This window comes from Tympanuchus pallidicinctus, unplaced genomic scaffold (assembly GCF_026119805.1).
Source record: "Tympanuchus pallidicinctus isolate F22 unplaced genomic scaffold, pur_lepc_1.0 scaffold10, whole genome shotgun sequence".
NCBI lineage: Eukaryota > Metazoa > Chordata > Aves > Galliformes > Phasianidae > Tympanuchus > Tympanuchus pallidicinctus.
In genome coordinates this window covers 10,719,235-10,780,252 of record NW_026294619.1, presented here as the reverse complement: position 1 = coordinate 10,780,252, position 61,018 = coordinate 10,719,235, and the positions used below count along the sequence as shown (strand labels likewise).

The 61,018-nt window shown below is 37.1% G+C and overlaps 1 long non-coding RNA gene across 1 annotated transcript; it reads right to left on the bottom strand.

Moving 5' to 3' along the window:
- Nucleotides 1-411: 411 nt before the first annotated feature.
- On the bottom strand, nucleotides 412-19,118 carry LOC128091291 (uncharacterized). Its single transcript, XR_008211332.1, has 3 exons — nucleotides 19,079-19,118; nucleotides 5,305-5,465; nucleotides 412-504 (listed from the first exon to the last, which is right to left on the bottom strand). It is a non-coding gene; the product is annotated as an uncharacterized LOC128091291 (long non-coding RNA).
- Nucleotides 19,119-61,018: the final 41,900 nt, after the last annotated feature.

Below are 61,018 nucleotides of genomic sequence, written 5' to 3'. Positions count from 1 at the left end.
TCTTTAAGGATTCTTGAAGGTTCGAAGGCAGATTCCCTCAAACTAAGTACATCATGATCTAGAAATTTTCCTCCTGTTTCATCTGTGATTGTTTCTATCTCTTCAAATTCTTCAAACTTTCCCTTTTTTTTTTTCTTCTCATATCCAATACTTCTACTGAAAACCAAGGTAATGTGTTCATACTATTTCAGGGCTGCATTTAGTTTATCTTTCTTCTCTTCATTCTTTTCACTACATGGTTACCTCACTAATTTCCTTATTTTTCTTTGTGTTTATTCTTATTTACTAACTGAAAGTATTGTTTTCCCAATTTAAAAGACTTTATGATGTCTAGCTCAGCTTTATTTTCAGGAATTCTATTTTACTTATGAACCATTAACCTTGATTAACATTAACATACCTGTACTTGCTGTTGCTTTTCCTTCATTTGTCAGCTTTATATTTATCCATTAACACTCTTCCAGAGGTGCAAAGACTCATAAAATACCTTTCCTCCTTTTTTTTCTGGAAAAAATAAAACAAAGTTTTGTACAGTTTTAATATATTAGTTGGAAAAAAAAAACAACAACAAACAACCGCATATAAATGCCACAAAACCCCTCAACAACATGTACCTCCAAACTACCTCCATATAGATGAATTTACTCATAGTAAAATTAGCTGGCTTTTTTCTTTCCTTTTCAAACAGGAGCCTATAACACAGATTTTCCCCTGTTTATCTTTCTATTAAAATTTATCCAGATTACTTGAAATGACTAACCCTCTTATGAAATAAAAATTGTTTCTGAAGCCAAGTATAAAATAAGACTAATTAAGACTCAAATTTAGGGATTATTTGGTGAAGTTATCATATCCAGGATTACAAGATCCTCTCAGTTTGGAAATATTTGGACACTTCTGAAACAAACTTACACCTTCAGTAGTGACAATCTCTGCTTTTACCTCTACCTCACAATAATGAGATTACAGTGACTCTTAAAATCTTAGCCAAAATTAAGCAGTCTCTTAAAAGACTTCAGTTTCAGCAGAGTATTTTGTTATTCACAAGGAAGCAACTTCAGCCCCCTTTTTCTTTTAATCTTTTACTTCTCCTTTTCTTTTAGAGTTTTCCTATCATTTTAGAATGTTGCAACCTGTCCAGCTCTTGTGATGCCAAATGCACTTTTGTTCATATAAATATAGAAGTACATACTGTACTAACAGATGTCCATCAGCCATGATTGACAGTGTTGCATTTCTGTTAGTAGATTATATGTGGCACAAGTAATTAAAGTTTTTCCATTTTGTTGCCTATACTCTTTTATTTAGGCTATAAACATTTATCTGATGTGGCTTTCTTGCTTATTTGTATTTAACCTCAATGATTCAAAAGCTAACCACACAATGTTTTTGGTTTCTAAAAAGTATACAGAACCTTGAGACAAAAACTTTTCTCAGCTTAGAATGAAATGTTTCATTTGTGTACACTCAGTTAAATAAAATCTGCTTAAGTCATACTGTAAATGGGGAAAATAATGAAATGCTACCTAAAAGACAAAGATACAATGTTATTTCTCTTTCTGGTGCTTTCAGAAAACCTTTTTCTCCCAAAACTATGAGTTAAAAAAACAGTATTTCCCTCATATGAAAGCTAGATTACTTGTTTTTCCTTTGCAACCTCAAAATGGAAAGGAAAAGTAAAGCAAAATTCCTTTGTTTGGGTATTGTTGTTGTCTATAACTCTGATATGGATTTTTGGTACTAAAAATTGCATTCCCACAGTACCTCACATTCATTCTAATAAATCCACAAAGCAGAGTTGAACCTACATTACACTATAAAAAGTCTCAAGCAAAAAAAAAAAAATTTCTTTCTGAAGGGTTCTGTCTTGGCTACTGCTCATCAGACATCTTTATTCATTTAACATTTTTCTTCTTCTTTCCGTGTCTTCTTGACCTGTATATTGTTACCTCAAATAAAACAATTCTGTTGTGTATGCTTTTCTACATTTGTCCTGACTTTCTAGCTTCCAGTGCCTGTTTTCACTAGGAGTTGGGTATAAGAAGGGTTTGGTATGAAAAAAAACAAACCAAAACCCAACGAATGAGCCTAAATCAATCACATATTCAAATGATATATTCAGTAGCAAAAAATTACAACTTTCTGCATACCAGAAGACTGAATACAAATCTAGAAGTTTCGTTAACCCATTCATTTTGCAACTATTAAAATAGGACTTGACTTTTGTTACGTATTGTGACTCAGCTTTTCTACTTTTAATATCATTTATAGAGATAACAAAAACAGGAAGAGTTTAAAGAACTTTTCAAACATCACAAGTTTTCAACTTTCTCTATTCATACTTCACTATTTTTCAATTCATCTGTTTATGATTCTTTTTAGTGTATTCTTTTTTGTCACTGTGTACAGAAAAGTTACAGTGAGTGCATTCACATGCTTTTAGAAAATATTCCCCAGCATGAACACAACCATGGTTGCAAAGAAGAATGTGCACCTGCAGAAACAGGATATTGTGATTTAACACAGAATGGAAAAAATGTATTAGGCATGGGAAGCTTAAACTAATTGCATCTGATATAGGGAGAGGGGAAGAGAAATAGATGACAGTAAGGAAGTCACTTATAGTGCAGTGTCATTTAATTGTTTAGCTGACATGCCAGGCAGCAAACGTGTTATGCTAAACTCAGTTTCACATTAGCTGTAACATAAGGCAAAGTTTTATCTTTACCTGTTTACTACCCTTTACTGTCATGCTGGCACAAGTATTTCTACAGCCATGCAGCTGACTTAATCAGGGAACTGATCCAGGTTAAATCAAACCTTTTTAATTGATAGGATGGAGAAAAAGGAGGAAAAAAAGAGAGAAAGGTGGAAAAAGGAAAAATGTGACCATTTCTTCTGACGACCACAATTTCAGCTTCAACCAGCTTATAGTGTTCAAGTAATTGATTCTTGAACACTGAAGGGAAAAATGACACCCAGTAATCCTAATTGCTGATATAAAAAGACAGATGATTTCTTCTGTCCCTGGAAAAAGCAAAGGTGTATTGGATGATGTGATTGTTCAACTGGCATAGGTCTATCAGTTCAGGAATGAAAAGGGGGACCAAGGACACTTTCTCACATTTGCTTTTATGAGAGAACCAGCTAGGCTGTATCTCCCTTACCTTTTCTATAAGATGAGATACAATTTCAAAAATTTCATTAAATGTCAACTCTTTTTCTCATGTTACAGCAAGAAATTGATTTGTTATCATCAGTCAAGAAAAATATACCACTGTGTATTGTTACATATTTCTCCTTTTTGTCTTCCTGATTTCTAAAACTATCCTTTTAATTTTTCCAGGATTTGAAAGTTGGTTGTTACTTGAGTTCTTCTCTTTTTTCCTTTTTCATACTGCTGATCCCAATTTTTGTCCTTTCTTTTGTCAAAAGCATTTGAAGCTTTCCCTAGCTTTCATTAAACAAAGTTTCTGTCATTGTTTCAGTTCATGGATTACTATAGACAGCTTGATTCAGATCACATGAATAGTTACTAACCCTTTTGCCTGCTGTCTTTATTTCCCACCTTCTTGTTACTGTGTTAGCCATATTAACTTTCTCATCCTGCCCAACTCTTTATCTCATCCTGCCCGACTCTTTAATGAAGACTGGAGTACTTCTCGTAGTTATCTAGCACTGTATATTATTTCTCTTCTTTGTAGTACAGACTAATGCATGTATGCGTGAACACACACGAATGAAATTGTCTACAGAGAAAGACTGTGTTTCAAGCCCTTGCCTTGACCAGGTTATTAAAAGAATTCAACTTCCCAAAATAGGAACATATTATAGTAGTCCATCAAACTACTTAACCTACAGTTAAAACATCAGGGCACAGTAAGAGCCAGCTGCTTCATCTGGGAAGGGAGCCCTTGCCAGCTGAGGCCCATCCTAGCACCCCAGTGAGGTGAGCTGGGCAACTTTTGTGAGAGCACTCAGGGTGGGTTGGTCAGAAGTGCTCACCATGTTTGTATTAAGCCAGGATATCAAGTCAGTAAGGCAAGTTTCTGCCACAGCATTATATATGGCTGATGGAAGGCAAATGCCAACACCAGAGCTGGCCTCAAGCACAGGTATCCCAGCTTCTCAGGAAGTAGAAGGGACAGGAGAGATTTCTGGTATTTTTGAGTCCTGGCCAAAACCAAGAATGAGTTGGCTCCAACAGGAATTGGTCAGATATGACAAAGTTTTACAGATGTCAACATACTCATGATAACTGGACAGGATTAGCTATTTCACAGCCTAGTGTTTAGAGGGTACAGAAACTTTACCACTATCATATTTTCAAATACCAGCTCCCATGAACTTGGTCAAAGCCCAGTTAAATTCTAATATAACTTCTTAACTATGTTTAATTTTCTTTTATCAATCAAGGGCAAAATTCTATCCCAACCTTTACTTTAGACACAAGATATGTCTATAATGACCTTTCTTCTTCTCATCACTTCACCCTCCAGAAGACATTTACTTGGACAAGATGAGAGACATATTTCTCTTCTTTCATTTTGGAAAAAAAACAAAAAACAAAAAACAAAAACTTGGACTCGGACAATATTGTCCTTTCTCTAGGACAAACAGCTGCAAATGGAGCAGAGAAAGCCAACAGGGCTCCAACTCATATGTACTGTATGAATGATTTAGTCTGGGATAACTTTGTATAGAAATTCAAGTACTGCCTGGACTATATCATCATTTTCACAATGGCTGTCAGAGAAGAATATGTATCCATACTTGAGGAAATAGTAAGGCTCTGCAGAAGAGAGGTTCTGACAGTAGAAAGCACATACTCCACTTGGATAATATGACAAACTCAACTCTTTCTCAGCTCTCTCTCAGCACATTTCATTGCAGCAAACTTTCAGGGAGTCTGTTCTGTCAGTGACTTATTTTCTTGAAAGTTTCCCATTTCCTTCCCTTTTATATGCACCTCAGGTGACGTCCTTTATCTGTAACACATTCCTCTCTAATGTCAAACAACATTAAGCTTAACTAGATCATACAGAGGATTCTCTTCCTGGATATTATTTTAATAGCAGTTCAATATTCATTAACATTATCTTGTATGTCAGAGACCAAGTTATTTCATCAGGCAAATAAAGTTGGCTTGATTTAATCAAAGTGTATCTAATGGTTAGAAGAGACAGAGCTTTAGAAATAGATTTCCAAGACATGAGCTCCATTCTTAGATACTCTGAATAAAGTTCAGCTTTCACAGTTCACAAAGCATGAGAGCTATCTGGCTGTTCGATGGAGAGCACTCACAGTCTCTGGTGGAAGGCTTCCAGGGAGGAACTTGCCAAGAAGTCTACAGAGGCAGTTGTCATCAAATAATAGTCAGTCAGCTATCACCTCTGCTGAGTTTTTAGAGTCTAGAGTCCTGGAGTTTGCTATCCTCCCACTGGGCTTCATCTATAGTAAGGAAACTTACAGAAAGAAAAGTCATGAAACACCCAAATATCAAACACATCTCCCCTCTTCCCTCCCACCGTTTCAACTACACTCTTTCCTCCAGTATAATTCACTCTTAAAATAAAGAAAAACTCTCATCCCTCTCATGTTTTTGTTCTACTGCTTTGTATCTGAAAAATAGCAAGTTGTAGGTATTTTTTTTTTTCATGCTGAAAATGAGCTTCTACTCTTGCAGCTGCCTGAGATGTTACAAGCAGCATTTTATTTTAAACAAAATCAATATGGCAGTATTAAAACATTTCTACCAGTAGAACAAACAGAATTAGGTTAAATGACAATCTCATTACTGCTGTAAGAACTTCAATAAATGGTAACCTTTCTTGCTAAAATATAAAACAGTGAAACCAAGACAAAACAAAAAAACAAATTGCCCAATTAAGAGCACTGCATCCTTAACACAACTGAAAGATCAATACCCCTTCAGATGCAATTGCCTCCTTCTGCCTGCATAAACAATTCATTATTCAAGATGTTATCTCATAGCAGGATTTTCAGGCACAATTAACTTATCATGGTTCTTCACTGTTAAAACTACAGTCCTCAATGAGGAGCCTGTTTACAAAAAGCACCCTTTGGGCCTAAATGAAATAATCTTATTCTTGCTTTACAAGAAAGAATCTTCACAAGTAATATATTAAAACCCACATATCTTTATGTTAAATCACCATTTGAAATCAACATAGTGTTGTGAAACAGTGTTGATAATAACAAGCATGATAACCATGACAGTTATCCAGTTTTTCTTCTCACTTCTCTACGGTTTTCTAATATGCTGATGATTTTTATTATATTAAATGTTTAATCATATTTTTGTTGATTGCAAAAAAATTAATGCAATTTTGACAGCTGAATCCAAGAAGTAAAACATGAGGTGAAGCAGATAATCTGAAGAAAGATGTTAAATCTCTGTAAGCATCACAGATTGGACTTCATTTTGCAAGTCACTCTGGAAAATCTCGATTCAAAGATGTTTAAAGCCCACAGGGCTCTAGGACAGGAAAGCAGACTTCAAGACTCTCTCTGCATATTATCCATGTGAATGGTTCAATATTGGTGATTACATAAGCTCTCTACACCATATATATCATAGAAGGTATTAATACCTGCGATACATTCTGTCAAGATTTCATTTCCAAATAATTTCATAAATCATACGGACATAAAACTAGAGGCCAAGCCTGAGCTCAACACACTTTTCCCTCTTAAACATCCTAATTGCCTAAGAATTTCATGCAACTTCTTGCAGTAACACACCTCTCATTTTCTGTATTAGCTGTTGTCAGATGGACATATCTATTTCTCATGAGGGAAAGCCTGATCAAAGTTGGGCACATTTTTGAAAAGACTGGAGAAGTCAGTGGAAAATTGAACTGTGCCCTAGCCAAAACTTTCAGGAAACTCAAGGTGGATTCAGCAAGTAACATCAGTTAAAAAATATGGTGGGAAATACTTAAATATGCTAAAATATTTCCTTTTATTTTGAGGAGGGGAAGCATATTAAAAGCATTTTGAAGTGTCCTTTCCCATTTGGAAACTGATCTTAATAGGAAAAACAGAACAAAAAAGCAAATTTATTTTGGAGAAATAGAAAATTTTTGTCTAAACTGAAAATAGAATGACGTCTTTTGTTTATGTCATAAAGTTCTCTCTTTCCCTTGTCATCTCAAATAATTTCTGTTTCTACCTAAACTAACAGGTTTTCACTTATTTTTTCTTTTTAACCAACAACCCCCCAAAATCCAATCCTGTTGAGTTATACTTGTTATAGTACAAACTGGCCTCAAGACTTTTTTTGTGATTAGAAGGACTGTACCCAGTAATTGCTTTTATAAGCCAGCACGGTAACTTCTCTGGAGTAGTCAGATATTAACATGACTCACTGCTAGCATTCAAAATGAAAGTGGAGCTGGAGAATATATACCCTTTCAATTTTCCAAACCGGTACTCTCCATCAGTTGAATGACTTTTTATTATTCTTAAATTGATTAATATATTTTTGCTGGTAGCATGCCATATTACTTTTTGCTATTATTAAAGTGTTTTTAAAGATTCAGTATTCAAAGAAATACAATAGTCTTTCTTAAACTGAAATTTAGCTGGAGTGGGTCTTGCAGAGAGGAAGCATATGGAAAGCTCACCTTTACACCAGGTAGTAGTGTGGCTGTTAGCTTTTTCTTCCACAGGGATACAATCATTTAGCAGAGACAGGATGAAAGCAAAGTTATGCTCTCCCTCCCTTCTTGTAGCAGTCACTGAACATGAACCACTGCTCATCAACAGGACTGATCAGTTTCTAGATGATATCCACCATACACACAGCACAAGCAAGCACCTTTTCCAGCTTAATTGTGAATGTCATTTTCCTCTCTGCCACGTCTGGTAAACGTTTAGGTGTGTTCCTCTTGCAATAGTTCATAACACTATGAACACCTGCAAATCAATGAGCATAACCTTTGCTTGCTCTGTTTTTAGCGTTACTGCTGGTGTAGTCAGATTTTACAGACAAACACAAAACTCTACACATGTTATGTTCCTTAAGACAGCTTTGCTTCATACGTTTTTCCATGTCAGATGCCATTCTATCAAACTGCCTCTCTGCTGCAATCTGTCACACGGCAACAACATGTAACAGAATATTGGCTGGAAGTTCAGGAAGTTTCAACCTCTACTGCCATACCACCAACCTCCAATGTTCTGGACCAATGTAACAAAACAAGAAGCACTGCTTTGGAGAAGCCTTTGTATTTTGCTTTCATTATCACAAATCTTCAACCATGGCTGAGTAAGATCTCAGTCTTTTAATTGAGGGAAGACAAAAATACGTCTTTTTATTTTCTAAAAAAGATACTCTTCCACTGACTGGTGCTAGCTGGCCATTTTATTCAGTAGCTGTAAAGCCAAAAGTTGTAATTTTTTTAAATGGCAATTCAAGAGATACCATGTGAAGAATTCAAGGAACAGATAGTGAAAAGCGTAAGGAATTATCGGTTGATTGATTTTTTTTTTCCTTTTCAACATTATCCCTGATATATAAAGAATGATTACAATTTGAATTTTTTTTTTTTTTTAACTCTCATTGCTTTTGTTACATTATGTTTTGTGGGGATTCATTATTATCAGAAATGATATAGAAATTTGACACAGAGAATCTAATTCATTCTTAGAAACTGAAAGGCTCTGTGTTGATTCTCTATGTCCTAAACTCCAATCTGTGTTTGTGCACATGACTTTCAGTTCCTCAAATTGAGTTTTTCTTGCTGACGTATAAATTCCAAAGGTTAATGCTAGAAACCAGATGTATTTAGGCTGTCTATCTGAAGACAAGGTCATCATCTGCATGTTTTTATTCTTATTTTGTTTTGAACTCTTTTTGAACAGACAACATGGCATATATATGTAGAACTATAACACCAAGGCTGACCACAGAAATAAAAAAGAGTCAGGTTTTCAACAGTATAAATTCAAAATACTCCTAATTAGTACCTCCATTCCCCAAAACACGAAGCACTGACTTAAGGAGTTAATTTCTGAACATATAAAAGACCAAGCTCTTCTCAGTCTTGAATATTAGAAAGTAGGGGAAAATGGGAATAAAGAAAAACAACCTAAATTAGGTATTTCTTTTTTACAGAAACCAAGAAGTGAGAAAATGTGTTTACTACCTTAAGGTTTGCAGTTAGGTCAGAAGATGTAGGATACAAGAGTTTTCTAAGAAGGATAACCCTTTGACTCCACACATATTGGAGTATTTGTCTCTACCAGTAAAGTTAAATCTACACATGCTCTAGGCATCTATGGTAGGTGAATCTTATTATAGAAATCACAGCATTCTCAAAATCTGTTTCAGTGTTCAATTCTGTTATCAAATTTTTCAGTCTGCTTAATATTATTTAGTTCTGGATTCACTAGTTGATGGATTTACAACTGTATTCATGTGCTCTTTAATGTACTTAGAGTCCACAAACACAAATACAATCAAACGAAAATGAAATTTGGCTTTACATTTGTCTTGTTGCTTGCATTCCAACCTGACAAGAACCTGAGGCTACATTTCCTCACATAAACAAATCTGTTCCATTAAGTCCAATACAATCGTAGATAGCAATATCATTTCTGAATGTTGCTACTATGTGGATATTTATGTTGGTAATTGTCTTGCAGCATTCTCTTTAGTTAAACTGAAATGCTGCCACACATACATTAATATTCTAATGAGTGCATCCCTGTCCTGCCTTCTTTGTACACATAAACTTCTAGCGCAGTAAAAAAGAAATCTGAATCATTAAGTACAGATAATCTGTATTAAGTCTGATTTGGACTGGCAGTTCTCTTGCACAGTCTCAGGATCTGTCTGTCTGTCTGGTTGTTGCCAGTTCCTATTCCTACGGGCAATTACAGGTCTGTTGCCATAGATCTGTGTAAATTGTTCCCCTGAAATACAATTACACTACCGATAAAGAAACTTGAGGCCAAGGTACGTTAAATGCTTCAAAGCAAACAAGTAAAGAAAGCGTCATGTGTAGAGAAAAAAAGGTATGCCATTAATACAGGATCGAATGGCCTGATGCCATCAACAAAGCACACGGCCCATACTGAATCATTCATTTACAGCTATAAAGCTAATGAAAAGAAGGGCTATTCTGTTAATATGAATTGGAGATGAAGTCGGAAGAATTGTGTATCCTTGCCAATTTAAATTGTTACTGTAGAGACATGAATAAAAGAATTCATAGACCTCGTCCCAACACAGGGGTACTAAATCATCCTAAAATCAATATCAGTGTTTTGATTCAGTCATTTCTACTGGAGATGAAGAAGGTTGGCATTTGTCTGCCAAGTCTGTGGCAGGCTAAGAGGTAGAGCTTAAATAAAGTGGAACGGAAACTACTCCAGCTGCCCCCGTATACATTTTTAAATCCTGACTAGAGTCAGTCTGGGAATGTGAGGATTATGCCAGGCTGAACAAATGAAAAAGAATGCTGCTTCTGGAGCATATGTTTCTTCTCAGTCTAGAGGTGGTCTCCAAGTGGGCCTGAATTTCTCTGTGCTTTACGTTTGGCATCATTGAGCAGACTGCTAAGGTATTTTTGACAGACAAAAAGAAAGCAATTGGGCAACATGCCTCCCACACAACATGACACTCATACTAGCCACTCTGCTAGCAAATTTTCAGACCTGCTTTACATTTATAATATGGATGATTTCACAAGCAGTATTTTTCATTTAAATTTCTACAAGCAGCAAAATAATTCTGGGTATTTCAGAAGGAAAAAAAAAGAATAGTGCAAGCACAATGATGTTACTAGTGGGAATATTTAAAAAAAAAAAAAAAAAAAGGAAAAAACAAAAAAAGAAAAGGAAAATATCGTCAGTCTGCACACAGTTTTCCATTCGCTGAAATGCAAAAAAAAAAAAAATCAGCTTTCATAAATAACATAATAGCTAGTTTCAAAGAGAAAAAAAAACAAGCATACAAACAACACTCCCTGTATGATTCAAGTCACAAGTATCTGACACCATTTGATATTGTCTCTCTATTCTGCATTAATCTGTGTATTTATTACACAGATTAGCAAAACGTTAGACTTCCATGGATTTAGTTTAAACCAGTTGAAAACTGAAAATTAATACAAAAATTATGACCAAAGTCACAAGAGTCAGATCAACTTCTTATGTAGAGCAGCTTACCAACACAGGATATCTGTCCTGTGTCCTGACCCTTTGACTGGAGTTATATTATGCTATTTAAGAGCTAAAATCTAGAACCTTGTTGTCCAACGTATTCTGAACTTTTAAATCCAATAATTTGCCACAATCACTGACTCTTAAATAGGTATCTGAAAGCACAGAGGCCCTCTGAAATATTCAGCTAAGTGAAATTGAACAAGAAAGTACAAACTAGCATTCTCAACTTGGAGGTTAGTAGGTAAACGAAAAGAAAATAGTGTCTGAAGATTCTTAGCTAACTCTGATGAGAAGTTCAAAAGGTTTACTTCTAACATACCTTCCTGCATTCCACCCAAAGGTTACAAGTCATTTCTTTTGTTGTCTTGCTTTACATCTTTCCTTCAAGATTTCAGAAAAGCTATATGTCTTCAAGCATGTTGCATAGGGAGTTAAAAAAAGTATATTCCATCAGAGAATTTTAGCATGTGTAATGAAGATTGTTAATTCTTCGTACACATAAAGGCACAAAATAGTCATGCAAATCTCTCTTCATTCCCAATGACATCCTTAGGTCAAGCACCCAAAAGGTTTCCCAAAGGATTCCTTAATGCTTGGAGTCCAGTCCCAGCCCCAAGAAGGAAACCTACAGGCTCCCAAAGTGCAACAGCAGCTATGTAGTTAAAAGCCTATTTCTAAGTTCATAGTACAGACAAGCAGGAGTACTGAAGCTGACAGGCTTAAACTGATATAGAAGTCAATATGATGAGGTATAGGTATCCCCAAGCTTTTTTGCTGAAGTATGTAATTTTCGGACTCATTTTTGGTTGAAGACACCCAGAATGTGGTAGGTTGGGAAACTGCTGGAGTTACCTTGTAGAACAGGTTGGAAAAAATACCAATGAGTGAAAATAATTATATCTAAAGGTTACCACAGAATTCACTGATGCAAGTATAAATGCAAATTTAGAACCAATAAAAGCTGTGAACTGATGTCAGGCTGCCAGTTAAGGCTGTGCCTGCAATGCTTGTGAAGATCTTAAATAGAACTATGGTGGGCTGGCAGCTTTGACAATCCTCTCATTGGCCCAGAATCTCTGAAGGAAATTGGAAATTTATGAAGTTTTCCTACAATGTCTCATAGTCATCCGTCCTCATGATAGCTTTGATTTTACATGTCCTGCAGAAATACCAAACTTGAAGCAAGGGTTTTGAGAGCTGCAGAATTTGCCACACACTTTGAAAAAAAAAAAGTCAGTTGATGAAAGACTCAACATGAGTTGGCAATGGGTGCTTGGAGCCCAGGAGGCCAATTAGATGTTAGGAAGAAATTCTTTACTGTGAGGGTGGTGAAACATTGAAAGAAGTTGCCCAGCCAGGTTGTGGATGTTCCTCCCTGGAAACATTCAGAGTAAAGCTGGTTGTAGTTTTGAGAAATTTGGTCTCATGGGAGGTGCCCCTGCCTTTAATAGGGGGTTTGGAACGAGATATTTTTAAGGGTCCCTTTCAACTCTAACTATTCCATGATTCTATGATTCTCCCTCATTGCTTTTTCTTTTCTCACCAAATGCTTAACTTTATATCTAAATTTAACATGTGATAACAATTTTGTCTTTTTACACAAATTTTATTATGCTACACTCAGTAAAAAAAAAAAAAAAAAAAACCTTCAATTCAAAATGTTAGTCACATTTATATTCCATGCAATACATTGAGTTTTGGAACAATCCCTCAGTTACGAAAGCACAGTAAAATATATCTATGACACTTGGTCAGTTATCAGTGCTATCTTTTTGATAGTAATCGGACTTGCTCTGTATTCCAGCCTGATATCTACACTGCAGTCAAGAATGTTGCATATGAACACAGTCATAGTATACACTTCATCTTCAATGGGTTTCATATTTCAGCTGTGGCACTTTTTAATGCTGTTCATATTCAGGCTAATGGCCATAGCAAAAGAGTTGTTTGCCCTTATGAATAATGATATTTCAAACAGTAATTTGAGTTGAGAGTTTTGCATCATTTGCACTCACAGTCACAAAAAGGTCTTTCAGAGAATTCCCTGTTTTTTTAGTTTCTTTCACTGGTAGTTTATTGATTCCTAAAGATAACATGACTTGAAAGATCAGAAAAGGTTAGGTAGTAAAAGAAACATGCATCATTTAAAATGCCTCTGTGCATCCGGGAGTTCAACCAGATCTTTTAGTGTTACTTAGGAGTTACAAGAAACAACTGCTTTTAGCATGATTTTTAATCCAGATCTTATTCTTGCGAAGCCAATTCTTGAGTACTAATTTGGCTATCTTTCTTATGAAGAGCTGGAAGGTAACTTGGACATGAAATAAGAGCATACATATCTGTTCAAAGTTAAGTAAAATACCAAATTTCGTTCAACAGCAGCAGAATGGGAAGATAATCTAGAGTACTCAGAATGGATTTTTTTTCAGTGCTTGAAATGAGGGGGAAAGGAATACAAAATCCCTCCTATCTTCCCTATTTCTTCCACTGAAGAAGAGAAGAATCATGCCTGGCTCCACTGGCAGTGATTATTCCTTCCCTGGATGTCATTAACAGGTCACAAACATCCCCATGTCCCTAGAGTGTTTCCTTCCTTGCTCCTGGTACAGTCCAGCTCTGTGTTACCTCCAGCTCACTGGGTCTTCCTAGAAGCTCATGCTAGGAACAGCTGGTAGGATTTTAGCAATGCAGAAAAAGAGGTAAAGCCACACTGAAGAGCCCTGGATGTGTGTGGCCGTGTCACAGAGCCTGAAAGACTGGACACTCAGAGACAAACAGAAGACAATGGGGATAACTCGGGAGTCAGGGGCAGCTTGCTGCCTTTTGGTGGGGATTCTGCAGAAGGTGGCAGCTGGGTTCTCTGGGCAACTACAGAGAGATTTTTACTTTTCCTTCTGTAGCCCAGCAGCGAGGTACTGCAAAGTGCCCTCTCTCTGCACTGAGTTTTCCTTTTCTTACTTGCCTCCAAGTAAGAAATTAATAATTTCATTAGTAATAATGAAAAGAATAACTCACTTTACAGAGCTGCTCATTCCAAAATACAGCACTTAGGTGTAAAGAAAACAAAGTATTGTGACTGCCAACTGTCTCAGGACACAAAGAAGAGCATTTCTTTTTCTCGAACAGGTTTTGATTGAGCTTTAAGGAAATCATAAATGAGTGTATGAGCAAAATAATTCAGTTTATCAGAAAATTTTTACAGAAAAATTTTTAGCTTATAGAATCACAGAATCATTCTCTTATAGAATCATTTAAATTGGAAGGGACCATTAAAGGTCATCTAGTCCAATTGCCCTGCAATGAACAGGACACGTACAGCTCAGATCCCCTACCTTGAATATCCCCAGGGATGAGGCATTCACACACCTCAAGGAAATCTGTTCCGTTGTCTCATCACCACTCTCATCCTAAAAAACAAACCCAAAACCCCACCTTCTTCCTTATATCCAATCTAAATATCCCCTCTTTTTAGTTTGAAACCATTTCCCCTTGTCCAATCACAACAGACCCTTTTAAAGAATCTGTTAAGAGTCTGTCCCTTTCTTTCTTATAGCCCCCTTTTCCACCTGCCCTGAACTCCCTCCCTTTAGATACTGAAAGTCTGCCCTCTTGGGCAGACTACCTAACTGCCTACCTTCTCTTGGATCACTTTTGTGTCCCTCCTTTGGACAAGTTCCAACAGGTCCATGTCTCTCCTGTATCACAGAATCACAGAATCATTCTCTCATAGAATCATTTAAATTGGAAGGGACCATTAAAGTTCATCTAGTCCAATTGCCCTGCAATGAACAGGGACACAACAGCTTGGTTTTTAGCATGTTTTTTTTTTTAGCAACCATGCCATTGACTGCGTTAAGAGATCTTTATTAATACCTTGGCCTTCTGTGAGGTGGAGGGGCTGGTATTTTCTCTCCTATTGGAGGACAAATCCATTAAAGTAAGTGAAAAGAACATAGAAAAGTTAAAAATCTTTTTGTACAGTCTTTAGTCAAAGTTGAATTATGTCAATGACTAGCAAGTATTCTACGTGTTCAGGGAAGCAGTACATTTAAATCACAGGTATACAAGGAAAATTCTGAATATTCTTCTTGTGACTGATCCCCCACTATCATATCAGACTCATTTACTGCATACACGCTCTCTCGCTCTCCTTCTCCTCAGTACTCTTTCTGCAAGCGCCTGCAATCATCTAGTATGATATTCAAACAGTACACGTATGTCTAAAATTGGCTTTCTCAGCTATGATGTAGTCATTTTCTACCAGAAATGGTGCCTTTATGAATTCAACTTACAAACCTAAGACGCTAATTTAGAAAATTGTACAAAGCATACAATATATAGACAAAAAGCCATAAATGTTCTCTTTTCAAATATTAAAACATTCAGTACTTTACTAATGAGCTCACTTACATTATCTGTCAACCTATAGCAACCTTCGCAATGCTATAATACCAGAGATAATTAGTGCAGGCTTGTTAATTTGATTTTGGTTAACTTTATGGCCTTTTTATTTTATTCTTTATTTTACGATCCCTATGGGAGCTTGTAGCTTGCAAGTCGGCCAAGCAAAAAACACACGTATTCTGGGCTAAACAATGGCATTGTTTAATTAAGAGGTGTCATGCTATTTATTGTAGGCTATATGCTGTACCTTTGATGAGGGGCCATAAAAGCAGAAGGTTCATCAGATTCAATTTCTCCACTATAATTTCCTACTAGAGAAAATGTGACACAAGACAGAATCCAATTTCCCATTTCTATTTAGCATTTATATTGACAGAATTAATGATTTTATCATCATCTTCGGCCTGCTGCTAAATGGAAGACATCTATTGCCTGGTGAGATTGTAATTCTTCCTCTAAACTGTGTGCGTGTGTGTGTATCATAGAATCATACAATCATTAAGTGCAACTTAATGGTTCTTGAACCCTTCTTCAGGATGTGTGTTTGCATGGCCAATGACTGTTTGGACAACACAGATGGTGAAAGCTGGGCTGCATGGTCTCTCTGAATTTAAGAGTCAAGACAGGAAAAGATACCCTAAAGAAAGATATAGTCATAATGTGTGAGATCCATAGAGTCTAGTACTCCTTCCTTATTCCTATAGTGATATATATACACATACGTATATTTCTACACACACACACACACACACACACACACACACACACACACACACACACACACATATAGATTCTATTACTTATTTTTTGGTGTGGAAACTATACCTTTTCTATTAAATCCATGCTCGGAGAGGAAGGGTGAGTGATGGGAGACGTAGTTAAGAGGGATAATAATACTGATCTTAGACAATGTTTCTAAGCAGGCAACGAAGATGAAAGAGTCCTTTGTATGTATGCCATGCCAAAAGATTCAGGAAGGCCTAGGCTAATGATCTCATGGCATATTGACGGAACTAATTTTCTTTCTGAAGTTCTCCCACGAGAATGCTCTACAATACATATGCTGTACATTTGTCAAAGTTGCCATGAAAGAAATTTCAATTTCCTTCTCTGAAAATAATTGACCAAAGGATTACAAAGTTCAAAATACTAGGGGGAAATGAATAAATATTATATAAAGATATAATGTATTGTAATCATACTGTATATACTATTTTAATAGAAATCTAGAGAGCCCTGTTACAATTCTTGAACCTGTTAATGGGGCCAGAGAGAACTATTTTGTAGCTTCAGCATGCTAAAATAGTGCCGATTCCTTCTCTGCTAATCTAACTTTATAATTTTGTTAGATGTGACAAGCTTTAATTTACTACTAAAATAATATGAAGTGGATGATATTTTAAATCCCTTTGCATGAATATTTTATACTCTGGATAGCTTCTTTTAGAATCTTTTCTAATTAAGAGTCAAGAGCACTTTGTTTTAGGGAATGTCTACTCACTCACCTGACACAGAGCAAGGCACGTGCAAGTTGAAAAACTCAAGCTTTGCAGGGCATGTTGCACTTCAGTCCTCTTTTGATAACCTGACACAGTGGTACTAGACTGCTTATCTAATTAGTACAAATGAAGGTTTATCTGTGTCTATGTATGTTTGTATTTATGCACATAAAAATCACCAAGCTGTCAGGACTTCTATGCCTCATCTGAAAGAAGCTCATTATGACCGGGTAACTGATGTGACACACAATTGACATCTACATTTAAAAGAAGAGGAAGCAGTTGGGCCTTTTTTTTTTTTTTTTTTTCTTCCAGTGTAGGGAAGTCATTCAGAAGCGTTCATGGCATACATGCAGGTTTTCCATACTAAAGTTTGCAATAAGTTAGTAGTCTCCAGAGACCCAAGTAAACTACATTCATATGTGTATATGGGTTTGTGATGCATGGACATAGAATCACACAGAATCTCAGGATGGCCAGGGTTGGAAGGGACCATCAAGTTCCAACCCCCTGCCACATGCAGGGCCAACAACCTCCCCATTTAATACTAGACCAGGCTGCCCAGGGCCCCATCCAACCAGGCCTTGAACACCTCCAGGAATAGGGCATCCACAAGCTCTCTGGGCAGCCTGTTCCAGCACCTCACCACTCTTTCTGTAAAGAACTTAATCATATTGACATATGACTACAAAGACTAAAATAGCACATATATTCTCAGTAGAGCTCGCTCCTGACTATAGACTTGAGGTGCCATTTGACCTCAATTTGTGCACTTAGGTGCTCTTTCTGCTCTACCCAAGTATACTAGCACGACTGAAAGAGCTGCCTATCAAAGCCACCCTGGTGTTTCAGGCCCCTCATTTCTTTATCCCAGGCCAAACCAGACATCTGAACGTGAACAGGAAGACCAAGAATGAGAGAGAAATGCCCAGCTGCAACTGCCAGCCACTGACTTGTGTCTAGGTGAACACAGCTATAGCTCTCTGAGAACACAAGTGAGGCAATTTCATATCATTATTATATTTTTCCCATAGGGAAGAGGTACTACAGGGACACAAAGTCTGGAGGCAGTGGCAATCTGACATGAAATTATCTTATTTCTCAGTGAACATCTGCAGATGGAAATAGCAAACTATTCTAATGCTTCTAATGCTATTCTAAGTATTATAATGCTTCTGTGTTTTCAAATTAGCCTACTGCAGGAGGGTTTTCTTTAATCTCCTGTATATAACTTCACTGTAAATAAACAATGAAGTACAGTATTTTTTGCATTTTCATCTCTTGTTTTAAAGATCTTTTTCCAACTCTGTCTTGGGAAAGCTGCAAGGAGTAAATCCCTTTTAACACGGGACAGCACCCTATTCTGTAGAGTTATAGGATACAGATGTGTTCTGACTGAAAACGCTTAATTGGTGGTAAGCATTTTAACTTAAGTATTTGGCATTAAAAAAATAGCCTGTGTTAAACATATTCTTATGGGAAGTAGTTACAGGGAAATATTTCTTTATACAAGACTACATTTTATGTACATTTATAAAAATTCATATTATATGTCATTCATCTGGCAACCATATACACTGACAACAGGTTAAAGGAATCAGAGAGGTATCATTAGTTTTACCACACACTGCCAAAGAACTCATTCACTAGAGCAAAGTTTACAGGTTTTTGGTTGGTTCATTTCTTGCCTTATATATATGCATATACATTGATTTTTGTTTTTTAATAAGAGAAAGTGTAACCAACTTGAATTCCTTTGAAATACAAGACTACTTTTCTTTGGTTTTAGAAGCTATGCTCAGTTTTCTGCTGTCATTCTGTGCACTCTGGCATCATTCAGTTGGCACAAAAAAGGTAAAATGCCACTAGTTATTTTTCTTCTTTCTTGTTTACAATTAAAAAGATGTTATCAACGTTAGCATTTATAATGAACGAATCAAATCAGAATGTGACATCCAAGAAATTTCTATGTAACTTACCCAGAAGAGGCTAAATATGTCCATCCAAACTTCATGTGCTTACCTAACAACCAACTAGCACTTTCTGTACACAATGAATTACACAGAGCCTGTCCAGCTACTGCCAGCACATGTGGTTCAGCACTTCAGACAAAATCTGTACGTCACTCCAAAGGCAAGGCAGACATGAAACAGGATAAACATAAAGTCCTGACCTTACATAGTATGCAGTTATGTTAGTGATACTGTTGAGTGTTTCCTGAGTATGAAATTGATCAATAAATTTTCTATCCACATACTACTAGTTGAAATGAGAGGAGAAGAATTACCTTGCCTTTAAGATGGTAATATATGATTCACTTTAAAATGCAAGTGTGGACATTTTCTTCTCAGGAGCAGCCCAGTTCCACTGAGTTTTGTAATGGTGGTCTCACATCAGGCTCCTCCCAAATTTCAGTTTCTGGCAGGTTTTGAAAAATTACTACAAAATTGAAAACAGAATTAGCATCTGCAGCTAATTTTCTTTTTTGAAATCCTCTTAGTCATTTATATCAGTGAAACAAACAGCATACTTAAACACAATTGAAGGAAATGAATGTCATTAAAGTTATAAAGGGAAGTTTATAGAAAAAAATAATACATTTTTATATGGTAAAGGAAATAGGAATATGCAAAAACAGTAGAAATAAAATCACATTATTTTTACAATGTAAACTACTAAAATTTCATATTGTACAAATTATAGAGGAATTCTATTTCTGCATAAGCTGTGTTTTATGTGTTACTGTAAGATCCACATCCTTTGAGGACATGCAGAATTCAGAAAGAAAGAGGGGTAGCAGTACTGAATTCTGCTGTCTGTGAAGTCATCTGTGAAAGACAAAGATGCAGTGTTTTTTTGCCTATCCAATAAATTCTGGAACAGTAACGTGATCGCTTTACCCATTTACTGTTGAAATTAACCATATGAAAGAAACTTTCAGAGATGTTGTAACTGTGTACATTCCAGGGACCTGGATACAGTCTCAACTGTACTGTAAAAAGGGACATGCAGATACATTCACAGCATCACCTTCGCTTTCCTCTAAAAAGCTGCTAGGAAAAAAAGAATAAAAAACAACAGTGGAAGCTGTGTCTGGGTTACAGGCTGAGGACAGAAAATGTCTGCCTCTGTAAAGATGTTCTGTTTTATTTATAGGGTTTCCAGTGCTCTAATTTGAAATGCAGAACCCAGGTTAGCTCACAGACCTACAGCCACAGACTTCTGGCCACAAAAGAGGCTCCCACCAGGACAGAGATTACAGAATTGTCCCTGGTGCCAGCTCCTGCTGGGGATTCTCCAGCTCTGCTGTTGCTGAGGAAAACCAAAAAACGTTAACATGAATTTCTTTAATCAAGATAAGAACTAAAATCAAACTCCCATTTAAAAACCATTGACTGCTAATGTTGATTTATGAGCTTTGAAGGACTTAATTCATAGTGCTATATATAAAGCAACCTGCCTGGTTTTTTTTCCCATTCATTCTTCTCCTGCGACAGCTTCCACCTTAAAAAGTGATAAAAAGTTCCTGTCTAGGAACCAGGGAAATTGAGTTTCTATCAGGAATGCTACATATCAGTGAATGAGAACAGGGTTTGTGACAATTACTGCAAAGAGGTAAGCCTTTTGTCACATGATTGCATAGTGTCAATGGAAGAAATTGTTTCTGAACCCCTTGCCATACAAAAAAATATGATATTTTTTTCTGTGAACTAAAAAATGGATCACATTAGTTCATCTTTAAAAACCAACACGCAGCATAAACAAACAAAAATTAAATACAAAAACAAAATGAAAACCCATGCAAAATCAAACCTGGAGCTATCAAGACAATTTTGCCAACGTGTTAAAGTGCATGACTAAATTGACATCTTCAATTATTTCTTCTAGAGAAATATTAAAACACAGTAGGAAATTGTTAGAAATTTGGTAGATCTTTTCCGTGAGCAGTACTGAATAGCTACAAAACCTGAGATACTCAGCACTTCATATATACTTCCACCTTCTTTTGGGAGCCAAAGGAAGCAAAGAGGCCCTATAAAAATGGAAGGTGCCATGAGGTTCAACTGTGTCTGCTTTGCTGGATAGTCTTGATAAAACACTTCAAATAGCTATGATGTTTAAATGGATTTGTTTCTATTATATGATTAACAGAGATTAGAAAAGTAAGCACAAGGGAGGAAGGAAAAGAAGGGAGAAGGACACTGAAAGGACAAGAGAGAAAGGATTATTACCATATACAAATAAAATTCACAGAAATTTGGAGCTTTTCAGAAATCTGTTTGGAAAATGGCACATTTTTAATACTAGAAGAAAAGGATTTGATTAATTACTCAAGGAATTTTAACCACTGACTATTGATTCATCGTCTCTCTAACAGTAGATGGGTATTATATAAGAGCTGTGCATAACAGTGATAACTGTGTTACGCACTACGTCAGTTAGACCTCTCACAACAGGATGCATAGCAGGAGGCACTAATTCATGAAGAGAATGGCAACCAGTACATTTTGCTTCTCTTCCTGCTCCATAATCAAACTACAATTTCCTATAATGTTTTCATTATCAGAAATTGATCAATTAATTCTTTCAACTTTTTAAACAAAGCACGAATTCTTTTCTCAAGTATTCACTTGTTGAGGTGTATTGATTAGTTCACATTATTTGGATAAGTAAACAACAGTGGTTTTGCTCTCTATCAGGCTGATGATTATGGACTGTTGGCTCAAATTCTTGTTTATGAGACCAGAAATATGGATCATGAATACTCCTGCATACATATTTGACATTTGCTTTGCACAGATATTTCTAACAAGTTTGATTTTTAAAATGGCACAGTTTTGTTGGATCTCTGGCAAAAATCAAAGCCACTATGGTGAGCTTACAACATTTGACATGTTATCCTCTGGAATCAAAATGACAAATGAAAACTTTTACTGTACAAAAATTATTTTCTTTTTTCCCTTTTCTTCAACACAGAACTTAAGAAACCTCTGAAAAACCCCTGTGAGATTTAGAGACTCTGGAGAAAGGGAAAAGTAGTCCAGTACTTGATTTTAAATTTCATCTTCCAGGTTACTTTTATACTCCCATCAATCTAGCCAGCCCAGCAATGGGATGTCAACAAGCAACCTCGGTGCCTGAAGAGCACAATGTGAATTCTCACAATGTCATCTGGTAAAGAGAACTAGAAAAATGAAATTCTTTTCATAACCTCATATTTTTCTTTTATTGCTCACAATTTTAATCTTTTACTTCACTGAAATGGTATTCAGGAAAGAGAAGAGGGTAAGATACAGCTATTAACGAGGTAATAGAAGAAATTACTTAAAAATAGTTCTATTGAAATTGATTTTCAAAATTTATAGTTCTGGCTTCTCTTTTCACTTGGGCTGAAGCCTTTACTAGCCATGTTTTCAAACTCAGTGCGAACACAGCCTAAGGATTAGCACTTTACCAACCTCCAGTCAATTAAAAAAAAAAACAAAAAAAAAACCAACCCTCCAAAATAGACCAAGTAGTAACACACCTCTAGAATCCAGAGCATTACCAATTTTCAAACCTGATGGCTGTAAAGCAGAGTGGTCAAAATTGATAGGATTCAAGTAAAGCAGTAGACAAAAGTATTCATCAAGTGGTAGACAGTAAAATGCAAAGTGAAGGAGTAAAGCATTCTTTCTTCTACAGTCTTGCAAAGTCCAGGATTGCCCCTAATAAAAGTACTCTCTCCTTCCTAGTTTCTATTTCTGCCCTATTCTAGGGCAGCTTGCTTTTCGATGGCTTGATTCTGCAGATCTCTGGCTGAATGGAGCAATCTGAGTCTGATTAACAACACCCCAATTTTCCAAGTTAGTTTTAGTTCTAGTCCTCTTCCTTGTCCTGGTCTAAGCTGATCTTTCCATCTGAGTTTCAAAAAAGTTGCAACAGGAATCTGTGAAGATGAAACTAAACTTTCCCAAACTAATCTTGTCAATGGTACACTGTAGTGACAGAGTGGGAGAGTCAATATTTTTTCCAGGTTGCCAAAAGCATGTAAATTACTGTTCACACTATACAAGAATGCTTCACTGGGCTGAATAAGACCTCACATACAGAATGCCCAAATTAGCCATAAATGCTCCCAGCAAGTGCAAACAAACTCTTCATTGTTTGGTTAAGGACAGGCATCAACTCACTTCCCATGTTCTTTCTTTGCCACAGGTTTCTGGATGTCTGTGTGAAAGCCATTTCACCTCCTCCCTGCTTATCTTCTTTTTTTGTAGGAAGATAGTAGGACATGAGCCTGCACTGAAGGTGCTTTGAGATTTTTAGATGGAAAATACCGTGTGAGTCAAATATTGGTGCTGCTCTCTGTGCTCAAGTCTGAGAATTTCGTATCCCGCTTCTATACAGTGAAAAAACAGGCATTACCAATATCAAGGCAGCAGATTGGATCCTGCTGTCCTTATGAATAAAATAGAAAATTCTCATCCTAAAATGCTAACAAGTGGGAATTGTCAATTCCTGATGACTCTGGCAGGCACTAAAGCACAGTCTCATTTCTGAATATGAACCTCAGTTGGCTTCAACAGAACTTTAACACACAGTTAAGTGCATAGAAAAATTGAGCCCTGTCTTATCAGTAGAACAGGAAGTGTCAAAATGTCCTAAAAATGATTAAAATCACAGGATTATTTTTCAGCCAGAAACCAGCAAAATAGAGGATTTTCCCATAAGAAAGCCTCCTGCAGAAATGTTGCCCTTCTTTTTATAAAATAATGACCTTCCATATACACTCATACACCAGGATGTCTCTCAAATATAGCTTGTGGCATTGTCCAGTATTTACAAATTTCAAAATGTGAGGCAAATACACAGAGTGATAAATTAAGGAAGTTCTCTTCTGTGCCGTATGATTTGTCACCATCATACTAGCATTGAAGAAATACTTCGGAGAAATCTATTTGGCTGGATTCATGATGATAAAAACCCTTTGAGTTACCTGACAAAGCCCATTTAAAAGTTCTCAGTTTCTGTTATTAATTGCTACTTTCTACCTTTCTAAATCTCTGCCATACCACATATGTTTTTTCGTAGTACACAAAGAAATTGAAAAATATTTTTTTAGTTCAATATTTTTACTCTAAGCACTGTAGCAATCAATACCAGTGTCCCATCCCTCTTAAAAACACATATATGATATTGTAGTGCAGTGTATCACCCTTTAGTCTCCTACTGCTTTGTCAAGCAGAAAACATGTGAGACCAATCCAGCAGTTAGAAGTGCTGGAACAGAGTAAACTGGATCTACATAATCTATTTAAAAAATCTACTATCTTCCAAATTCATAATCTAAGAAAATTGGTAAACCACTGCTTGCTTGTTTGAGATACAGAGAATCCAAATATAATTTTGGAGACATAAATATAGAAATCCCTTTTTATCAAAGGTATTCTACGCCAAGGTAGAGTTTTTTCACCCAAACACAAGTTATCCCCTGAGCTACCGAGCTAAGCACAAGGACACGGAAGGCTAAAGGGGAACCAAAAAAAAAAAAAAAAAAAAAAAAATCAACATGCTGATTTCTTTATGCCAATACTGCAGGGGCACTTGACAAATAAATTATTGAGAATACAAACAACAGACAAATACTAGTTGTTTTCCAACAGGAACAGGTGCAAGAAGGCTTGAGGAAAGTATCATGAACAGTAATAACTAAATAAAATATAATGCGTTATGGACAAGGCTTATATTAGGTACTTAAAAACAGTGGCTTAATTTCACAGAATGGCTAGGGTTGGAAGGGACCTCAAGGATCGTGAATTTCCAACTCCCCTGCCACATGCAGGGCCACCAACCTTCCCATTTAATGCTAGACCAAGCTGCCCAGGACCCTGTCCAATCTGGTCATTTATCATTCTCCTCAAAGCCTCTTTCGTACAATTGAATTCTGAAGTCCTTTGTTTGCTATTAGATTGTCACAGCTGCTCTAGAATCAGTGAAAGATGTTTCACAGGCAAAAGGAGCCCAACTAATTTCCACAGGAATGTAGTAACTGCAAGTCCCTCTCTGGCACTTCTGCCCATGGAGGTGGATTTTGCCACACAGGTGTCACAATGCTTGGCCAGCCATGGGCAGTCTGCATGGAGTAAGTACCAGCGATGGCAAACCCCAAACTGATTCCATTCCTGGGACCCTTACAATGAAATCTGGAGAGCTGCAGGCTCTGAATTTTCAGCTGCCATTTCCTTTCTAATCAAGTGGGTAAGAAATCAGCTTAGATAATTATTGAGCAGTCTCAGCTGTCTGCTATGGACTAAAAATAAGACTTGGCAGTGTCAGAATTGTTCCCCATGCGGCACTTATGCAAACTGCAGACTCATCTCACAAGCTAACAAACCATTCCTCTGAGACAGGAAGCGCTGCTCATCAGCCTGTGGCTCTTCCATCTCTACAGCAATGTGCTGTCGCACAAACCTGCAAGAAGTGAAAACAGAGAATACAATGAAGAAATTATTTATTTCACTGTTTCAGTAACTAAATAACACTGCCGAGAATTTGCCTCTTCCATGCGATGTTTTAGTAGCACTGAAAATTCTTAGGCAAAAGGATCTGTCTGTAAAGAATTGTCTGTAATTTTGGAGGGTGGACGAATGGTCATTTTGCTTACAAGAAGTAGAAGGCGATGGGAGCAATACTTGCTTAAAACAAGCAAATGCAACGCAGGTTGAACAGCTTTTGTAAAACCACTCATTAATGGGAATTCTAGACTGTGAGGCACCTAAAATTAGTTAAGTGCAGAATTAGCTCAGAACTGACAGATCAGCTCCATCTTGCACGACATCTATTTAGTTCCAATAAGTACTAGGGCAGAGACATTTAGCAGATATTGCAGTTCTCTATTTAGAATGAACTAGGATGATATAATCATATCCTTTGAAGGCAATGAAGTACTTTCTAGTCCATTAGTAACTGAGAGCAATGTCATTAGGCAATATCCAGTAGGGAATTAGACATCTTAAAAAGTTTAATTCCAGGACTGATGATAACTTTCACTCAAAACCCTAGAAGCTTTGTCTGAGGAGACCTCTGGCTTACTACTATTTCTAAAAATTGAATAAAAACAAATATTGCAAAGGAAGGGAGTGATTGCCTCAGAAAGACTCACAAGGTATACAGATAATATAAGCCAGATAAATCAATTCAAGACAAAACAATGGAAAATGTAACAAGAACTTGAACCAAGGATTTGAACTGAAGAAGTCATGTTTTTAAAGTGTTATCTTGTGAAAAAAAGGTAGTGCCAAGTAATCACAATGTCATCTTTAATAAGATAACAAGCTTGGCCAATAAAAGTAACTGATCTGTAAAAATCAGGCTTTTGTTAGATTTTTGACCTTGCACTGCAGAAATCCCAATTAAAAGCGCATAGCAACACAGCACATGTTAAATGGATTCAGACCTGTCCACTTTCTCAAGTGCCAAAAAGAACATCAGCAATTAATCACTCCTGAGCAGCTTGGGAATTTTTAGGACTTGTTCCTAGGCTGAATCTATTAAACTCGATTACCAATGGATTGGTTTAAATGTGATCACTGATTACATTTGTAGATTATACCACACGTGGTGATCTGCATTCTTGACAAAGTTCTTTGAGAGTAAAGAAAAAGCTTAAAATGTGTTGAAAACAGAGAAAGTTTTGAGGGATACAAAATTACTGTAGAGCTATTGGAAGTGCTGGATTGCAAGACAATTAAAGAGATTAACATGTTTATCTCTGCTAAAACTTATAAGTAGACAATTAAAGAAACTTAGCATTCAGGATTATTTAATAAAGTTAACAATTGACATAAAAGAAACAATAACTGGCAATTAAAAGAAATACAAAGCAACTAGATCCATGTACTTGAAAGTATATCATGTAAAACATCAGAATAGACCACTGAGAGAAACAGTGCGATAACTTCAAATCACAAGTTCATACCTCTCTGGAAATTATGCTCTAGGCCAACACAAGTTGTTAAGCTCAACATGCAATTAACTGTGTTAAGCGTAATGGCCTGTGGCAAACAGGAGTTCAATCAAATTGACGTAGTTGTCCCTTCTGGATTAGAACTCTGGGAATTTAAATCTGGGCCTGAAAAATGTTAGGAAGAATAAAACACCCTCCAAAACTACTTAAAACAGACTTACCTAATATCCTCACCACCACTGCATACTATAATCTGCCACTTGAAATTATTAACATCTCTAGAGTCCAGTTTGTTAAATAAGGGGGAAGAAGCACTGGCTGTGTGCCTAGAAACCCTCAGCTCTTCACAACAGCATCTCAGGCAATAATGCTTTTAGTTGCCACAGACTTTAACCATAGCCTTTTATTTAACCCCACTTTCCAGAGTTAAATAAGGATGACGTTGATATTCAACAGAAAATTTGAATTTCCAGTCAGTACGATCTCTTATAATAGCTGTCAGTTGTGGGTGAAGCAATGAATTTATCCGGATCCTTATGAAGTCTTAAAACAATCATGAAAATCATTTCCTCTGCTATCTAAACCCTCAAGGAACGCTTTCACAAAAAGCATTTCCATATGGTGGTAGGTACAGGAGAAAACTCATTTGGCCCAATGCTCCTTCTAACACAGATAGCATAAAGGCTCAAGATTATTGTTATTAGACCTTGAAGATTAAGTTGTACCAAGGTACTGCTTTTCCCCTTTATGTTAGATATTCCCACTTCAGGAAGTTCCCCAAGAATGGCCAGAAAAAACAATATATTATTCATCAAGAATGAAGGCTTTCAACTCTTCTTGGTTGAATGCTCATTGAAAAAAGAAAAAGGGTTATTAAACAGAGTTGTTTTCGTTCTTCAGAAATGTGCACAGAAAATCCACATTTATCTGCAGCAGGAGAGGAGGAAAAAATAACGTACTTCAGTTAATACAATGCTGTGAGGCAGAGGTATAGAGGCTTTGACCCATCCTACATAAGATAAGAGTCACCTAATGGTCACTCTATACATTTATAACATGCCTTCTAATCTGCATGGACACTAAGTTCACTAACAGATGAGGACTTCAAGGCATATAGTTCAGCACATACAATATTTTTAAACTGCAAACACTATTTATCTATGTCTCTAAATCAACATGTGAAATCAGAAAATTGCGTAAAATAAAAATCACAGTAAAATGAGGATTTTCTTTCTAGATGAAAATATGGCCTAATTTCCACCCAGTTATCTCACCTAAAACAGTAGCCATTGAGCAGTTGTATCAGATTGATCATTTCAAACTGAAAATTGATGAAGAGCGATTTCATTCAAAGCCTTACACATAGTATGAATCCCTTTATGAGTAATGGAGAAAAGGATGAAATTTTCATTCCTCATTTACTTAATTTCCAAATCCTATTCATTTCACAGCAGGAATAAAACCTTGGCTCCACACAAATTATTTTGCATCCTGACATCAATCTAGTTGGGGTCAGCATGTTCAGCACTTATCAGGTGCTTTGCATTGAGGATACTCAGGCAGGTGGGAAGGAAATCAGATTTTCTAATAGCCAGATGGGTAATTTTGGCTCAGCTGGAATCCAGAACGGCAACAGGAGGAGATCTGGGTCAGACCTGGAAGCATAGGTTGGTGAAATTAACCATATTTCAGGGGGTCCAAAATAAAGTGAGGGTTTTAGACTCTGTATTTAGATAAGAATTACTGCCTCTTACAGCCTCTAATTCTGTACTCTTAGGTGGCTGGGAAAGGGAATCAAAATAAAAGAAGAAAGACACAACCCTCCACCTCTCCAAGTCTCCATCTTAATTTATCATTTAACGTACAGAGAATCTCTTAATCTCAAAGAATAAAATACAGAGTGATCATGCCATTGAAACTAAACATGAAATGGATTTATAGCCAGAAGAAAAAATACGTACATTTTTTGAACACTGTCTCATTTTTAAATACATCTGTTGCTCTGCAGCTGTTTTATACTTCCTCTTCAGTTATTGCAAAATGATTCTCTCTTTTTCTGTAGCCCAACAAACTGAGAATGAAATAGAATTTTTTAGAATTTAGTAGAGCAGAACTGTTACATAGAATTGTAGCATGGTTGGAAAAAAACACTGAGATTACCCAGTCCAATCATCATGCCTATTAACCACATCACTCAGTGCCACATCTACATGGTTCTTGAACACCTCCGGGGACACTGGCTCCACCACCTCAATGGGCAGCCGGTTCCAACATCTCACCACTCTTTCAGAGAATAAATTTTTCCTAATACTCAGCATGAACCTCCCTCGGCACAATTAAAGCCATTACTTTGTGACCAATTTACCTGTGTCAGTTTACATCTAAGTACAAGAACAAGGATAGATTGTGCCGAATATGAGAAGTCATCCTCAAAGCGGGGATTCTGACTGCTATTAAAAAAAGACTTCAAAATAAATGAGAACCGGCTCCATTTGAAGGTTTTAGTATTTATAAGACTGGAGAATGGATTCATCCTTCTGTATATATAACCTTACTGCAGTTTATTGCATAATTTGTGACTGCAATTAATCAAACCTCGAGACCTCGATTTCCTTTATAAAGCAGAATACATTAAAATGGAATCACTGGGGAGAGGTAGGAAGATCATCATAAGATGATAATTTTTGCCTGAAAGATTCTTCCAGCAAGTTGCATGAGCCTGATCAGCATGGAGTGACTCATACAATTTGGCCAGCGGAGTTGAAAATAAAATTACAGCAACATCTGGCTGATATTTAAATGTCAGCAGTGCATGCAAAGTAGGTGTGATCCCAGAGAACACTAAAACCAAGCAGTCTCAGGTATCTAATGTGATATGAAGGATTTGATGTTCATACACTGGTTGAAAAGAGCAAGAGGAAGAGTTTAGTCTATCGTCTAAGAGAACTGATGTGCTAAATGCTGCCTGAAATTGACAATTATATTAACAAATGATTACTTACTACAGCAAATCAGTTTTGGGTGAAGGAGGAACACAATAATATAAAATTTTCGTGCTCAAGGAAGCTCATACAGGCACTGAAGCTATCTCTGAGTATTTTTTTTTTTTTTTTTTTTAAACCTTTAGTGTATGCATCCATTCCTAATCTATCGATCAGAGTAGACTATCCATTTAATCTATGGAACAATCGGTAAACTTGGATATTTACTGTGATAAAAATATGTCAAAAGTTTAATTTTCTCAGTCCTGAGAGGTTAGTGGAGTTTCTAACGATTACTATTTACCTTGCTGATACTGAACTAACAATCAATTATTTCTGCAACATTTAAGGCATAAAAATTTTTTTCAGACAAAACTAATATGCTTCTTGTGTTCACACAACTAAATTTCAGTAATATCCATTTCCTGGTACAAACTGCCATCTTTCCTCCTTTTATTAGTTACCTCTGGAAGAGTAATCTGTGCTATGATCATGAGAAGGGGGAAAGTAGGGCTATCAGAGTTATTATCATCAAACGTGGGCAGAACAAAGCAGCAGCCTACATTGCAAAATGCAGCTATTGAGCAAATGAATGAGCAGCGACTTGGGAAATCCAATAGTTGAGTGAAGTGATGTGAAGTAGTGGGGTAGGTAAAGTAATACAGAAAGACCAGAGATAGTGGTCTTGTTAAAACATTGAATAGAAAGAAAATTTATCTTGAAGAATTTTTAAGTAGAAATTTAGACTCAGACTAAACACATTTGCACAATCAGATTGCTAGAGTAGGATACAATGCACTACATGAGCAACAGAAAAGTCAAATGTTAATTTATTGTTCTAGATCATTGTTTCCAACCATTCGAGATACTGAAAATTTACTGGGACAAAAAGCTCCAAAAAACCAGCAGCTCACCTAAGGGGATGAAGAGACCATGAAGCAGTTGTGACTGACAATCAGTACCAAAATGCGGGAAAAATGCCCAGTGCATCATTCTACAGTGACCCACAGAAAAGACCATCAGCAATATCAATTAAAGAAAGGGGAATGAAAACAAGTGCATGACTGAAAGAACAAGCCTAGTTTTTTATACTCCCTGCTATCAATTTTGAAGCAATTATAGATTTCAGCAGAATAATCCCAATTTATACAAAGAATGAAACACAAAAATGAGCTATTATTTCTCTTCCGCTTCAAATGCGTTTATATTGAAATAAACTGATACAGCTAAACCTACAATAGTTTTTTTAAAGATCCGGTAGAGAGGGAAAGTAAGAAGGATGAAAAAGTTGCAAGATTGTGTTTCTAAAGGTAACTCCATTGATTCAGTTTACAAGAATTTTGTATTTTAAGCTATTTACAGAACATACTGAGAATAATAAACTATTATGCTTGGGATACAACAGCCTTCTCTAAGGCTGAAGTTTCTAAACGTCACAATATCAATGTTAAAATGACTTGCAGAAATATTTCAACCATACACTTTTTTTTTTTTTTCCCCAGGTACTGAATACTCCTACACTGAACCAAGCAAACAAAACATAATCATACATACATGGAGTGTGATACCATTCTGATATTTCTGATGCAGACTTCTTTCAATTCAAGGTGGTAACAAAAGTCTACTGTTTACTCTGAAGATATGTAGAAATAAGAGTTGTTTAGTCGAGTGTCTACACATCTCCATGGCAGAAAAGTAATTCCAGACAGTTTATTTTCAATTTTTATTCCCTTAGCATGAGTACCGCTGTTGTAAAATACAAGATTGCAATTTAAAGGTATGTGATTGTCCTATACATCCAATTCAATTTCCAATTTACTTTATTTTAAATCATTAAGTTTACCATAATATTTTTTCTTCCACAATCGAGCTGTGGAACACGTGCATAGCAGCAGAGGGGATGGAAGAAAGGGAAGATTCAAGAGTCAATAACAATTGCATACATTAAGGTTTTTATCTTCATTACATCTATCTCAGTAAGATTTTAAAGTTACACCAAGCACTAGGAGATAAAAGAGACAAGGAAAAAGAATGAAGAAGGAAGACGATTAAGAATTTAATCAAATTCATATTCTTAAGCTCCTTGTAGTCTCCTCAATTTTTCAAGGTTTCAAAAGAAAATACAGAAATGTTTTTTTATACCTTCTAAGCCCTCAGCAAGCATCTTACTGAGTCTAGGCACTCCAGTTCCTTTGTTAGAGAACCTTATTAAATACTCTCTCCTTTTAATTACTTCCATTAAATTTGATTAGTGATGTTGAGCTGAAATTTTAGGATTTAGAGTGAGATTTATTGATGTTAAAAAATTATCTCTTTTATAATAACAATAAATTCTACTATCAATCCCATCATCTATACATAGGAAGTACAGACATACGAATATGGAGACTATGACATATTTAGAATTAAAAAAAGCAAAAAAAAAAGCTGTGTTTTCAAATATAATTCTTGACATTTTGGATAGTTAGAACGATACATTGGTTCAGATGGATTGCTTAGTAGATATTACAAAAATTAAAAGCACTAAATGTTCATTCCAAAGACTAAAGAGTGATTACATTCCATTTTAGGGTGGATGTTTTCATTTTCGTTTTTCCTGGAGTACAAAAAAAATAAAATTTTTTTAAAAAATCCATACTATGAAAAGCAGCTCTAACTTGTATTCTATTACACATTTACTTATACTGTGATAGAACTTACTAGAAACTTCTAGTAAGCACTATGCAATTCTACATGAATTAATCTACATAAATGAAATTAAGAACACTTCAGACTGAAAGATTTCTGTGCTCGTCTCACAACAAATGCGAAGCACTCCTGTGCACCACGCGATGACGCAGCAAGACAGTTTTCCCATAGGTAACATTACTGTGTTTTCAGAACTACACACTGTGCAGACTTTGTCAAGCTTTCATAGTAAACATGAGGTTCACACATACCATATAGATTTCCTATTCTCTTATCCTCTTACATCTTAAATCAGCATTTCCTCTGGAATGATGTAAGATATTTTGGGACTAATCTCTAAAGTTTCTCTAATTTTGTCCCAAACTATACTTTTCTGATAGCAATTTGTCCTTACTGACAGGTTCCATTAAAAGCATGAGATTTAAAAGGATCTTGTCAAAAAACTCTCAGCTGAACTTATTCCTGAATCATGTTTATTTTCCCCTTGATATGCCCTTGCACCATGTGTTTTGGTGTATACTCATTTCTTCATCCTCTAGCAGTGAAGATTCCCATATTTTTTATTAATCCCCCCACTGTTTACACCTCCTTAGGTGATTGAATATTACTGCTCAGAGTCTTTTCGTTGTCTCTAGCCAATGACTTTTAGCACAGCTTTTCCACTGCTTGGTGGTTTTTTTTTTTTTTTTTTTTTTTAATGCTTCTAACATCTCCTCTATTTCCCCTAAAGGGCCCCCAAACAGCATCTTCTCTGGCCCCACTGTTGCTGGAGGCCTTTCTCCACTCACTTGCACCAAACACATCCCATAGTGTAATTTCTTCTTTTTTCTCTTAGATTTACCCAACTCCCATTAATTACCATCTCATGATTCTCAACAAAGCTAAATAAAACCTTTCTGTGCAGTGAGATCTTTCATTCCAGTTTTCATATTCTCACTTGAACAAATGGTCGTTCTTATATCACTGTCCATGCTGCTACAGTTCATACCACTACGCTTACTGTGTACTTTTAATTAAAGTGTCTTTTATTATCCCAAAGCACAAAGAAGATAGATCACTTACTATATTTGCATGAGTTATGTATTTTTAACACTTTTTCTCGAGATTGTTTCTCCAATAAGATTCCCTAATGTTGGAGGATGGTGCATGTGACTCTCTCTATTTCTTTGCATTTGGAGTCTGTTTCGGAAAATTTTTAGAATGAACGACCCTGAGTTTTTCCATAAAAAAAAAAAAAAAAAGCAACACAAGCACTGATCTTTCCCAATCTCTCTGTTTTCTATTGTCTGCGAGCTAGGCAGTTATTTTCAAGGAACTACTCTGGAATCTGAAAAGCATTTCATTTGCAAAAAAGTTGTTGAAATATCACAGAGAAAGATTGCTTCATTTCTCAAGAAAGAGTAGCTGATGTCTCATGGGTTGTTTTGGCAAAATCATCTACTTAGATTAATATCAGCTGCTTATTTCCTCCTTTTCTTCCCCAGCTGACTACTTAGTACTAGGGATAGATGCATAAGAGAATTCTTGTTTTCTTGAAGGCTTCTCTGTTTCTGAAATTATATCTTGCCATTTGAGACCAATAAAACTAAAATTTTGTGTAAATTGCTCTTGGATTTGAAAATGACTGATTTTGCAAGGAAAGGATGTGACTTTATATGGTAAACAAACATCATTCATCCTGATCTAATCTAAAATATTAAAAAGGCTTTAGAGAAGAAAAACACACCCAAAGAAAAGAAAGCCAGGTGTCCAGTAATGGTTAAAAAAAAAGAAAAAAAAGAAAAAACACAAAATGTCAAATAAATTGCATGCAATGCAATTTGGTTCCAATTTACCAATCACATTTGCTGAAGTCACTAAGGAATCTATAGGCAGTAGTTTGGTTACAGAGTTAAAGCTATATGCAACTTCATGAACATTTTTGCTTGCTAAAGGCAGTCAGCTCAGGAGGCCTGAGCATGAAGACAATCCATCTCCAGGCACCCTACAACCTTCTTATAGCTACAACAATCTTATAGCTACCTCCACACCATGCTCTCACTGCAGGAAATCCCATACCCCAGATATCAGAAGATTCACTGAAAATGTATTGCTAAGCATCACATTCTGAAAAGCATTTCGGCAATAAATCTATTTCACCCTTTCAGAGCAGTCACTGATTTAGTTTTGAGGAAGGGTGGTAAATAATTTCTTCTGCATGCATAAACTCCAGACAAAATATTTAGATTTTCTCTTTAGTTTATTATGTTGATGAACATTTTAATTAATAACTAATGAAGCTTTCTGTGTCATTTTCTTTCTCATAACAATACATATAGTTTCTATGACTTAGGATGAACTTTAGCTTGAGATATCAGTTGCACAGAGGTCAAAGTAATAAACTAAGCAATTCTTTATCCCTCTTAGTGGGAATAAAATTTCTTGACCCCTTTCTAAAGTGTTAATTCTGGAAAATGAAATGAAGTGAGCAATGAAAACGTCCTTTCCTTTCCAAAGAAATAAATTTTCATGTACAATTCAGGGGTTTCTAGTATTTAACTATTATTTAACTACTAAAAGACAACACATTTGTCAAGCCATTTGAATTCCTTCAAGATGGTAATTCAAGATTTTTTCCACTGTAAACCCTTAGATTAAGACTCTTCGTTTTAGCATGTCTGTTATCTTGCTGTGAGTGACTCCACTTTAAGGGATATTTGAATTTTCTATTGTAAGATACTTTGCTTTTTGGCCAATGCAGATATGAATTCCCAGGGATGAGCTAACTGTTGTGAGGAAATAGAAGAGTATATACCTCCATGGGCATCAGCTGTGTTATTAGCTTAATCACTGGACAAATCAACATCCAAGTAGTCCTGCTGAGAGGAATAATCAATTTCTTCCTCAGAAATTCTTCGCTTTACAGGCTCAGCAGCTGCACTGATTTCTACGTTTGCCTCCTAAACAGCTGGAACAAAATCTGTTCCCGTTGTAGACTAAGACTCACAGCTTATTCTCTTGTTTTTCCATTACCCTTTTTTTTTTGCTTCTCCATCTCTGTCCTGTTCTTCTGCTTTCGTTCACCCCTTTGGAGTTAACTAGACTAAGCTCTACCAAGAGGCCAGAATAAAAGGCATCAGTATGCTAGTGCACTAGACACTCAAGAAGGTTTGTCATGAGAAAGCTATTGCTACAAAGCAAACAGACATACTACCAACTTTCAAATCACATGAATAACTGATCAGATGGGATCCACCAATAAAGACAGAGTAGATTCAAGTAGATTCAAATCCAAGGAATTGAAAGATCTTTCTCTTTAGAAACTTGCTATTCATTTTTTCCTTAATTCACTGAGATGTTATTTATTTTGGTGAATAAAAGTGATTTCTCACACAGAGATGTGGAAGAAAAATTCTTCAACTAGGGAAGAAAAGAGATGGAAGAAAAATCCTCAGGGCATATGGCAGCCTGTCAACACATGAAATGAACAGCAATACAAAATGGACACATGGTCCAAATCCCTCCAGGCACAGATATTGCGTTAGTGAGGCAAAGTCTGACTGTCTCATCATGCCAGAAAGGTTGTGAAAGCAAACTGGGACTAAACCCTCTGCTAAGAGTACTCACACTAGTTAGATTTCAGGTTTGCACCTGCTATTTCCAGCCTCTGGTCCTCAACTACTGTCAGAACTTTCCTGAGAATGGGAAAAATTTGCAAACCTTCATAATTGTTGCACAAGGTGTTTTGTCTTTTATTTACTTTGTTTTTGTTTGCCAGAGTCTGTTCTGCTGTCTGTCCTCTCCCCCTACTCAAAATGCTCTGCCTTGAACTTCTGCTTCCTTGATCCATTCCTGGCCATAGGACACATCACCTAACATTTTTTTTCTCCTTAACTTACCTGTATGATTGAATATTAAATTAACAAAATAAAAGCTACTGGTCTTGAAAAAGTTTTATCTTTCAAAAGTATTGACTCCTCACCTCTGGGAAAAAGCAAGTTATCTTCTATTTCTCATAGATGAGGCCCTCTGAAGCTTTCAGATAAAAACAAACGAACAAATAAAAACGTAAGAAAATTGATCGTCTCTGTAATTTCCAAAAGAAAAGTTGGATGACAATAAATCTTTTTCAACCCTAAATCTAAAGCAATTTTTTTCCAAAACCATGTTTTAGATTTTATAATTTTACTTTTCTTTCACTGAGACTACACAAATCTGTGACTGAATTAGAACCTTGAATTTTGCTGTACATAACAATTTTCCTAACAAGATGCCAATTTGCTTTACACATAACCAATTCCCCAAAACATACGTAGAGCTTTTGATATATATCAGTTATCAAGATGTTAATGTTAAAAAGTCAAGAATGATGCAAGCAAACAGTAAGACCTCCTAGAGTCTGAAGTCCAATTCCCACTTCTGTGACTTTAAAAACACGACTGCCCCTTAACGTTTTCATGACTTTCAGAAATGCTGTGAGCTGAAGTGAATCACATCATGTTTCCTTTGGTTGGCTTCCTCAGGAAGAAGATAATACTATAATTACAAATTACAAAAGACACTCTTAGTTCAATGGTCTTCATTGATTTGACAAAGTGAACATTTGGAAAGGCAGCTTGTATTCAGATTTCCTTTGAATGGGAAATAGTAAAAAAATAGTAACTAACACATTTAAAAATATTTTAAAAAGTTAATTAGAAAAACTTGAACACCAAAGACAAAGTTGCCATAAAATTCAGTCAAGGAAATGGTAAATCACTGAAATGATCAAATAAAATGAGATGGACGTTTCTGGCTGAGATTCTTACTGCTTAATGGTCTCACTTACTCCTGGTCAAAGAGGTTCCTGACAATGCATTTTCTGCAGTTTTATTCAGCTAACTTGGAAATGACATAATTGGTCAGTTACATAGAATCACCCAGTGCCCTGGCAGTAATGCTCACAAATAATATGCCACGGGCATCAGCATCACCATAGTCAGCTTTTTATGCAAACTTGAGACAGGACAGTGACAGCTACCTGCAAGTGACATCTAGTTAGTTTTCAAATAATGATCTTGTGTCTGCTAAAGTCTGAGGGTTTTTGGTGTTTATTCAGTTAGTTAATTTTACTTTACATTTACCTACTTTTAAATTCCTAGTCATTCATTTTTCCTGTCAGACAAATCCAGTGACACAGCTCCCTTCCCATATAGAACCTTTGAAACTAAAGATAAAATAAGCTCTATGTTCTTTTGAAGAAAAACTTCAAAAACAAAATTATTTTTTTTCCTAGATTTGCTGTTTCACATGATTTCATTGCTCTTTCACATAGTTTTTACTGTTATCAGATTTGCCCAACTTGTTGTTTCACTTAGCTCCTGTTGTAAAGTACTGAGGATAATATATTGAATAAACTGTTTGATTGTTTAATCCTATTACGTTCCCTGGCCCATTAGAATGACTGAGTTGCAGTGATGTTACTGCAACTTTTACCATTGAGGGGGCTTGCAGACCAGGGAAATCCCTCACTCAGAGCAAATAAAAAAGACTCACCCCTCTCACAACACACTGAGTGAGACAAGACAACAGACCCATATTGTTTTTCTCCACCTTTTCTTCCTTTATGAGGACAGTAGAAAGAAGAGTATGCTGCCTGTATTCATCTAAGTGCATGTACTCTTCAACATAGAGGAGAAAAAAAACCCAGGGCTTCACTTCAGGCTAACAGAGGTAGCTTCTGCTTAACTTCCACAGAATCACAGAATCACAGAATCACAGAATCACAGAATCACAGAATCACAGAATCACAGAATCACAGAATCACAGAATCACAGAATCACAGAATCACAGAATCACAGAATCACAGAATCACAGAATCACAGAATCACAGAATCACAGAATCACAGAATCACAGAATCACAGAATCACAGAATCACAGAATCACAGAATCACAGAATCACAGAATCACAGAATCACAGAATCACAGAATCACAGAATCACCCAGGTTGGAAGGGACCTCAAGGATCAGAGCACCTTTCCCAAAGATCCTTAAGTTTCCTGCATCATATTGAGACCCTACGCACCTGATTTAGAGCTGAAGTGTAAGAGAAGACAGGTAGATGTGTCAGGAGGTCTGGGATATCTGGGCCCCAGCCCAGACATTTCTGAAAACACTTGATCAGTTACTCTGGGTTCACTGGGTATAAGATGAAGCTCTTTATAAACTGAGAAAGAAATTTTCATTTTATACTTATCAGACAAAGTTTGATTGCTTTTCAATAGAGATATAAGATGAGATTTTCTTCTGCTTTACATCTTTGAAAGAGGGTAAGTCAGAAAATCTCTCATGATACATATCCCTCACACATTCCTGACAAATCACAAGTGATTTAGTCAAATAAGATAGGTCATAAATGCATGCTTAAAAATAGCAGTACATTTTGAATCAGTCTCCTTCTTAAAACAGATATGTTGTATGTGTATACTTATACTCATGTGTGTCCAACCTTTTGTCTTACCTTGCCACCACTGAGAGAATAGGAATTGTCTTGGGCTGCAGATACATATGTTGCTTGGAAAGTAATGCCTCCTATTTATTTCCATGGAAACTTCAGCAGATACAAAGAACATAACAATATGATAGCGCAAATTCTCAGACAAAATGCTATTTTTCAACATAGTCGCCATCACTAGCTATGCATCTTTGCTAGCAATGAACAAGAGGCTGCTCGTCTCCATCTTGTTTGATCTCCATCAATGTTCAGCAAGTGTCAGTGAATGTCAGTGGATGCTGTTTTTTCTGCATGAGGGAATTCAGTGACACACCTTTGCTTTGTGAGCACACTTCCTTATCAGACGCCATTCTGTCAGACTGCCCCTCTGCTGCTATCTGTCACATGGCAACAACATGTAACAGGATAACGGTGGGAAGGTTCAGCCTCTAGTGTCATACCACCAAAACTCATCTCTGACATCATGGGCCAACATAATAAAACAGGAGATGTTATTTTCAGGACAGCTCTCTTTGGAAAAAAAAAAAAACAAAAAACATAGCATTGGTAATCTATATTAATAACAAAACTTATTTTAATTTTGTTTAAAAAAAAAAAAAAAGAGAGCAACAAAAACAAAAAACTAGTAGGATATTTGAACTTATTTTTCTTAAACTAATGCATCAGTGTCTATTGATGGTAGTGGTTGCCATTCTCAGTGAGCTGTCAAGGTTTTTGTCAGAGATTATTGATGAAATTTTACTCTTCCTGTGCTTCATCCTTGACAGTAAGTGTTCACAAATGTGTATACTGCCAAAAAATGATGACACAAATAAGGTGTGGTTGTAAAGTGAAAGGTATTTCTCTCTGGTAAGATAGGGATTATGAAAGTCTGGTAAAGAAACAAACAGATTTTTGAATTGAATATTTGATTACAACTCTATAGATTCCATTCGAAAACTTGAAGGTAATGTATTTATATCAATGGAAAGCGGTTCCACAAACATAAATTGATGATTTTTTTTTTTTTTTTACAATCATGAAACCTATTCTCAAACTCCTTTTTCAAACCACAAAGCATGGCTACGTATTCTTTGCTGTTCAGAGCCCTGTGTTTAGCCAGTGTATCAATATGCATTCAACTATTTGCCATCACTTGAGTCAGTACTGCACTGCCCCCACCACATCTCAGGTTCAGTCAACACTGCATTAGTAGAGCACTGGAGTTTGGTTATTGTTGAGCGATGGGTGCAGAGCAGGGTGAGGCCGCGTTACTAGCCATGCCAGACTACATACAGGCTGGCTGTGGATTGGACATGCCTGCTTTTACTGAATCTGAGAACATTTCTTGAACAACTCTGTGGAAGATACTTAACAGTGCCATATAACAAAGATCTTAAAAAAAAAATGTTTCAGGTGTAACCTGCAGTTAAACTACTTACAGACAGATAAGCCATATCAAGTAAAATGATACAGGCAATCCATGCAATAAAATGCTAAAAAAACTGAATCTCCTTGCAGTTAAAATTGTGACTTACAAATTGAAAGTTTTAAGTCCTTTAGTCCACAGCTTGCTAATTGCTGGAACTATTCTAGGAAAGCCCTTTTATATCCTAAGTTTCCACTTATTTTTTAGAGGAGAGAAACTTGCACGGGGCTCACTCCTTTCAGAAGCATTCACATAACAGAATAATTGAATGCTTTGTGCTTGTTTTATTACTGCTGTTGGCAATGGTGCTGATGTGACCCTAGATATAAGAGGCCCTTTGAGGACTTCTAGCCACTCCACTGCATTGGCTTTAAACAGAAGCAGAAGTACATTGTAAAATGTAGCCAAAACAGTATTTGGAAATGAAATGGCTTCACAGGCTGTTTCAGTCCCACTGAAACTTAAACAAACAAACAAACAAACACAATTCTTTTTTGTGAAGTTATCTGAGAAGTTTCTTGAATGGGAGGTGCTTATGGAATTGGAATTCTGTAAACAGAAGCAAGGCAGGTGATACTAGCTCAGTTTTAATTGTAGCACAAGGTCTGGAATACTCCTACTTAGCAGTAAATAGTGTGTTGTTCTCTTTAAAAAAAGTATAAGCAGACAACACATAATCCTGTGCAGGACTTAGCATGAGATCATCTTTTTCGGTTCATATTTTGTTCTGGCAATGGCATACACACCACCAGGTGGCTGTCAGAAGCAGTCAAGATTTTTATATGATTAAACAGCATTTCCTGATAGTGGGTACCACTATGCTGTGGGGCTATGCTATTTTGGATGCACCCTACACGCGTTAACTTGATTACCTTCTGCTCTGTCAAATATGGATCCATGTGTGGAGCTGAGGAATTGCTTTAGATTCTTTCTGTCATTTAAATTCTTAAGGAGAAAACAAAGCCATGAGGTATCTTCAGGCTTGCCTCGACAATGACACATGCACAGAGCCTGAGGACATTGGAGAACAGGATACAAGGGCATTCTGCTCTTCCACATCCCCAGGAATTCATCACTGGTGGTGTCATATATCTTACTGCTGGGGGAATGAAGAAATGTCCTTCCTGAAGGACATTATCAACTGTTGTTAATTTAACAATGCATGCTGACCGAAGGACTGAGATGTCCTCATAATACTTAGCTATAGTTTTCCTGACTATAAGTCTGTGCGTGTTTTAGATTTTCTGCCTTCTGTTTCAGATCTGCATGGCTCAAAAACAAGGGAAATTACAAATTCAATGATCCTTTAAACAAAAAAAAAAAAAAAAAAAAAAAGAAACCACTACATTATTTAACATGATTGAAGAAATATTATTTCTTTTTTCTGAATAATAGAATTTTAGCCAATAATAAGAACTCAGCCACTACAATTCCTTGCCACTCATCACCACACACCAGTCAAGGTTGTCACGACCTACCAGAAGGGCAATGCAATGGTTCATTGCTGAGGCACACAGCCAAATCTTCCAGCAATACCACCTGTGCACACCTGGTCCCTCATAGCTCCCCATCCTCACTGGGTGGGACTGCACCAACAGCACAATGTTCCCCTCATAGGAAGTCAGTGCAAGGTTCTGTGTGAACTTACACAAAGCCCCACATTGATTGCTCTGTCACCCCTTAAGGCATCACCTCAGTGCAGCTTTGGTCTCATGACCAGAATTTGTGTGCAGGATGGGGACAGACAGGAGCACTCAGGGTTAAAGGCCCTGAAAACCTGACAAGGTTTTCACATCACTCCTGGTTCAGTATAAATAAATCCTTTGCAAACCCAGTGCACAAAATACCTTGCTATTTAAGATAAACACATAAAATTGGTGTTTCAGAAGGAACAGTGACAGATGGGACATCGGGAAATTTCAGCACTCAGGTGTACAACCACCATTGCTCTTTCCTTCACTATCTTGCATTCTCTCACACAGATACTGTGATTTAGCCAATCATATGGACTTCACCTCTACATTTTTCAGAATAGAGAACGTTGGCCCTTGTACATACACATACATTTGTTGTATTGATCGCATATGTAAGGAGAGAGTGGAGGCCAAACATGAGGTCCATTTTATTTCTTATCTAAAGCACAGCTGCAGTACATCAACTTCATCTACCCAAACGATGTGAAAAAAATCTATGGGAGGTCCCACTGCAGCAAGACAGGAAAGATTAAGCATTCTGAGACAACACATATTTTGCGTGACTAGATGCAAATTGGTAACATTCAGATACTGATTTGAATATGGCCAAAAGCTCATTTCCCAAAACACAAAAAGCCATCCAAGGGCAATTCACCCAACCAGAGAACGGACATATTCAGCCTGCCACCTTGCCCTGTACACTTTACACAGCACAGAGCTTGAAACTGCACGTGGTGACCAAGGCCAGACAAGCTCTTCCACAAGAGAAGCCTACAATCAGAGCACCCATCATGGTTCACACACCCGGGCTCATTCAACGACATTTAAAGTGGAGCCTCAACACAGAGAAGTTGGACTTGGTTATCTTTGCAATGTATCACCAAGCCTTGTGAATTCAGCCTCTGAAGTATTGACTGTAGTGGAGAAAACACAGTGGCCTGGCCCTACTGATACCCCATGCCACTGAGTGGGGCTGGGTGGACATGGCTATGATGATCCTTTTGCTAAAGCAAAAGCAGAGCAACAACGAAGTTTCATAGTGTCTCTATAAAGAGCTCTTGTGAAACTAAATCTTTGTAATACAGGATTTTTAAATTTCAATTTTCTAAAACTGATTTTTAAGAGCTATGGTACTGCAGTGAGCTTGACAGAAGAGAAAAGAAAGTTCTCTCCCAATAAAACCCACACATGAACAACAAGGAGTATTGAGCTTGATTTTGAAATGAGGAAAATTTACAAACATTTCCCAAGTTAGATGTTTGCCATTAAGTCTGTCATTCTATCAATATAATAGTAGACATGCAGATCAATATTAATATAACATCTGAAAAGAAGAGGCTTTAAGCTTATTTCTCTGAAGCATGACTATGTCACAGCCAGCTGGGGAGTGAAGAAAAAAGTCAAAAAGGTTCAACATCCAGAAAAGTTTGAAATTCATCTTAGATTATGGATCAACTACGTCTCCAGGATGTGACTGGCATTTATAACCCTCTTTCTGAATTTGCTCTGCACTGTAGCTATATATACAGGAAATTATTTCCTCAGGGACCTTCCATGAAATCAACTACATTGATGTTGTAACTGCTTTTGCAACCTTAGTAAACTTATCCTTCATCTGAGTCTCTATTTTACCTTTTAAGGATGTCTATTACCTGGTTTGCAGACATACCATTTTCCCAATCAGAGACAGTCCTTGAGGGCAAACAGAAAGAAGGGGAGAGAGAAGCAAAGATGAGGGAAATGCATAAAGACCGGTACTGTTGTGTGAGTAGTAGTGGTAGTATCTCTTACAGGGCATAATGCAACATACACCCTAACCGTATACAACTCTCTTCTATCATATTCTGTGAGTGCATTGCATGTGAAATAAAGAACTGTCTCAAGCAGCATTTTTCCTTGTTCTGCATGTGTACGGCCTGTACTTGGCAGTGTTACAAAGATCTCACCTTTGTGTTTTACATCCAGTTGAATAACACATCCAAATAATCCTCTGTGCAAATGGAGAATAAGCAGCAATTATGATCTTTAGTAAGACAGGAATTTGTAACATTGTCATTTGGGAATGATGTGTGTGCATTGTCTTTGCGGGAAACCAAGAATGAAGATGTTAAAAGGAAGAAGGGACTTCCGATATAATCAAGGCCGTAATGAGGGACTTGCTCTACGAAACACCTGTCAGCACAGGACTTGCCTCATCATTCTCTGCTTTAGTTTAAGGTACCAACTGCATTCAGACAGGTAAAAGGTTTTTCTTCCCATACAGGGATTTAGCTGGAGAGCTCCATTTGCTCTCACTACATTAATGAATGCTTTCTCATTAGTTTCTTGAGGCTGAAGAAGAAGAGGGAAGATACTGACAACACAACAGTGTCACAACAGAAAAAGGAGAGCATGAAGGAGACCGGGGTTCACCAACAGTTTTTATCTTTCACCAAAAAAATGTTCATATGCCTCAACCCGAGCTGAAGGGTTCCAAGCATCAGAGATTCAGCTCTTCCCTTAGAACAAAAGCAAAATATTTCCTCAGATCAGGTGCTCTGCTGAACACTCTCCAAAAGGGATTTCTTATGTTCCCTCCTCCCTTGTTTGTTCCCTGACAGGCTCCAGAAAGGTCTGTGACAGAGGAAAACCCACAGCAGGTCAAACTGGACATATATAAGTATCTCTGGTCTTAATGGAAGATACTTATAAGCTATGAATTAAGACCAACTTAATGAGCTGGAACAGCTTCACTTGTAATTAAAATTCTTGTTTTTCTGATGTAAATCTGACTTCTCTTGCCTAGCAGCCCCGTGAACTTGGAAGCAGCCCACCTAGCTGTCTCAGAATGCACTGAGAAGCTTCTGCCAGCTTCAGTGTAGGGGAGTACCACTCCTGCACAGCAGGTGCATGCCCTATGACAGCCAGAAGCTGTTCTTACATCCACTGATATCAGCAGTGCTTCCAAACACTGACATTCAAATAGCCAAACATCTGGAAATTGTGAGGGAGAAGGACAGGGACAGAGAAGAAAGCCTCACATACATTTATAAGGCAGATGTGGAAACAAGTGGGCAGCACTGGTACCTCACAAGCAGCGCTTGCTGGATGAAGGGTTGCTGATAAATGACAATTGACTTCTTTTTTGTTGCTGAGTGACATCTTGGTTGCCAGCAATTGAACTGTAATGTACATTGGCTGCCATCCTAACAAACTGCAGGTGGAGCAAGGTTGAGGTGGTGCCATTACAAATTATCATCTGCTAGATCAAAGTGCACAGAAAAGAACTGCAGGTGTGCTATGTTAATACCTACATCTATCTTTCAAGTCATCTAATAATCAAATCAAATGTGGTTTCCATATCAGCTTGGTCTTTGGACCTCAAATACTTTGATGAAGCTTAATGCATCACATATTGGCAGTATTCACATGCTAGAAGTACACTACTCATATTTTCTTCTTAATACTCATGTCATCTCTGAAAGGGGAATACATAAGATGATACTGTATGTGCACTCAAATGAACAATGTACAGGCTCAGTGATCCTGAGAAAACTCAAGTTTTGTTTTTTCCTTCTCTTACCCTTAGAATCTAGTCTAAATGTGTACTCTTGACAAGGTTTTCACTATTTTTTAAAGTTTCCTGGCTTTGACAGCTGATTCTTACTGCTTATAGCTTCCATAACTCAGTGAATTTATCCCCCAAATAATCCATGTGAAATACAGAAATATCATTTATTATCTTTGTTTTATGTGATGTGGAATGAAGACAAAGGCAACCAGTTGTAAGCCCTCCACCAGGAAAGAGTGTATAGCAGAGGAAGAGAGACTAAATTCATCAGGTCCAAACCAGTCCTACGCTTTCAGACCATCTCCCTCTCTTTGTGAATGTCATTTCATCACCTCCATAACAGCAGGCAAATGGCACTCTGTGTGTCTTCGTTTCTGAGGATCCAGGTTCTCTATTAAGTTTTACCCATTCGTATCTTAGCAAATTACCACAAGTCAAACAAACCCTGGTGTCTGTGTGCACGCTCTTGGCAAACATAAACTAATGTTTAACCCTTTTTCTTTGGGTGTTAAACAATCACTTATTGTTTGGATCAGCTATAAACTAAGAGCACACTCACAGAAAGTTGGTGAGATCCCTGAAACGTGGTAACTTGTTTGGGAATTAGAGTCAAGAGGAGAGAACACAAGTATTAGGTTGATTCATTTTCAATGTTTTGTGAATATGCTGACCTGCTGAAGAGGAGTTCTGTGGAGAAGGATGTGGGTGTCTGTATAATCAAAGAATATTAGGCTGTTATAATCACAAAACAAACAAGAGAGTTAGGCAAAGCAGACTATGACAACAAAAGAGAATAAATGGAAGGCTTACCATTATCCCAGGCTCACCCACAAAACAACAGTAGAAGCGATCTCCAGAAGAGACCCTTCTCCACTGGCAGCCAGCTCTTAAATAGGTCTAGGAGAGGTGCAGCCAGGCTCCACCCCTTCCGGCAGCACAGGAGAATTGCCTTCACCTGTGCTCCTCTGGCTGACTCATGGCTCGCCTCAGGTGATCAATCAGAGGCTCAGGCTGTGACTCAGCAGTTCCCATGCAGTGTCCTAGTGGACAATAGATTGGCCATGAACCAGCAGTGGTTCATGGAAGGCCAATAATATCCTGGAGTGCATTAAAAGAGTGTGGCCAGCAGGTTGAGGGAGGTGATCCTCGCTCACTACTCTGGTGCGGCCACATCTGGAATACTGTGTCGTCCTGGGCTCCCCTGTTCAAAAAAGACAATAATTTCCTAGGAAGAGTCCAGCAAACAGTGACAGAGATGATGAGGGGCCTGGAGCATCTTCTGTAGGAGGAAAAGCTGAAAAACCTGTGACTGCTCAGCCTGGAGAAGAGAAGGCTCAGGGAGAATTTTTTCAACACATAAATATTTGATGGATGGAAGTCAAATGGATGGGGCCAGTGGTGCCCAGAGACAGGAAAAGGGGTGATAGTCAAAAATTGAAACATCAAAGATTCATACAAACATGCAAAAAGATCTTTTACTTTGAGATGATGGAGTGCTGGAACAGGCTGCTCAAAGAAGTTATGGAGTCTCCTTCTCTAGAGATGTTCAAAACCAATTTGGATTCTTTCCTGTGCAACCTGCTGTAGGGAACCTGCTTTAGCAAGGAGCTTGGACTCAATGATCTCCAGAGATTACTCCCTACAATTCTGTGATGATGACAATACTATGATGAATACAGTAATGCAGTATTTTCTTTTTGGAAAATTAGATTTCTCGTACAGTCCCTTGAGCCTTAAAAATACTTAAGCATGTTAGGTTTTTTTAGACAACCTAATGAGTATTTTGCAGGCAAAAAAGAAGAAAAGAGCATTGAGTAAGAATGCAGTCAGAATATATTTGCAGCATTTTTAAAGGCAGGGGAGTGTAGACTCAGAGCTTGTGATATTTCAATGTCTCAAGTCTTCCCACCACCAGGCAGTCTCATATGCTGGGACAGTATTGTGATGGCAAAGTGCACACTGGAGCCTAGACCGTCCCTGTGCATAGCAGCCAGGGGACTGGCATCCACCCCAAGGGCCATGTTACTCCCCAGGTAGTGGAGCTGCATCTTCCCACTGTGGAACACAGCCAGCGAACTGCTCACGGCTGCAGCAGCAGATGTTTCTGCTTTTTGGGGGCCAAAGGAAACTTTATAAGGCTTTTCCTCCTTTTCGGGGAGGGGTGCCAAAGCAGTCAAGAAATGGGAAATGTATAACATTACTCACATCTCAAAACCAGGAGGGAAATGCTATATTTGGATTGGTTGAAAGTATATACAGAGCCAAACTCTGTCATTGGAAAAAATGGGAATTGCACCTGTGCAACTCAAAGACCCCTGTATGCATAAAGGGGGAAAAGCTGCTCTGTTTCAAAAGATAACATATAATTATTCAAAAACTTCGTCAGAAAAGGATATAATAGCAACTAACAGAAATAATAATTCTGAAATGGAGTGAGGAACATTTTCCTGCACACATCTGGCACTTTATCTTATCACGGTGGGATAATAGTGTCATAAGTCGTCTTCAAAACAGATGCAGACTGCACTTCTTAGTCAGCCAATTCTTTGTTTAAATTAGACTTTTAAATGAACTATTGCAAGCTTGTTATCAGTACAAAATTTCACTTCATTTTTGACAGTCAAATTAAGTTAAAATAAATAAAAATGTCCCATGAGAAGGGGAAATATTTTATCTGTTGAATTTGCTATTTGCAATTTTTGCTCTTTCAATTCTGCACAAAAATGTGGCTTTATTTTTTTGTGGAAATAATTACTGTCTTTCAGAATCACTATTTTTAAATGCTGAATTTATGAAGATTGCAAACGGCTTGTAATTTGTGCTTCTGCAGGAACTCTGTGTGTAAACCTCTGCAGGGCTAACTTAGTAGAGACACATTCATCTGAGCAATTAATTATTTCATTGAGCAGGGGAACTGTTCAGTTTGAGATTAACTACTGTTAGCATTCAGAGAACAATCCCTGAAGGCAGAAAACTGAACACATCTGTTACACCTTTGGCCCATATGATGGGGTTTTTTTGGCTGTACATGAGTGCATCAATAAGACACTAAGTTCCTGTTCAAGTAACCTCAAAAACAAAATTGCAGGATTAAAGTATTTCAATTTCCCTTATTAAGCTTACAGCATGAAAGACATTTTTTGCTTCATATCCCCTCACTCTTACTCACCTATTTCTTCACCTACCCAGCGTCTTGTCTGACCTGCATGTTCTTGATACCAACTCATATTTTCTACTCTTACATCTATGTATCTGTCACTAACATGTTCTATCAAGATTTTTTTTCCTTAGGAGCTATTTCCCCAACTGCTTATCTTAGTAGATCTTGTTCTTCCCACAAGATTTCCCTTCTTTTCAGCTCTTTTTTTCTCTCTTGCCCTTCTTCATTATCATAATTTATGCTATTCTAATTAGCAGCTATCCCCGGAACAACACCCTGTCAAATAGCTACTGAATGCAGAAATGGCTATACCTGTGAAGAAGGGAAACCTGCCTCTTCAGAAGACAATGGAGAGACCATCTCTCCATAAGTAGCCTTATGGTATCCTCCAGATGTGCATGGAAAGGTTCGTTCTCTTTAGCAAAGGCAGTTTTACCTTCAGCCACAGCAGACTGAGAGAACACAGCACACTGCAGGCATTTAGCTCTGAAAAACAACTCCTGTACTGCAAGGCACCATAATATCATGTAACATGTTAACTGCACAGAACTGCACATGCTAACAAAACCAACTCAGTGAAGCTGTACAAACAATTATGAACATATTTACTCTGCATATTTGCTGGAGATTCACAGCAAATTTCAAATGAGAACAGTAGTTTCCTGTGAATGTGAACTCTCTCAAACTCCAGGTAACGTAAACCTCTGAGAACCTGAAGGCATTCACTACTCTGCAAAGTCCTGGTGATGTGAACATGGGGTGCTTCACAGCACTACAGCAACAGGGTACATATTACACAAGTAGAAATGTTATGTGTACATGTACGTACGGAAATAGTCACTTCTGTAGTAGTCAAATTCATGGGGAGATGGGCAAAGCTAGTTTTGGTAAAAAGTAAAGACTTAACATTACAGCTTAAAGTGAAAACTGAGTCAATAGGAAGCAAATTCCAATCTGGTGAATTTCAGGGATGCTTCAGGGACAAATTTCAAGAGAATGATCAAGGTGAGTGTCAAAAAGTGTATGATAGTATACTGGTGTTTTTCATCAACAGAAAAAGTTGAAACACACCCAGCATCCTGATAGACTGCTTTATATTCACCCTGTACGCTTTGAGACAGGATTTAGATCTCTTCACTCTACATTTCTCTTTGAAGAATGTAGGGCAGTATAGCCTGCATGCTAAGGGCTGAAAGCAACACAGGGCAAGGATACAGCAGCTACGAGTGAGCTACGAGAAGAAGGAATCTGATGTGAAATACAATCAAGGGCTATCTAATACTGGTGTGGTGCACCAACACTGCCTCTTATTTTTAGTCCTCCTTCTGAGAACAAAACTTAGCTTTCTTTTTCCACCCTCATGGCCATCTGCAGCACCACCCCAAGCCCAGCTGAGTGCAATTATTTTTCCCCCTTGCACTTAAATCTCTGTCTTTTAATTTCAATGAAATGCTGGTAGATTAAGATACAACTTGGCTACACTGCACACTGCAGCTTGGCACATTACTCTTGAGAACCTGATCCATCTCCAGGTCCAGTAATGTGCCAAATCCTACCAAAGGAAAAGATCCATTGCCAACACACCATTCAAGAAATGTACATCAAGCATATGTAAGTTTCTCCCCTTTACACATGCTATGTGGGATGAACAGCAAAGCTAAGAGCCAGAGTTGCAGTCAGTCACTTATTTCAAGAACCAGCTTTTTCTCATGTTATTCATAAATAACTGCAATCTCTACAACATCAAGGAAGGTACCAAACCACTTCAGTGGAATCAGACAGCATCCCTAGGAATGCTGAATTATTTTACCAAATGGTCTCCTCACCTTGAGTTAATTTATGGTTAGCTTAAGGGTTTTTTTGCTGCTTTTTTTTCTTTTTCTTCAGTCAAGTTTGCTCTATAAGTCAAATTGGATACTCTGCATGCACCATATTCTATTTGTTGTTATTAAAATATTTTTTACTTCCTTAACTTGCAACTTTGAGGGCTTTCCAATAGGAAAAAGTGTTCATCTAAATCACTTTGCTCTGTTACTATTCCAAGATTTAAGTCAAGAATTATAAAACACCTAGGGAAAAGCCTTTTTCAGAAGTTTCTTTGGTTATACATATATGCCCAGTCTGTAATACTCATTTTCATTAATGAGACCTATGCCTCCTATTAACAGCAATAACAATATAAATGTTGATTGGTTATGGATCATATAGCTAACTTGTAATTTTAATTTGAGTAAATACAAACAACAGCTTACAAAAATATTTTCTGAAAATCCATGATTACGTACGATGTTCTATCAGATTTGCCATTCTGATAACTTGGGAACAGACCTAAAAATTTCAATCAGAGATGCCATCAGTAGCTTATAAGGTTTGCCACTCTATAGGAATTCTCTGTGCAGAAACATGCTAGTTAGGCATGGAAACCCATGATGCAAGGAAACTTAGTGGGCAGTTTCAGAACTGTATATGTCTGAAAGGGAAGAACAAACAACTGGGACAGTGAAAACTTGTGTATTTCAATGTTTGTGGCAACAAAAGAGCGTTGTTCTTAAGAGATCATCCCACTCTCACCAAAACATCTGGTCACATTTCTCTATCTGAACTGTTTCTCTTTTTCCCTTTTATTTTTTTTTTTTTCAATTCTGCTTTACTCATCTTGGATCTGGTGAAGGTTAAGCAAGCTATGGCAGTGAACGTCAATGGAAAACATTTCATGATTTGGGGCACAGCCAAGAGGACATTGTGCAAGCTGCCCCACACTGACCTCCAAGTGCCTGTAGTCTCCATCAAAAGAGATCTTCCTGTGAGACAAGAAGTAATGCAATCTTTTTCTGGCTGGCTCAAGTCTTCTTACCACAGGCTACAAGTTCATCTGTATCTATCTAATTCATAACCCTTGAAACATCATCTGCAGCTTTAGCTTTCATCTGGGAGTTTGCATTACTCTGATTTTGAACTTCATCCTATCATTTGTTTTCAGAGCAGAATGAATGAACATAATTTCAAAAGATTAGGGCTTTCTCTACCAATTTTTCATTTATTTTGATATAATAAATCCACCCATTCTACTTCAGTAAAGATGTTTCTTAAGTATTGTTTGTAATTTTGTTGAGTGTTTATTTTCAGACCTACTTTTAATTCTTCTAACTTAATCTGGCAAATAAATGGATGTATGCTGCAGATGCTATATGATACCAGGAATATTTAATGAAAGCTAAGAAATACTCTCAGACAACTTTTTATCTGGTATGAGGGGAATTGCACCTAAGAAGAGATAAGACTGGCTCAATGAACGCCAACTTCCTAGGCATTTTGCATCTTGAAAGGAAACATGAAACATGTTTCAGGGCCAACAGCACCCTGAGCTGCCTGAATGAAAGTAAAGGAGGAAGTCAAGTGTTCCATTCTACTTAGCCCTTAGGATGCAGCATCTGATTTTGTCCCTCTGATGCAGGCAAGGTATCAATAGAGTGAGACCATCAGAGGGTCAGCAGGGTAATCAGCAGCTGCAATACTTATCTTGGGAAGAAAGAATAAGTGGCTTGTAAAGACTGGAGAAGACATGGCTTGGAGGGGACTCAATGGTTTCTTCCACTGCCTACACAGAGGACACTTGAGAGATGGAGCCAAGCTCTTCAGAGTGCTACATAATGGAAGGATGAGAGACAATAGGCAGAAGTTGAAACAGGAGAAGTTCGGACTGGATCTAAGGAGAAAGTTTTCATTTGGAGGACATTGAGGCACCAGAGCAATTGGCTTAGCCTTAGAGGGTTTTAAGACCTGGCTGGATCAAGCCCTGAGCAACCTGCTCGGAGACCATGGATGGCTGACCCCTCTCTGAACAGGAAATTGCAGTAGAGTCCTCATGAGGTCTCTTACAAACTGACTTTTCCTGTGATACCAAGATTCCTATGAAGATCTACATTTGCCTCATAAGCATTTCCTCCATGACTTTTCCAAAATTTGAAGACCTCTTAAAGGGGCATTATAAGTATTGCAGTAGACTCTTGTTGCTTCAGAACTAAAGTCTGCTGTCACTACTTAGCTATATAAATAGATCATCAGCCATCTTGTGAAAATTTCACATTCCTCATGCAGTGACAAAGGACAAAGGTACAAATTTTGTATTACTATGTTAACAGGGATAATCAAAGAAAGGAACAAGCAAGAAATTCTGGAAGTCTTTATATAGTAACAGTTTCCCATGCTTAACAAATACATGGAAAGAGCAGCATCCATAGTACCATGAACAGCTATGAAAAAACAAAGCATTTGGGCCTCTGGGACACCTGCAATCCTTACTATGGTGACAGAGTTTTAGCAAGACCGATGCCCAGGCACCCTCACCCTAAGGCCATTTCTGCTCAGGTCAGATGTCACAGCATGATCTCCAGTGCCCCAGGGGAGCCTGGTCCCTCATCCAATTGTTATTCCTGGAACTGTCTCTAGACTCCATCATTACCATTCTGCCCATTTGGTACTCAACTTGCTTTAGGTTACAGTTTGTACTGAGCCACCCAAGATTCTGGCCTGGCCCTCTCATGGCCCAGTCTCACTTAGGCATAGAACTTAGGATACAGATTTCCTAAATCTTCCATATAATTTTCCTGAAATTGAAGTGTCTAATCAATTATACGTTCCAGTGTGATTTTCCAGACAGTATATACAAATAGAGTTGACAATTACTAGCTTACTCCCAGTGCCAGGACTGACAGCCTCAGAGCACCTAGCACAGTGAGTACAGCCCTGGCATTTGATTGTCCTCAGTTTTCATCAGTAATTCTTTGAAGTAGAGGATGATGTTTTGAAAGCTTTTAATACCTTTGGCTATGATGCTGTAATCGTAAGAGACTACATTTTCAAAACAAATAACAGTAGATCTGTTAATATTTACTTAACTTTCTGCAACCATCTCTGTTTAGAAATGGGTCACTATAGAAGTGTAAGCACACAACATATTTAAGTTATGTGTTTTTTTTCCCCTGAGCAAACTTACATATAAAATTCTTTGAAAGGGTTATCCAAAACACCTCAAGGAGGGCTGCAAGGAAGGAAAACAGCATGTGATCTTTAGCAAAACTATCCCTAACAAACTCCTCTAAACCTGTATGCCCAGCCATATATTGGAACCTGAAACTTTCTCCACATTTAATGGCCAGTCAATTCAGTAAAAGCAGAATTTAAAAAAAAAAAACAAAAACAACAACACAAATGCACAGTGCTTTCAAATCCCTATGCAAATCTCACCAGCATAACACTCATCTTTCAAACTGTAAAAAAGCAAGTATTACCAAAGAAGGCCATTCGCTGAGGTTCTATCTATTCCTTTTGAAGTCACTGTTATTACCTTCCTTTGTGTGTCTCCACAATTCTTTAACAACTCTAGTAATTTATATCACCAATACAACATATTAATACACCAAATACTAACATACCAATACAACAAATGCACTTGCAGTCTTCTAGAGCATTTTAGCAGATGTTACTGAAGAAGTCTGGCAAAGCTAGCAGATCAGTTAGCTCACCACATACTGATATTAACCAGTAGGTAATTATTTCAGAGATCTCAGGTGGAAGACCAGAGTAGTAAAGATCAGGTCTCAGAAATTGACCAATTCACTATCAATACTGTATTTTAAATTTTATGAGGTTTTGGTCTTTCTTAACTGAGGCCAAGCATTCCATTATTGATCTGTAATCTAGGCCATTTTATAGATCCCTGTAGACTGGCAGGAAAGATAAGGGTCTCTGACAAGTAGTAATTCTTTTCTACCTTTATTTTTGATTTGTGTCTCCAGCCATCACCCTTCGAAAGGCACCTGTAATAAAAGCTTCCAGGCAAATGAAACTTAGGTCCCTTCCAGAAGACAGAGCTAATACAACACCATAAAAATACTTCTGAGGATTTACAACCCAAAGAGAGTACATGTACATTGCAAAGAGAGCATCTTACAGGAATACATCTGAGAGAAAAATGTGGAAAACTCCTTAATTTTATATTAATTCTGCATTTTTATTTTTATTTTTTACTAGTAAAGACATTTTTCACTTTGGAGCTGTTTAGATCTAGAGAAGCTTTTTAGAAATTCTAAGCAGTGGCCTATTAGAAATAAAGATCATTTTTGCCAAATGCAGCATCAAAGGCATTCTGTGCCTAAGAAAGCTAGTAAATGTACAAAGTCCTTGTTTAAGCAATTAGAATTAATGTAGCACTTCAGAGCAAGAAAAGCATTCACAGTACACAGTATAAATGTATAGGAAGAAAGTAACAGAAATCACAAGATGTCTCCGCGACAGATTGACAATGTGATCACCACAAGAAAGTCTGTACACATAGGGACAACTGTTTTGTGACAGATAGAAGTCTACCAATTGCCTCTTGATACTCAGCTACCTTCTATATTTGACTTATTTTTGGTGACTAGGCAAGAAGCTATGAGCTAGCTCAAGAGAAATAAGACTCATGAGATGGCCTTTGGCATAAGATTTAGCAGTATAGCTTTCAAAGTCCAAGGACAAGAAGGAGAGATTGAGGATGAAGAGTGATTTTCCCATCATTCCAGCAGTGCAGAAGTTGCCTTTGAGAGTCTGAGTCATGGACTGCCCTAAGCCACTGAGAACCAAGCTGCTTTGTCCCCCTTTAAACTCATAGTGTAGCTTCTCCTGTCATGTTTCCAATTGTGTGTTCTATTCAAGGTTTAAAGTTTTTGAAAGGATGCAAGATGGTTTTTTCTTGGAGAGAAAAAAATTAGGCTACAGACTTGATGTTTTTCAGTTAACACTGCTATGCTCAGCAACTTCATTACTCTGGATAGCAACTGATTTAAAGAAAAATTAACAAAAATATCTTGCATGCCCTTTCTGATTTGATTGTTTCCTTCTATTTTTAGGAATTCCCCTTCCACCTGGCTTCTTTGCTTTTCCCTATTCCTAATTAGGAAACATGGGTGCAGAGATGCAAAAGCCATTCTGCAAAATTGGATGATGACAGAGAAGGGTGTGCACCTTGAACACATGGAGTGATTTACCAATACCTTAGCATTGGTTAAACAAAGAATGAAGTATAAATAGACAGATCTATCCAGATGTCCCATCTTCTTTTTTGTGTATGTGAATTGCAGTCCCCACCTTATTCATTTCCAAGTCAGTAAGCAATCAGCATCTGACATGAACTTTTGTTCTTGACATGTTTCATTGGTTTAATTTGTAGTATTGCAAGTTCTTAGCTTTAAAGTACATTGTATATGTTGATAGCGCCCAATCATTCTACATTAAAGAAAAAATTGTTTAGAGAAGTCTGTGTTGACTCCTAACTTCCACTGTAAAGGAACAAATAATATATGTAGATGCAGAGAATACAATTATCAGGTATGTAGGTTCACTGCTTCTCAGTTATGCACAGTTCACATAGGTTATTAATTGGAGGAGAGTTTTCTTTCCTCAAAAGAATAGATGAGGATTCAAGTAAAATTTACTGCAGTAAACTTGCAGATGCGTCGCTGAGGATCCTCATCACTGGATCATCCTTCAACTACATTTAAAAGGATTTACTTAGAAAAATACAATAGCTTCTGTTGGTGACTAGTAGGCTCCTAAATATTCAGTCAAATTCTCCCCTCTTTTAGTTTTAAACCATTTTCCCTTGTCCTATCACAACAGACCCTGCTAAAGAGTTTGTCCCCTTCTTTCTTGTAGCCCCTCTTTATATACTGAAAGTCCTCTATCAGGTCTCTCTGGCACCTTCTTTCTCCAGGCTGAACAGCCCCTGCCCTCAGACTGTCCTTGTAGGAGAGGTGTTCCATCCCTTGGATCATTTTTGCTACCCTACTCTGGACATGTTCCAACAGGTCTTTGTGTCTTCTGTACTGAAGACTCCGCATCTGGATGCAGTTCTCCAGGTGATGTCTCACCAGGGGAAAAACAGAGGAACAGGATCACTTCCCTCGACCTGCTGGCCGCACTACGCGGGAACATTTTAAACAAGATAATGCTAGAACAATATGGAAAGGCAGATCCAAAATGATGATTTTCTACTGTTGCAGAACTGGGAAAATTTATCCCAGTCCTGTTGTTTCCAAGTGGTAAAGAAATAAAATTCTTGGCCAAAGCAAATTCACATCAGCACTTATCACATCAGATAAATGCCAAATCCAATCTCTAAGGTTTCCATCAGTTTTCTAGAACTTTCTAGTTTGTATAGCTTTCTGAAAAACAAGAATAAAAGGGCAGAAGAATGCACAGACGGATGGATGGCAAAATCTCAAACCATAGCTGTATCCTAAAATCTAAAGAAGAAAGCAGTTATTCGCAGATGAAAAAACATGATCTTAAGTATAAAACAATAGGGATGAATTGAAGGAATATGCTGTCTCTTTAGAGCATATATTTTATTATATCTTCCAAGAAGAGGAAATGCTGACATCATCATCTAATTGTCATTGATAAAACACTGTCAATACTATATTTAAGAAGAAAAAATGCATCCAAGAATCTGGATTTTTTTTTTTTTTTTTAATAGTTGACATCTGTTGGCAGTGCAGCAATTCCAAAAAATTCCTTCCCCCTTCCCAAAGGAAACAGTCTGTACTGTCAAAACTTGCTAGAAAAATTGCTTTCAGGAAGGAAAAGTTGCAGAACTCAATGAGGTATCCAAAGCATTCTTGGTAAGAGAGCAAAAAGGGTTACTTCAGAAAGAATGTCTCAGAGGCACAATGTAGCTGATAACACCAGGAGCGAACAAGCCTAGAGCAGATGATACGGCAGTCTCACAGAAGGAAGCTGGATTGCAAAACTGTCAGCAGAACGAACCCGTATGCTGCTTTACAGGAAACAAAGCAAATTTTTCCCTTCTTCAGTGATCTACAGTTTGACTGAAAAGACAAACTTTGTCTCTTACACAAGAAGAATTAAGTTCCTACATATGCTCATCCAAAGATTTAAAAAAAAAAAACAAAAACACAACTCTATGACTTTAAGAAGTTATTTGAGAGTCTTTTTTTTACTCCAGTAAAAAAGTTTGGCTAGTAGTGTCTCAGTCATTTTGTAAAACAAGAATTAAAATGCTAAATGTGCTCTGATTCTGATGAAAATTGGTCTTAAGCAAACCTTAAATAGATCTCTGCAATCTATATTATGCTGATCCAATACTTATAAGAAAATTATTAAAAGCATTTAAAAAAGAAATGTTAGCAATACAGCTATGTTATGCAAGAATAAACTTTCAGAAAGTCTGTAAATGGGGAGAAGCATGAAATGAAAGCACTAAAGAATACATGAAATAAAACAAATTAAAAACAGTAATTATAGTTCAGGTAGACACATGTAAATTTGTAAAAACAAACAAGGATTCCACGTAGCCTACATATATGTAGAAATTTTAGAAGCATCCCAAAATAAGAAAACAAGTTTTTTTTGAAACTTCTCAGACTTGAATCCATGAAGCAACAACCATAGCCTAAAATCTATTAAAAAAATAATTAAAAAAAAGTATTGAAGTGTGCCTTTCCTTTCTCCTCAGCTTTTCTTGTTTTGTTTTCAGATTTAGTCAAAACAATTTCCCTAGAGCAGGACTTGATGTGATTTAAGATGTCTTACCCAATTTTACTTCAGCATAACATGAAACTCGGGACTGATGTTGGACCTTAGAGGCTGCAATGCTTTTAAAGGCAAGCTGTGCAGTATGGCTAAACCTCTCAAATTTGTAACCTGTGTAACTGCAGTTTACTTACTTTGTACAAGTCAGTATGGTGTTACTGTTTTACAAAGCACTTTACTGCATGTAGTTTAAAAATCTACAGATGACCGTATTTTATTGGTAAAGAGCATCTGGGCGGAAGATGATTCCCACACAGCCCCCTGTCATGTAGAAACACAAGGCATTGTTTTTATTAATTGTTAGACAATTTGTCTACCACCAAACAACTTTCCCTCATGTGTAATCCACAGCCCTGCCAAAAGTACCTTGCCAAGTCACCACTCCCTTCACCTGAAAGTCATTTTCTTAGGTTCTTGTTTAAAGTAGAAACCAAATGGTTATTGCATTTCTTGTTAAAGCAAGGCAGCTATGTTATAACAACCTGTGGCAGATACACAAGACTTGGACAGTCATGCTAACAGATGTTTGAGAAGGGAACAATGCTTTGTTTGGTTTGTTTATGTGCCAGCAGACCTTGTGCTGAATCTATATAAAAACCATCTTCCTCCCTCCTGAAAACACATATTAGAGAAAGGACTACATTAATCCCTTGTGTAAATCCACTGAAGTCAGCAGTGTTACATCAGCAGCGAATTTGACCTGCTGTGGTTAGTCCACATTTATTATTTAAAAGAATAGTCATGAATCCATCTTTCCTCTGTCTGCCTACCTTCCTTAAGAGAGGATGGGCTACACCAGATAATGAAGCAGATTAGTCATGGTGGCTTTCTCAGTATGTACTGAACTTCTCCCATTATCTAAGGATATGGTTTCTTTCATATGTTTAACTTTCACATTTGGATAAAGGGATTACACCATGAGTAATGTCTAACGACCACTGCATATGGTTTATTTGCTTTGCAACATCTGCTGAATCTGCTCAAGATCAAATAATAAAAAAAAATAATAATTCAAGTCACAACAATCTGCAAAATTAGGAAGCCTGCCCTGTTGCTTGAAGAAAAATGTTCCCATGTCCATAAGCATCTCAAATGGTCCTGCGCCAAACACATGCACTAATTTTCATCACCAGTAACATTGGAAAGTACACTGAAAAGAAAAACAAACAGCAGAACAACAAGGGGAAGAGAAAGTGAGTGTGGGACAAGGCAGAAATAGAATGAGGGCGCCAAGAAATACGGGGAAAGGGTGAGAATGGAAACAACAGAGATAAGGTTTTGCGGTGAAGTAATAATACAGCAGAATAAATTGAAAAGTGCTGCTGTGCACATGGCTGTTGTCTTGGACCTGCTCTCCATTTCTTCAAACAAATCTTCTATTTGAAGAAGTCTTGGGTGGCCTGGCAGTTCTCTTTCCTGATTTTCCCCGTGAACACTGACATGTGGAATATGTCTTTGAGAGTTGGTGAGGAAAGTGACCACATAACAGATGGATTTCCGTGTTTATTGGCAGGTACAAGCTAATGACAAACAGCACTGCTGCCATTACCTTGTGCTTAAATTATTTCCTTAATGAAAGGACAAGTTTATTTAATGATTCCAAGGAAACAAAGAGCAAAAGCACCTTTCTACTTTGATTTCCCTTCAAGAAAAAGGCATCTAACATCTGTTTTTTCCTTTAGTCCTCACTACCTCCTATTTTAGTTTTTCTCATTTCTTTTATTTGTTGATTTATTTCAAAAGCATTTAATAGTGTCTGTAATCCTAATCTCATAATGGAAATTCACAATCATCAAGCATTACCTTACTTTTAGAAACTGGAGTAAAACTGAAATCTCAGTTCTAACACAAAAAGGTGTTTAGAATATATTCAACTTGAAAAAGAGTGTTTTCATTAATACAAGCATATCTGTTTCTTTCTTTAGTATAAGTCAAAAAAATTTTTTTTTTTTTAAAAGGGAAAAATATTTTATTGTAGCTCAGTTGTTGGTGTCCAAGGGTCACTGGAACGTGGATCAGGAAGTTAGACACAATGGTCTGAGCTTTGACTGAGAATTGACTGAATGGTCAATTCTGTATCCTAATGTGTATTAAAGTTAGAATTTTAAATCTAAAGGTTAAAAAAACAGCAGAGTAATGTAGCATGTGTGAGATCCCTCCTGTATGTATTGAAGAATCTGTTGGGAAATGTTGAGGAAGAGGAGAAAAATATTATGTGGAGAACAGAACAAAACAACAATAAAAAGAAGAGCTCAAATAAGCCAGAAAAAAAAATAAAATAAAATAAACAAACAAAAAAAAAAAACAGAACAAAACAGGAGCTGTTTAATATCTTTACCTTTCTCACATCATTTAGGGAGAAATCATCTCAGCAATATTTTTTAGTTTTTCTAGTTCTCTTTGATTTTCCCTTATATTAGGAT